Source organism: Danio rerio, chromosome 22 (genome assembly GCF_049306965.1).
Source record: "Danio rerio strain Tuebingen ecotype United States chromosome 22, GRCz12tu, whole genome shotgun sequence".
NCBI lineage: Eukaryota > Metazoa > Chordata > Actinopteri > Cypriniformes > Danionidae > Danio > Danio rerio.
This window is the reverse complement of record NC_133197.1, coordinates 30,284,904-30,356,992: the sequence shown is the minus strand read 5'-3', so window position 1 is coordinate 30,356,992 and position 72,089 is coordinate 30,284,904. Positions and strand designations below refer to the sequence as shown.

At 38.1% G+C, this 72,089-nt stretch overlaps 1 protein-coding gene across 19 annotated transcripts; it reads right to left on the bottom strand.

Moving 5' to 3' along the window:
- Positions 1-15,128: 15,128 nt before the first annotated feature.
- Positions 15,129-51,464, bottom strand: abi3bpb (ABI family, member 3 (NESH) binding protein b). Of its 19 annotated transcripts, XM_073936192.1 has the most exons (22): positions 51,255-51,464; positions 42,795-42,974; positions 37,606-37,674; positions 37,268-37,400; positions 36,353-36,534; positions 36,207-36,259; positions 34,473-34,506; positions 33,904-33,975; positions 33,615-33,689; positions 31,078-31,278; positions 29,052-29,219; positions 28,472-28,537; positions 23,737-23,805; positions 23,471-23,587; positions 23,254-23,343; positions 22,957-23,166; positions 21,334-21,439; positions 20,706-20,785; positions 18,366-18,395; positions 17,599-17,757; positions 17,384-17,506; positions 15,129-16,425 (listed from the first exon to the last, which is right to left on the bottom strand). In XM_073936192.1, the coding sequence occupies exons 1-22, from the start codon at positions 51,343-51,345 to the stop codon at positions 16,310-16,312; spliced, it is 2,424 nt and encodes an 807-aa protein (XP_073792293.1). In that variant the 5' UTR covers positions 51,346-51,464; the 3' UTR covers positions 15,129-16,309.
- Positions 51,465-72,089: the final 20,625 nt, after the last annotated feature.

Genomic DNA, 72,089 nt, shown 5'->3' with positions numbered 1-72,089 from the left:
AAAAAAACGCCTCTTGCTCGTTTTTTTTGACGCACGGCGTCAAAATCATCTCCACCAATCAGATATGCACTTTTGTTCACATGCACGGAGCTGCTGAAGTTACCGTAAACAGCACTTGGAGGCGCTCAAGCACAAAACTGTCAATGCGAGCGCACATTGAAGAAGATAACTAGAGGTGATATGAACGTGGAGCTGCTTATTGTTCTGTGAACAATAATCATTTCTTCATCACTAGAGCAGGAGCTGCTGCTTGAACCATCCATGCTTGTTCGAGTCACCAGCCAATTTAGCAACAAGCGTGTGAACCTCCGCTCCTCCACTTCTTCTGTGTTATAAACGGGTGTCAGAAGCTTATAGTTGTGTAGCGCCATCTAACGTCAAAAGAGTGATTTAGCATACTCGTCTGCTTAACGCCAGTGAAAAGCGCTTGGGTTTGAACAGTGAAAAATGTCTCGTAAAATGCTGACGATAAATGCAAACTAAAAACGTCCCGGTGTGTAGGAGCCTTTAAACTGTTTTTACTGTTATTGGCAGTAAAAATCATCCATTGTTCCTGTCAATTTCAGTCTCATTTCCCTATTTGCAGCACTGAAAGTATTACCACAATACCTCAGAAGAACGAACTCGGTCAGAAGAATTAAGAAACATTGTGAAAAAATTTAGAAACAAAGTAAAAAAAGTGATATCGGTTCATCCCTAACATAAAACAATTAAGTTGTCCACAAAAAAAATTTAAGAATTTTGTTGTTTCGGTTCATTTTCAATAAGTTTTGGGGTTAACTATTCCTTTAACACTCATTATAACGTCCATAATTCCATAATGTCAGTTTGCACATTGTTACACAATTATCTGCATAAAATATCACTTGATACATAAAACGTTCTCATGATCCTCAAGAAATATCTACAGATGCTAAACTAGCAGCTAACATGTTTCTGCTAGTCATCAGAAGTGAAAAACTGAGCGCTTTCCCTCATCTTTATTTTCTACTTGATTAATGTGCTATCAGAGTATGAGCTTTGGCTTCAACAAATCACACTGGATCGATGGAAACGGATCGAGCATTGAAGCGAATATAGTTTTGTCTCTGTGTGCAATTTCTCTGCTGGAGGCGAAGCTCAAGACATTGTTTTGGAAACACTGAGTCGGCCTGTTTTTCTTTCAGGATGATGTGTCTCTCCCGCTGCGCTCAGGATTGACGAATGGAGCATTGCGGAGGAAATACCCCTGATCTTCTCAAGTCGGGATTCCCTCTGGATGGACAGATGGTCCGTTTGGAAATAGAGTGCGAGGGGGGAAAAAGGAAAGAGGAGAAACCAGATTGATGGAGCCTGTCTGTGTGTTGATTGGCTGAGTGATTGTAAGTTGTGTTCATCAGGATGATAATGGTAATACCAGTCTCGATCTGTCCTGCATTTATATGTTCCAGCTCTGTTTATTTAGTACTAATAAGCCCGCATTCAGATCTTGATGGTTTACTTTATGGGGCATTTGGAAATTCAGAGGCAGCAGAACACCATTTGTCATGTTAACCTACATTACCCACAGCTTATAGCCTTGAAGTAGGTACAGGTATGCAAGTTGTTCATAATAAAATTTATTATTGTTGTTGTTGTTTTTATTAATGTTAATAATAATAGTAATAATAATTACTGGCGACGCAGCGGCGCAGGAGGTAGCGAGAAGGTTGCTGGTTCGAATCTCGGCTGGGTTAGTTGGCGTTTCTGCGTGAAGTTTGCATGTTCTTCCTGCGTTCCTGGTTTCCTTCATGTGCTTCAGTTTCCCCCACAGTCCAAAGACATGCGGTACAGGTGAATTGGGTAGCTTAAATTGTCCGTAGTGTAAGAGTATGAATTAGTGTGTATGGATGTTTCCCAGACATGAGTTGCAGCTGGAAGGGCATCCGTTGCGTAAAACGTGCTTGATAAGTTGGCGGTTCATTTCGCTGTGGCAACACCGGATTAATAAAGGGACTAATATATATATATATATATATATATATATATATATATATATATATATATATATATATATATATATATATATATACAGGCAACAACAGTTCTGTCTGGTCCTTGAATCTGATTGGCTAATAGCTGTGCGATAACACCACTCGTCAAGCCTCTTCACCTTTCACTCTTGTGTATTACACCGCCCACATACAGACACAAGCAGAGGACACTCTACAGTTTTACAAATATTACTGCTCTTGGACAACATAATGTACTTTGGAGGGTTTTTAAATCAAGAATGTAGTTGTTTAGATTGCAACTTTGCAGTTTATTTATAAGGAAAGTGCCTGTTTTAAATATTTATAATTTCAGAGTATTTGATTCAGTGCATCGGCTGCCATTAGCCTGTCTGAGCAGACCAAAAAAAAGTGTCGGTTGACGTTCAACCACAAGACGGCAACAGAGACGGCATAAAAAACAAAAGAAAAACAGCATTTTTTTCAGAATAAATTTTAAACTACAGCAAAACAAATCATTATAAATCAGGCAAGTGACATTCTGAGTTGATCTCTCTCACTGTTGTTTTTTCATGTATTTATACCAAAGTATTTAATGTACTCTCGCTTTTTCGGGATTAATTATTGTCAAATCTCAATTGCAACACAGAGAAATACTGGAAAATCTCTAGATTGATGGTATTTTGTTGCTTTGTCATCACTTTAGACATTATGCTAGAGAATCATTTAAATACTCACTCTAAAGGGATGTTGGTGAATGAGCAACGGTTTCTGCTGTTCTGAGGTCAGCTGCAGATGTTAATGAATGGTGAAAAATGTAGTTCCTCCTACTAAAGGGTTTTTGAGACTTTGGTCCAATCACAATTCTACCACTTATCCCTTCCACTTACCCCTATCCCTTGTTTTGCGCGCTCAATTGAAGAGGTAGAGGTGTCACAATTCTCTTTAACTTCAAGGCGTAGGGCTAAGGAAAAAGGGGTAGATAGCCCTTCGAATGGAGATTTTTCAGGACCACACTCAAAACCAAGGGGTAAGAAAATTTCCCAGAATACACCAGCAACGGCAGCAGAGCTGCACCCGGAAGTAAGGAGATCCACAAATTAGTATTTTTTTGTCATTATTACGAATTTTTACAACAAACAAGCACATGTTTTAATATATTTATAACCGCGTTCGTGTTTTACCGTCAGGCTTTACAAAAAACAACACTAAAATAAAAACTGCTAAATTTCGCTATCTTTAATACATAATAAAAACTCCTGTACAGCAGTCCCACAATATTCTGACACTCGATGACGCTTGATACCCTGTCAGAAAAGTGTAGTTGCTTGGGATTACCTTTTTACAGTGTTTAGCATAATGTGAATGTTGTTTTTTGTGTGTTTACATAGATGAATATAGCCATTGTGTAAATCTGCAGTATAGTTACGATCTTATTGCCACATTAGATCATCATGATAACATGATATATGTCTTAAGTGATTTCCTGAAGATAAAAACCAAAAAAATAACGCATGTTGAAAAACTACAGCAGTCATCGTCGTCTGATCTCATATGAAGCAAGATATTGCGATGACATCTGATGAAGTGCAGGTGTTGTAGTGCTGTCCCAATTAATAGGGGTAGATTTTGAAGAGGATACAAAAAAGAATTGGGATTGGACCTTTTTGGTCTCTGTGTTTGATTTCTTTTTTTTTTTTTTTTTACACACAATTATGCCGTTGAACTGATTTATAAATGCAATATTATACGAGTAGCAGTGCGATATGGCTGTATATCATCATTGGTGGGGTGGCACTAATGGCCTACTCACACTATGCTATCCAAACTGTGCCCGTTTCCCGGATCATTTGAGAAGTGTCAGTGCTCTGAATCGGGCTCAGGTACAGTTCACGTGGACGGCCCTGGTTGGAAGAGGTGTGCCAGAGTGCGGTTCACTTGGGCTTTGGCGTGGCATGCTTGTGTGTGAGAGCAAAACGCGCCTAAGCCCGAAACTGAAAGCGAGGCGTGACTTTTAAGGGACTGTTTCTTGTTGATTAATTATTTTTCTTGCTGTTCAATGAATGCAAACTGCCATAGGTTATTAAAAACACAAAACCCTAACTGCATGACAGCTGTACCTTAAGTAAACCTCCCAATTCCTGCACCACGAGGACTTGTTTATGAACGTCCAAAGTGGCTGATATGTTCGACAAAATATTTGACTGCGTGTCACTGCCTATCAAACGACTTAAATGGTATAACTAAAAAAATCTCCTCTGTGGTGAGCAAGAGCGCTTCTTACAGAACAGCACATCATCGATGACGTAAGTGTGCCCAGGCCCGAATGCAATGTGAGTGCGGGCCGTCGGGGGAGACGGGAGGGGGACAAGCATGCTTTGGCCCGGTTCAAGGCAACTGTACATAGTGTGAGTACGCCCTAAGGCAATTGGCCTGCAGCCTCGAGCCAACGCATGCCTCCAGTGCCGATATACAGCCATATCGCACTGCTACTTGTGTGGTTTTGCTCATGTATATACACAATTCACATTGAATTCACGAAATTTTAAGTCAAATTCTAGTTTAATACTGTTACATGTGGACAAATACCATACAAATATTTGATTCGATTTCACATTAGTGAATAATATAAGCTTTTTGTTTATGTCTCTGTGTTACTATGGCTCTATTTTATGAAAATAATTAATAGTTTTCAAAGCAGGAGGACAACACTATGTCCAGTATATCTGTGGGACTTTAAATCGTTTTTTTTAAATGATAAGGTAATTCCACAGTGGATTAGCTGAATATCTGTGGTGCTCATGAGCAAGAAACATAGTTATTGAAACGTTTGAAGTGTTTATAAAGAACAGTCTCACTGGCACTTCAATATTTCCATCTCAGTTTCGAAGCATCTTGTGAACAAGACGCACATGAACATCTGGTTTAAGTCTTTGAAGAGGGAAAAAGAGCAAAACAAACGGACACTACACTCGCATGAACAAAAAACCTGCATGATAAGAAAAAAAAACTTTTACGCTTCAAAACAGGATGAGATGAATGACAAAACTAGTGAAGGATAGTTCTCTGTTTGCTGACTGAATTCTTTCAGTGCTCGTCCGTCTTGTCCATGTGTCGCTTACTGCAAGTTTTAATCCAACTGGCTGGTTTTCCATTATTTCCAAGAGTTGTTGTCAAAAGGTCAAGCTTTGGCTAGTTAGCATGGTCCTATTAGCTTCAGAAAGTAGATGCGACTACATCTAAAAAAAAAAAAAAGATCTTTCTGTAAATATGCTGAGTTGGTTAATATGTTGTGCACTTGAGTATGTGCGGTTAAAACCACATGTATATCCGTCTAAGCACAACGAGTCGACTTAGTGACAAGGACACACACATAAAATGAGAGCAATTCAGCAGTGCTTCTGTGAGCCGTGAAAATAACCACAGCACGTTTTCATATGATCTTTATTTTAGATTTGGTTTGATAGTCAGCAGGAATCATTCCTCATTCACATTCACTGCCAAATGTTGTTTGATATAGATAATTACAATATGTATAAATAATTTTGTAATTAATAGTTTGAAAATAACAAATTTACAGTTTAAAAAATTACAGGAATAGGTTATTTGCTAAGTAAAACAAATGACCTAACTGTAACCCTATGTAGAATAACACACTTAGAAATCCTCCCTACTGGTCACCTTTTAAAAAGTAGTAATTGTGTTTTTCCTCACAATACTTCACTTTACTTTCTTTATGCAACCCAGGCTCATAGTGCATACATACCCTGGTCTACATTTCTGGAGACGTACACAAAGCTACATCTACTTGCATTTTTTTTTTTTTTTTTAATGCAAATCCACCAGAGGCCCCTGTGTACACTTTTTAATGATCTCAAATTCCTTCCACACGTGCCATTTGCGTGTCATATTCTCGTGTAAATCCACCAAGGGTCACAGTGTACATTTCAGTCAGTGTACATACATTTCAGTCAGACTGACTGACTAACCCTCCACCCACCCTCTTTTATGAACCCAACCAAATGAGTTTTTCAGAAGCAATCTAGAAAAAAAAGAAAACCTGTTGCAGGTTCCTGACCATATTGCCTCCTGACCATATTTTTGGGATTTTATTATATTTTTAGTCTGTTATTTATTTACCTGAACCCTGTCATGAAAGTCCACTCTGTTACGCATCCCGAGCCCATCAGGATACTGGGCAAACAGGTAACACCAGAAAACCCGCGAAAAAGAACAGAAGCTGTTGGAGTCAAGTACCGCCCCAAGTGTAGCCAGACGTACTTCTGGGAACATATTTTGTGGTCTCAAGAATTGTAGACCTGGGTACATAAAAAGAGGCTGTGTTGTCAGTATTATATGTTTTGACAATAGAGTGGAGGAACTATGATGTCACCTTGTAGGCTAACTGGCTGCTAGCATAAATCTGCTTCCCTTGATAAAATCCCTTTAAGATTTTTCCATAGGCTTTTTGAAAATGACAAATAATAAGCTCTGTGTTCAAACACTGTTCATTACACTTACACGTTTTGTCCAACCCGATATCTCACACAAAAATACAACTTTGAGCACTTTTCGAACTTGCAAACGCAAGAATTGAAAAGTTAACATTAGGCTAATTAATCAATCATTAATCAACTAAAGCTCCTTCGGGGCGTTTGCCTGTGACGTCAGCACCACCCTGCTACAGACAACTTTTCAAGCTTATTTTGAGAAATATGGTCTATATAAAGATTTACTCTCTCGGTTTATTATATTATAATCCGCGCTATATAATATAAACAAATAAACACAGACACAGAACAACATTCAATATCCTTTTTTTTATGTCACGAAATACAGCAAAAAGCAGCCCATAATGTCACATATGCTATACATTTTAAGGGAGAATGTAAATACTGCAGTTATGTTAGAGTTAAATGTGTTCTGATGAAGAAAAAAATAACAGTTTATATGTACTGTATGTATTTTTACACTTTTACATTACTGAGAGCAGGAAAGAGACAGATTGCATTGGTAAGCAGTTTCCCCATACTTTCATTTAATTAAAATTAATGATCAGCAAATTAATCTGTCTTGACAGTCCTCACAAGTAAAGGCATTATCTACACAATATGAATTCCCTATTAGAAAAAATACTACAAACTAAAAAATATTATTTATAAAAATACTTAAATCACAGACAAATCCAAATGCCCAACACAAACAAGCTACATTCCAGACCAGGGTTGCGTTTCCCAAACAACGACCATACCTGCCTACACTCCCGTATTTCAGACCCATCTCCCGTATTGTTCTTTCTCCCGTAAAACTCCCGGAATTCATAGACAGAGGGTGAACAAACTCCAGGGTAAGGCTAAGATATGCGCTTCCCTTTAATGCATTTAAAAAGATTTGCAACCAATCAAGAAGAAGTTATAGCCAAAGTACTGCCTATCAGCAAACGTCAATTATTGTATTTTTAAAGTAACCTTCTGATCTATATAATAAAAATACAAATACATTTTGTGTGGGTCATGAATATATATATATATATATATATATATATATATATATATATATATATATATATATATATATATGAAACATCCATACACACTCACTAACACTCATACACTACGGACAATTTAGCCTACCCAACTCACCTGTACTGCATGTCTTTGGACTGTGGGGTAAACCGAAACTCCAAACAGTAATGCCAACAGAGGCTTGAACCTTCTTGCTATGAGGTGACAGCACTACCTACTGCGTCACTGCGTTGCCATATATATATATTTTTTTATTACTATTAATTACTTTTAATTAATACATTTTTATATTTTTTATGTTTATAAATTAATATATTTTTATTACTATAATTATTACTAGTATTATTTACATACTACTGTATTATTTTAGATCATTGATATTACCTAACTAACCACTGTTGAATGAATACTGTAGGTTTAGGTGACTTGGCATGGCAGCCAATATAAATAATAGCTATTGCTTTACCTAATGCAGCAAAATCCTCCTTTTAGCCCCGGCATCATGCATTGATGATGTCTTCGTTGTATAGTCCTGTAGTTATGTCACTTTCGATATGCAGTAGACTCAACGATGACAGTCTCTCCTGGCCTATAGTTGACTGCATCCAGTTCCTTACGTGTTGTATTTCTGAAAATTATCTTTTCACAGGTTGCTGTCCCCACCGGTAATGTCAGTGCCAATTTGATACGTTTTTCCAAATTTGAAAAAAATCCATTCAGGAGTGCAGTTTCTCTAAATCCATCTCAGTACAGGCCGGTTTGGGGTTGATAGAGAGGAAAGGTGTACTGGAGTAAAAATCTCTGCTGTTTGATTTTCTTTTTGAAAAAATATTGTATATCCATGTCAAAAAACTTAATTGGCTGTCAGCTCAAAACTAGCGTTTAAATGTAGCTTTTTTTCATTTAAAACCCACATTTTTTGTTAATGGCAATGTTGGTGTCACGAAATACTTTTTTAAACTAATGCTTTTAAATTATTATTTAATGTGAGCAACACTTAGTAAACATTGAAATTTATTCATTACACTGCATTTAATTATTAAAAATGCTTATTTAAAAAAACTATTAATTTTATCTTCATGACATGTGCATGCGCAAACCATGCAAATCTTTTTCCACAGCTGTGCTGCCGATCTAGAGACAGCCTTGCTCGTTATCATTTTAAATATCTGTGGAAAATACCGTTCATTCACCAGCAATTATGAATTATTTTCTCTCGATCAGCAGCTACAATTAGCAGCAGGCATGGTTTGAGTGAGAATATACTGAATATACAATATATATATATTTTATATATATATATATATATATATATATATATATATATATATATATATATATATATATATATATATATATATATTTTTTTTTTTTTTTTTTTTTTTTTTACCGCTATTCTCGTGGGGTCTAACCTTGCTCCGCCAATATGCAAAGTATCAACATAATGATATGAAGCGAAATTGCATATCCTCGTGCACCCTTTTCATTAGGGGTGTGAAACTACACTGGCATCATGGTTTGGTTCGGTAACAATAATTATGCCATTGATTCATCTCAATTTGATATATCGGTGCATCACGGTGCATTAATGAGGCTTTCCATACACAGTTTTATATTTTACTTCACAGCACAAGAACTTTTACATAAAATGTATGACTTATAAATACATTTCATATGTATTTGTAATACAATTTTGTCCTTTAATCCAAGCAGTCAGATATATGAACTGTACCTTTAATTTGACCTGCTCAAAGAAAACACTCTTTTTGAATGCAAACAAAACAAGTACATGCACAGAACAACATAAACCTTTAATAATAAGAAGAATTCTTAGTTAGTTTTGGGAGCCTCATATTAGAGCAATGTTATGTTAAAGAATGATAATTAATCCATACTAAAAAAAAAATAACTGTGAGCCAAAGAAAGCGGGTGAAAAACACACCATGTGCTATAATGAAATCTTTTAAACAGTTGCGCGCATCACAACCGCTTTTGGCGCAAGTTATCATCCTCTCATTCGGTATTCACAGAAATTATTTAAAGAATAAACTTACAAAGGACACTTAGAAATGTAGCCTTGCAGAGGAGCGCAGGGATAAAAAGGCAGTATTTCACTGTAACCCCTGGTCTTCTTGACATCAGCAGAGACTGACAGAAGCAGCATGATTTTATCTTGGTCCACTTTTGTACCGTTTTTATACATTTCTGTGAAGTTGAAGCCTACATCTTCATCTAATAGTTTGTCGGCATGACACAGACCAACATTACTTGCAATACTGAGCAAATTTGGAGCACTTCTTACCTACTTTAGCTCTCTTTGCCACTGGTCCTTTACCACTGTTGTTTTCACATCTGGAAATTTACATATGAAGCGTGCTTACTGAGAGGCGGGATCGCATTAGCTGTAACAAGGCGATATAGGAGAATCCGTACCAGTCCTTACTTTTATAAGGATTACATAAAACGAGATTATTTGTTTTCGACTTGAGTTGGTTATTGCAAAAGTAGACATACCAAGCTTTATATAGATGCCATAAATCATCATCTTTGTTAAATATTTGCTGAGTTTCCTTTCATTTAAGTGACGTTTTTTTTTGACCGCAGTCTGCAGGTGTCTTCAGACTCTTGTAATAACAATGCCTCATGGGCAAACGTAAATATTATCCCGCTTGCTTTTCAGGCATAGTCGAGCGAGTTCTTACACCCCTGTGATTGGTCACGTGCCCAGCAGAAAGGGTTGCAATTGGCTCTAATACTTTGGCACTGTTCACCAATGAGTGATGGCAGTGGTGATCACAGCTAATCCATAATAGACATGGAGGAGAAAATGCACTCTGCAGACACACTCATGTCTGGATCCACAAGTATCGCTGTAACAGCCAAGAGAAGAAGAAATGTGTGCAGAGTTTATACATTTTTTGAAGAAGTAGGAGTGTTTCACATTTCAATATAGCACATAGGAGATAAATAGGATCAGTAGGTAATAACCGATTAAGGATCTATTACTAAACCAATACCTAATTGTCTTCATCTGCATCGCAGTCCACTAAAGAAACAATTAATTTTGAAACCCCTACTTTTTCCACCTAGAAAGGATTACATCATTGGCAGTTCCAAATAGAGAATGTAGGCAAACATCATAGATGTATACATTAGATATCGCATAGGGACCCTGAGCATGCGTCAATAGCGCCGCCACATTGGTACAGTGCTCCCAGGACAAATGTCAGCCGCACTAGTCAAGACAGTGTTACTACGTGAAGATACTGGACTTTAGCGCTGTCCACGGGTGTAGTAACGAGCAAACAAAGAAAACAAAGCACAAAGGTAGAACATTTCATAAGTAAGATTTAGTTTTTTATGTTTTTTGTATATTCTGAACTTTTGTGCTAAACATTATTGATGATAATAAAGTCTCTTACTGCATTCACCATAAGGCAAAGCAGCAACAAATTGGACTAAATTCTCAGCTTATGCTATTTTTGTTGAATAAAATCAGCAAACAATGTAAATAAAATATGACAACGAGATGCTGTGGTGCCAGAAACGTATACTATTGTCAGCTAAGTGAACAAGTCGTTCATAACAAAGATTCATTTACAATCGAATCGCTCCCTCCATCAGTATGAGAAGTGAAAGCAAGAGAGGCGATGTGTTTCAGGACACAATTTAACAAGAAGGGCGAATTTAACAAGAAGGGCGGATATTACATTTCCATACACACAAACACATGCTTTTTGTCAGGAATGCCAGGGGTCACATTTATTTCAAAGGAGCACTACCCTGTTCCAAAATGGCGGCTCTACTGATGCATTCCTTCCAATAGACAACAACAGGGTAGGCGACATCTAATGTATATGTCTATGGGCAAACATCAACAACCTATTTTTTATTAATTTTTTTGACTTTTGGCATTGTAATTACTAAATGTATAATTAATTTTTCTCTCTGTATTTTAGTCATTTTTCCTAGTGAGCGTTCATCAGTTCAGGAGTCGTGGCTTTGATGGCAATTTGCAGCGTAGGACCAAGCGGCAACCTCCCGCTCTCCCTCAGGAAGCCAATACGGAAGTAACTAAAATTGCAATTCATCCGAAATTCCGCTAGTCGTGGCCGCTCCTGGCTCCAAAACAGAGCAAATTTCAATTGAGCCCACTGTTAGAATGGCCAACTTTACAGCAGAAAAAAAGGTGTATACAGCCTGGTACAAAAAAAGATTTTGGTTAATACAGCTAATATTACCCTTCATGACAACTGTGAGGGGGGTGAATTTTTTTATAACTCATCTGTTTCCTTTATATTAAGTTATATCAATTTTGCATAATTAAGGGAGTGGCCACTTGAGTGACAGCTAGCTCTCACTGGTCGCCGTCACGTCACCTCAGCTGAATCCTGCAGATCAGCCACTGAACTCGGCATATTTATCGTATTTCTGTGTTGTTTTATGTGGCTTTACACAGTCAACTGCCTTTTGGACTTGTTTCCTACAATTATTAGATGGCATGGCATGCTGAGAGCACTTAATTGTGCTCACAAACCATTCACGTGGCCTCCGTTTCCCATGTGAGTAACGTTAAAGTTATATACTTATATACCATCTCTATACATGTATTTGTTTTATTTAAGATCATTTATCGTTTATATTTATATTTAGAGCTGTAATGCACTCCAGAATCTGACGGATTGATTAGCTGTAGGCTCTAGAACAGTCATCTGAAGTGTTGTCATACAGTGTTATGCTGGATTTCATCAATATTTCATCAACATTAACTAACACAGACTATATCTGAAGTGTTTGTAAGTAATTCGAGTTTTCCTCCTGTTGAAAAACGTCATAAGAACAATGTTTAGTGGCTCAGTGTATTACTACAGTGTTTTTAAAAGTCTAAACACTTTATTGATATAGTGTACAACCAAGCACAAGTGGTCAGAATACTAACGAGTCACAGGTGATAAAGTATTAAGCCTTCTCCCAAAGTAAAGTGTGTCTGAATCAGGTCCAAGCAAACTGTGCAGGTGTCTGTAGCTCCGCTCACTCTCCGCCTCTTTGCCCTTGTTTGGTATCCCGCCGTGGGTGAGATGACGCGAAAACAAAATGGCGACGGTTGGCCGCGCCTACTTGTGGCTTCTTTTGCGCTCTTTAGAAACCTATGGGTGACGTCACGGATACTACGTCCATATATTTTACAGTCTATGCGTAGGACGTAGGCTTCCAGTGCAGTCAGGCTAAAGCCTGATTTATACTTCTGCATCAAGTGACCGGCATGACCCACTGAAACGCTAGTTGGCAGTGAGGTGTTAATGTTCCTCTGTGTCGAGTTTCTTCGCTGCTGTTTTATTTTTTCTGGACACTTCCTTAATGTACAAGTGGCAACTCGCTTGTTTTAAAGCAGAAACCATAACGTGTAACAACTTTAACCATGAGGTAAACACAAAACAAAACTTTCCATCCGGAGCTCCTTCATGGGACTCCACACTCGTAAACAATTGCTCCATCGGGCTCATGCAGTTCTCGGTCCTGCCCAGACTCTTCAGTGCTACCAAGCCGACCAATCACAGAGCTTGTGCTACGCGTCGTTGCGACGTGTAGATAAATGTTTTGAGAGGTGCGCGTCAGCAACGCAGACGGCCACAGTGTAGGGCTATGCGTCAACGTGTAGGCTGCGCTGTACTATGCGCATGCACTTGAAGCCAAAGTATTGATCAGCCTTAACATTAGCATTTTCCAAAATCTCATGTTGTACCTTTAATTTCCCTTACCACCAATTTGTGGGGAACCAAGTTGTAGCCCTAAAAAGGCAACTTAACATATCCAAATAGCTGACAAACCAATGCAAACCAATGCAGTGTGTGTTATTAGCATCATAAGCATTTCAGTGGTTGACTACTGTGCCTGAATGTTAATTCAATGACTTAACATAATTATTATAAATTAAATAGTTGTCAGCCAATATGATGTTTGCTAGCTGGTAAATTGTTCAACTGCGTCAATATAGTTTATTTGTTTAAATATGAAAAGCTTTTGTATAATAAAATTGGAAACTTTTGGAAAGGGATTTCAATGTGCATGTTTTTGAAAACAATAATTTAATTGTCAGCATAATCTACAGTGCTTATACTCCTTTTTGCAGATCTATGTGAATAGGGATCACTTTGTTAATATTGTTGCCTCATTATAGTGTAAACATGACTCAAAATGTAGCAACATAAAAAATATTATAGAAATTACCCTAAATATGCTAAAATAATTGACAGTCCATTAAAATCCTGTCTTAAAGTCTCAACAAAGTGTATTTAAAGAATCAGAGGATTACTTCATCATTTACTCTCCCTCCTGTTGTTTTAAACCTTTATGTGTTTCTTTCTTCTGTTGAACACAAAATAAAATAATTTGAAGAATGATGGTTGCTGGCAAGAATGACTATGAAAGTCAATGGGTCATGAATAAATGGTAACAGAATTTAAATCTTTGGGTGAACTATACCCTTGTATATTTAAACTACAGTAAACTTTTCTTAATGAAACAGTAACCTGCACTGTTGTTGAAGCAAGTATAGATATGATAATAGTTATAGTGCCTTTAGTACTTTGTCAGCTCTGTTATATAAAATCTCAAACTTGCAACCAGCGGCTTGTCAGTATATCAAAGGTCCCTTTAATAAGAAACCAATGTGTGTTTGTGAACGTTTCTGAGATCCTCCCAGCACGTGTTGGGAACTAAATTGGACACTGGACTTGTCGCAGGAAGCTTAATTCTTCCTGGCTGAGTTCTTGCTGACACTGACACACCAGACACACGGACCATGCAGTGGCTACTTTGAGCACAGCTGTGAGAAGAGTAAGGCATGAAAGTGTGCTGTAAAGTCTACAGAGAGAGCTGTTGATTTGTGTGAATGCCTCGCTGTCAAGTAAAGTTGCGAGGGTGGCCTGTGGTTGACAGATTTAGGTAACCTTTTCATTATCTAACATTAGAAGTTGTTCTCGTCACCCTATTTAAAGTCATTCATCATTGTCTTCTTATAAAGTCTTTATAATCCTAATCTGGACTATTTCTCCATTTCCCTTTAGGCAAAGCATTGTTTCAAAGCATATAGACATCATTAGTTTTGGTAGGAATGTTATGTTGCATGATTGCAAAGTTTTTTATGTAAGTAAAGTTGTGGAAAATAGTGAGCAACCAGATTGTTTTGCTGATTTGGACACCATCTATTGGCTTTTAATCCAGTCTTTACCCAAATCTAATGTTTATATCTTTCTATCTCTCTTTTAAATACACCCACTCTTTCTTTTGGTTGGAAATCTAATAAAGTCACCAAGAGGCATTTTGAATTTTATAGTCTTTTTTCCTCTAGCTTTGTGGTTTTCGAAGAATGTCCCTGTATTGGGTTTGGCCAGGCATACTCTCTTTTTTCTAGTTCTGGAAAAGTATAGTAATGCAGTAAAGCAAGTATTGATGTTTATTTTTATAATTCGAGTTGGTGCAGTGCGGCAAGTTGAGAGGGGTTTAATGGTGTTCAAATTCCCAAGGGTCGAAAGAGGCTCAAGTGTTAACAGACCCACCTGAGAGTCTGTTCATTGTATTCTTAAGAAACTCATACAAATTCTGCCACAACAGAGACAAGTAGGACACAGGATTAAAAAAAGAAACCAAACTTCTGTTATTTATTACTGTAAAATACATACAGAGAAAAACAAATCCAGAACAATAACAACAACAAACAACAGTTTCATCTTACAAACAAATTCCATGAAAATACGGATACGCCAGAGAAACTCTGCCAAAGGATTGGCAGGGACCAAACTGTACAAAATATGGGACCCAGACAAGCTCTCCTTGAAGTATTAAGATCTTCAAGACTCTTTGAATGTGTTAACACTCAAAAAAGCTAGATTTTTTTTTACTTGTATTGTATTTCACAAGCTTGAGGGGAAAGGATTTTTAATTCTCTCTTAGGTTTCCTGAAAAAATACTTTCTCCATATACATATAAATACATTTGTGCTGTGCAAATTGCAAGTGTAAGGTCATCCTTACAGTCTAGAACCATCAAACATACCATTGAAAGACTACAGTCATGATACAAAGTATCTGAGTGAAAGTGGACATGTTTTGTGTGTGTGTGTGTGCATATGTAAGGAAAATTATCATGTTCATCCCAACCCGTTGTAAACATAGACGTGTTGTTGTCTTGAGTCCATTCTTTCTATTCTAGTGTGGGAAAACTGACTTGTAAAGCCAGTATGATGTGTTTGTAAAAACAATGTAGCTAACTATACATATCATCTGACATATCAGAGACCTAAATTAATACAGCTGCCTCTGGTTGTAGACAAATCCCAGGCTGTCCTTAAAGCGCTTAATAAAAGCCTGGCCCTTTACCACTGGAAGAAAGCCAGTGAAGAAACCACAAACTTTGATAAATAATATTACACAAAATATCAAAATAGTTTCAGGGAGCCAGCTTCCCAATATTTAAACAAGTATTTTTACCTTACTTTATGTTCATCACTTCAATGTATCTGAAGTAATTTCTCATAATGAACCATTTTTACTAGTTATTATATGATAAATAAAACGGTGAGGCATTGTTTTTATTACATATCACAGATGCACTCAATAGTATTCCCTGACTCTTTGATCCTGTACATTATTATACATGGTATGAACTTCTGTGACGTAGGCTGAGGAGTGACCAAACTCAGCATCACTGGTGGGGGAAAACAGTAAATAAAGCCTGTCATGTGACCTTAGTAGGCACCAACCCCAACCAATGAGAGTTGCTCTTCAGGGTTCCATGTGGACGCTTGCTTTAGTCCTACCATTTCCCTGGGATTGGTGTACCACACTCGTACCATGCAACATAGTTGACATGGGAGTTTCCACCTATCTGGCCGAAATGAACTGGCTCTTGTCTCATGGCCCGATAGAAGCCTGAAAATGATCAAGAAAAGAATTAGACTCTAACCCAAGTAAACATTCACCCTACTGCAAGTGATGCTAGAGGCTGCAGTTTTCAGCGTTCTTGTTTGTGTGCCTACTTAATATCTTGCAGATTGCGGGCCAAGTAGTACTTTATGGTTGCATTGGTGCCGTGACCCGGATAAAAGAGTAAGGTATAGCTGGGTGAGTGTTACAGCTAGTAAAAGCTGTATGGCTAAACCTCTCTCCCTTGATGATAGATGCTGTGCACTATTTCAACTTTGTTACTAATACTTTTTATACTTCTACAACTACTAATATGTTAATCCCAACATGCTGTGGAAGTAGCATAAGTCTGCATAAAGGCTTAAGATTTCAAGCTTAAAAAATTATGCCAAGATAAACTTTTCATACATAAGATTAATTTATGCTCAATATCAAATATTTAGAAGCAGTGCCATGCAGAGACCTTTCAAGGGATAGGGGCTCAAGGTTGAAGAGCCGGTCGGGGTCAGAAGCCACTATTGGGTGCTTGGGAGGGTGTTTACTTGCATTTTGAGGGCGGACACTTTTTCACCAAGAGAAAAAAGGGCAGGTTCTCAAGTGCCCAAAGCCTCTAACCCCCACCGCTTGCATGTGCCTGTTCATAAGTCATTTGATAGATTTATCAGGTTAACTCTTATTTGTATAGCCTTTATTTACTAATGATTTTTCCCTTTAGTAAGTTCTTCAATGCTGTGAGTTTCAGAACCCCTTTTCTATAGGGTTAGTTAAAGACAAGCTTTTTTCATGTAATCTGTTGGCGATTTAGACATTCAGAGCAATATAAATACATTTGTGTATACATTTCTTTCTTTTTGAGAATGGTATCTGGTATCTTGCCCTAAATTTTTGCCACTTGATTGCCCGTTGATGACATCATAGCACAATGTTGCCTGGCATTATTCATGATTTCATGTAGTTCCTGTACCTGGTCTGGATGGTAGCTGGTCTGCGGGAAGCTGAGTTCCCGTTCTGCCATCTAAGAATGAGTCCACAAACTGGCAGTGGTCTTCACCAAAACCGGTCTGGTCTCCAATATTGTGGAATTTGCCTGAAGAGATAAATAAAAAAAACCTTGTGATATATTCTAACACTAAAGAGACCCAAAGTATAACTTATTTCATTACTATTCAGAAGACTGACCGTTGAGAGAGTCACTCAGGTAGATCTTGTACCGCAGGGAGTTGCAGAGTTGGACACCAACAAATTTGCGGTACCATGTCCTTTTCACATACTGCTTCCCATTGCACTCAGAATAGGAGTCGGTTTTGAAAGGGAACTGTGTCCAAATGGCATCTTTACCTGAACAACATGCAGAAAAACCACAAAATGTTATTTTACTAGCTGACGAGATATTATGTTCTGGCACAGATAATGCTAAACAATGTTTCTTTCAGTGCTCTTTTTTAAAAGATCGCTGGAGTACAGACCCCATTTTTTTGTTTATACACGTGTTAGAAAAGGTCTGCTGGACATTAAGAGCCAAGGGGCTGTTCCATTAGTCTCTGTTTCCATTGGCTCCTGTCATAACCTTGTCTTACTACTGGCTTACTTTGCTCTCTAGATACGTTGTTTCATTACTCTGTCAATTTTGCCTCAAATAGACAATGTACAGAAAGAAATTGAGAGAGATTTATTTCAAGCTTGCCCAGTCTTGCAACTCGAGTGCAAGATGGTAACTGAGGCAGGAATGGAGGATGGTGTTATCCATTTGCCACTCTTGGGTAAATGTTTTGTCTGGCTGAGAACTTGGTATGGAAGAAGTGAACTCATAGGAAGTCTCCACAGCTCCTTTACCCTTTCTTTTCTTTACTTTTCTTCTACTAGGACTGCTCGTTAGATTATCCATTCATTCAACAGATAGGAATTTGTCAACTGAGAGAAACAGGGTACAAAGATGAAACACTTACCTGAAACGTTTTCGCTCACTCGAGGATCCGCTGCAAGAGAAAACAGAGCGTGAATGAGGAAATATCAGAAATTATAATTTTATTTTACAGCCACAGTCGTAGAGACTATCAAAATGATCTGTAGACCGTAGGAAAGTTACTGACACAAATCGTCCAACTCTACATTGGCTGCTCATGGGTGGGCAAGGTGCCTCGAGCGAAAAGAAAAAGTACAATAAATTCCAACAAGCAGAAAATAGTGTGCTTTTCCAGGCGATTTTGAATCTCCCTTATGAAGAGAGATCAGCTGGCATGAACTAACCTGCTGGATCTGCCAAAGCTATAGGGGAGAAACTGAACCTCCGGGGCCTTGGCGGTAAAATCTCATCATTCAGTTTTCCTCTATTTCTTTCCCGTCATCGCACATATGGACTCTCTTTCCCTCCTAGTTGTCTTTGCCCTGCTTTCCATTTTGTTGCTAGCCTCGTTCTGTTTGCAAGCCAGACAAGGTTTCAAAACTAAAGCCTCCTCCCATAAAACATGTGGATGATATGGCTCTTTATTTGTTCCTTATTTATGATATGTTGTTACTGAGCTTGTAAGACAGGGAATGTTTGGCAGTGTGACAGCACTCCAGGGGTGCATCTGCAGGCACTGATGGGGCCAAATGTTACAACAGTATGGGACATGCTGGAGTCATTATGTTAATGACGAGCAACTCATTACATGTATTTCCATGAGATAAAGGAGAGGTCACAAATATTGGCTGACTTGTGCAGACAGCAGAGCCACATAGAGAGCTATGGTAAAAATTTGTAACTCTTCCCATGGATATTTGACTTGTGTACCTAATACTAGGATTCGTTTTAGATGCAATGCCACATGGTTAAACTATGACTTAAATAAACATTGAGATTCGTCTGGTACATCACTTTCAGATTAATATCTAAATGTATATTAAAGTATGCTTATGACAAGATTAAATCTTTATCCAGCAGCTAGCTCTCTGCACCTCTCACATGGTCACCCACTGAAGCTAAGCAGAGTTGCACCTGGTCAGTACTTGGATAGGAGACCACATGGGAAAGCTAGGTTGCTGCCGGAAGTAGTGTTAGTGGGGCCAGCAGACGGGACTCAACCTGCGGTCTGTGTGAGTCCTAATGCCCCAGTATTGTGAAGGGGACTCTATATTGCTCAGTAAACGCCGTCTTTTGGATGAGATGTTAAACCGAGTTCCCAACTACGTGGTCATAAAAAAAATCACAGGATGTACTTCAAAAAAGTGTAGGAGTATAACCCTGGCATTCTGGCCAAATTTGCCCACTGGCCTATGTCCATCATGGCCTCCTAATCATCCCCATATCATAATTGGCTTCATAATTCTGTCTTAACTCTACCAATCAGCTGGTGTGTGGTGTGCGGTCTGGTGCACTATGGCTGCAGTTGCGTCATCCAGGTGGATGCTGCACACTGGTGGTGGAAGAGGAGATTCCCTCCAATGTGTAAAGCTTTTTGAGTGTTTAGAAAAGCGCTAAATAAATGTAAGGAATTATTATTATTATTATTATTATTATTATTATTATTATTATTAATTCTCTTGGAAACAAATGTTATAAGGGGCTCTGAGGTAAGAATGCCTTCAATAAAAAAAGATTTTGGTATGTCAAATGGTTTTAAAACTGTGAATGAATAATGTAATACTCATTCATTCATTCATTCATTCATTCATTCATTCATTCATTTTCTTACGGCCTAATCCCATTATTCATCAGGGGTCACCACAATGGAATGAACCTATATTTTAATCAACATATGCTTTACACAGCGGATGACCTTCCAGCTGCAACCCATTACTAGGAAACACCCATACACACTCATTCACACACACGCACAATACAGCCAATTTAGTTTATTTACTTCACCTATAGCGCATGTCTTTGGACTGGAAAACTGGAGCACCCGGAGGAAACCCATGCGAACACGAGGAGAATATGCAAACTCCTTACAGAAATGCAAACTGACCCAGCAGGGACTTGAACCAGAAACCTTCTTGCTGTAAGGCAACAGTGCTAACCACGGAGTCACCATTTTACCCATAATGTAATACTGCAAAAAGTAGTGTAATTATTAATGTTTCAATAACCCTTCTGGATAGCAAAATTTCTTGCAGTGTGAACATGGCCATAGTCATATTCATTAGTCATTAGGGTCTGCATGGACCAAATTTTATATATTTTCCTGGGGGATCATTTTCTCCAAATAACACTTTTGGTCATGTCACATGTCCAAATATTTTTTTTCAAATAATTTAGATTTTTTTAATAGAGGTTATATAAGAAAAAAGAAACAAAATTTAATTACCAGACTCTGTGCTGAAGGATACAGGTTCACTGGATGGCCCTTCACCAAGCTCATTCTTTGGCTTCACTTTGAATTCATAACTGTAATTTAAGACAGAAACAGGTGATGGGACATTAAGTTTGAATCTAATCCACAAAAAAAAACATTTAAGTTTATTATTTTCACATCAACTGACATAGCAAGGAGTCTGCTTAATCCAAAATTATTAAAATGGACTTCAGTATTGGAAACCCACTGAGTTGTTGTCAAATTTGTGCTAAATTAGGTTTTTATTTCCCTTCTTTTGATGCCTGACACTTGATATATTTATCCAGCAGAGTCTGAAGACTCAAAGTCTGTGGCCTCCTTTAATGGATCCTCCATGTGTGATGTGGAAACATTACCAAGGCCCACGTGCCTCAAGACGCAGTCCATAGGAAGCCCTGGTTTATATTGTGTCCCCAAATCTTGAGCCTATATTCAGCCTCCCTCCAAGCCAAATCACAGAGCACATGCCCAAGGCCTTGTCCAGAACTCAGGATGCATGCAATCCTAACAACAGGTATTTGACACCTACATCAACTAAAATCTCTCAAATTCAGCAGAGTGCCTTGCATAGGGTGGTTGGAATTCTGTAATAATACTGTACCTGCTCTCTGGTTTGAGGTTTTCCACAGCGGTATGTGTCTGGTTAGTTGTCAGAATGGAAACCTGTTCACCATCAGGACCTTTGGTAGTTGAGATGACCTCATACTCTTTTAAAAGGACAAAAAGACAAAGGAAATTGTTTAGGAAATAGTTTGACTTAAAGGTTAATGTTTGAAGAATTCAAGTTGAATGGCATCATTTGACAAATTGGGTTTAAGTGTTAAAGTCAGCATGAAATCGAAGTTAAGATTGTATTTTTTTCCCCATATTGTGATATCCTGAAATGAGAAAATAATGTAGTGTTGCATGATTTTGTCCTTTGAGAACCAATTTTTTATTGGAAGCTGGGCATTGCTAACAATATGGAGCAAGATTGATGAATGGATGAAGGCAGAGCAGGAATGAGATGCACCCTGATAACCCTGTCCAAAAGGCATTCAATGTGACCAGAGGTGAAGAAAAGTCATGTTGAAGGGGGGACTGACTATTATGTCATTTAATTTTATATTTATTCATCTAAAATTTTTATTAAATAATCATTAAATATGGTGAGGCCAAATACATTTTTCCAAAAAACTGAATGTCTTAATGATCAATATTGAGTGTTTGTATGGTGTTCAGTCTATAGTGAAGGTTATAGTTCGAATCATAAATGTTGAGGGTTAATGGCAAGGGTCAACACTTAGTCTTACTGATGGAAGTTAAAAAAAATAGATGGTTAGACTTGCATCACTTTGAAGTCATAAGTTAGTTTATTGTTTGCTGAGGCTTCATGTTTCAACCAGAGTTTATATCTGGTGTTTTACTGAATCAAAGTAGGAGATTACTAATTTACCAAGTCAGACCAACAGTTAGTGTTTGATCAGTCAGATGGTTAGGGACCAAGGTGAAGGGATATTGGATCCCTCTGGTCAAAGCTGGCCAATTAAAATAAAGGGTAGTCAATGGGTGATGTTTGTTGAGTCAAATGGTCAATGTGGACCTAAGTGAAAGGTTACCGTTTAATCCAGGGGTGTTCAAACTCGATCCTGAAGGGCAAGTGTGCTGCAGAGTTTGGCTTCCACCCCAATAAGACACACAAGCTTATCAAGCTCTTACTAGGTGTACTAGAAACTTTCTGGCAGGTGTGTTAAAGCAAGTTGGAGCTAAACTATGCAGGCCCTAAAGACAACCTAATCAATCACAGTTGCAGTTTAGATTTTGTGTCATACCCTAAACCCTTGACTTTGATCTCACAATATATTACATATTTTATTCCTAAGAAACAAATAGGTCAAATGATATCCATTTATTAATTTTCTTGTCGGCTTAGTCCCTTTATTAATCGGGGGTCGCCACAGCGGAATAAACTGGCAATTTATCCAGCACGTTTTTACACAGCGGATGCCCTTCCAGCCGCACACACTCATTCACACACGCTCATACACTACGGACAATTTAGCCTACCCAATTCACCTGTACCGCAGCACCCGGAGGAAACCCACGCGAACGCAGGGAGAACATGCAAACTCCACACAGAAATGCAGAGGCTCGACCCAGCGACCTTCTTGCTGTGAGACAACAGCACTAGCTACTGCACCACTGCGTCACCCGGTCTACTGATATTAAATAATGAATTTCCTACCTGTTGTCTCATTATCTGTTTTCTCCCAGTCGAGAATAATGAAGGAGGGACATCCTTCTACTGTTACAACGGTGAGGTTGGATGGTGCTGTTTTTGGAGGATTGGTGACATTTTGTTCTCCACCCTCCTCTTCGGGGAAGTAAGTTAGAGAGGTGGTGATGGAGCAAGGTTCATCTGGCTTCTTATCTGTCTTGTAGACCACATGTGGAGCTGGCCAACAACACATTCTTGATTAAAACAAGCTTCATTCACAGTGCTTGGCATGCATGTCTACAATAGATAAGAAAGTATTATTACCAATGTAGCGCTCTTTGCCCATGGCATCAACTTTAGAAGCAGGGACAGGGCTGAAACTTGAAGAGTTCTCCCAGGTCTCATACTTGGGTGCTAGGGAAATGTCAATAATTTCACAATGTGGTTAGAAACAAATTCTTTCTATCAGGATATTTACTATATGCAAATGTATGCAAGGATGTCCTAGTAGAAAATCATAAAGCATCCCATGAAGACAAACCTGTCACTGATGGAGCAGATGTTGTCTTTGGTTTGGATGGTTTGGCTGTAACAGGGGGCAACTTGGGCATCAAGATAGAAGCTTTGTCCTGGTTCACGTCTGGTTTCATATCTTTTCCTTACATAAGTGAATACATGAATGTTTTAACACACATTTAATTAACATTTCTATATTCTAATGGTGAGTTATTATAAATCACAGATAATTTCTTTGGATGTTTCCTGAGGTACATTTTAATTTGTATGTTCAATGAACTTTTCACCCACCTATTCTTTCATGCATGCCCACAACATTAGGGTTTTTAAGTGCATTATTCGGGCGTCCTGCTGAAGAACCTGGAATGATGCAAGTGAAAGAGATGGCATGAAATCATATCTACAACTCTCGTCTCCCTTCTCTTTCATCTATATTCATTAGCACATGTAAACATAGACATGGCAAGTCCAGAACAGCACCCAAAGCTCTGTAACACTGCAGCAAGAGGTCAGAGCAATCACCACACATCCTCATTTTATTCACACATCTCCCTAACAATTCCTTAACTCTTTATCAGGCAAATAATTGCATATTGTAACTTCATTGACTTTAATTACAATATCATTTGTAGTCATAAAATTAACTTGAAATGAACCCCCATTAGCACTATGGGTTTTTCCAATGAGTACCGTGTAAAGAGTTAAGATTTAATTCTCAGGAAAAACAGTGGAACACATCACTACTAACTTATGTTACAGAGTCAAACATACAGTCCTCTATAAATTTCTGTATCATTTCTGAAGATGGAACATAGGAAAAAGTAGCCTTGTTCTGAACCACAATGTAGTCAAATGAAAACAGTGATTATCAAATCATTCTCCTAATCTATTTGAGCTTGAGTCTCAGTCTAAAAATAGTTAAGCGGAGTATAATGTGTTCTGTATAATGTTAGAAATACTTCAGAGAACCTGTAATTTAGATGCTTTGCTAAATAGTAGTAGCAAATTGAGAGGTCAAGCTCATTTGAGAAGCCAATTACCAGTGAAAGAAAATACACTATTTACTTTTTGATTGCATGGATGAAGTCTAAACATTGGCACTTCAATGCCTTTCAAGTCTTGAGTTCTCAATGCCATCTTGCAGTCAAGCCAAAAGCAAACAGGCAAGAGTATGTGAACCTTCCCAGGAAAACTGATTCAATTTATACTCGAGCCACCAGTTGTGAAACCCTCACTTCATCACAGGGCATCTCAGCTCAGCTCCCTAGACCTTGCGGTATGAGTTAAAATGACAAAACTGGGTGGCAAAAAAGCTAAACTATGCAGAAAATAACTAAAGACGAACAGATGTCTTAATTTTGCAGAGAGAAAGTACTTTCCAGTGGTAGGAGATTCCTGATGTTTTGAGCGATATATAGTAAGACCGATGTGTTAGCCGACCAAAGAAAGCCTTCAACTGCACATGATCTTTACTGATATCTGTCTTTTAGTGAGTAAACCAAGAATTCAAAATAATAGATTTTATCATTTAAGTGATAGTTTTTTAGATTTGTTCCACTGTTTTTTTCTCAAGCTATATGTAATACTGTGTGACAATCACTTTACAGTCCTCATTTCGACTGTGATTGTTTTGTTTTTTTGTAGATTTTCCACTGACCCTGGCAGCAGTCATTCATCAAATAATCAAATAGTAGAAAGCATCTAACCTATCAAATAACCAGGGGCCTCATGTATCAACGCTGCGTACGCACAAAAACTTTGCTTACGCCAGGTTTCACGCTCAGAATCGCTCACGTTTGGATTTACTAATGATGAAATGAACGTGGGTTGTTCCACGCCAACTTCATGGCTGGCGTATGCACGTTTGTTGTGCATGTCTGTTTTATTTCCATTGGCGACACCTAGAGGCAGTTGTGTTAAATTGCACTCTATAAAGTGTCTTCTCAGCTGTATGAGACGGGTTCATCTGCATGTCTAGTATATAAGGTTTCTGTACCATACAGTTGACCATCCAAACATTAAAGTGCTATTTGCAGCGGTTGCCGGTTTTCCCAATGTAATCGGAGCTATCTACTGCACACACATTGCTATAAAGGCACCATCTGAGGATGAATTTGCATACGTGAATCAGAAACATTTCCATTCTATAAATGTGCAAATAAAATATGATGCACAGAATTATTAATGATTCCTACTTGTCTCCTCATGATGAAGAGAATAGGCAAAATCTGATATGTAGAGGGGAAAAAAAAGAGTAAGGGTGCTTTCACACATAAACTTTTGTTTCGGAACGTGTCTTGTTTGCCCAGTTAGCGCGGTTCGTTTGGCATATGTGAAACTGCCAATCGCTCTTGGATCCGTGCCAAATCAATCACTTGAATGAGATGGTCTCTGCTCGATTGAAACGAACTCTGGAGCGGAACAATTGCAGTGAGAAAGCAAACGATCTGAGCGCGGTTATATTACTGAGTTTTATGGATATGTAATAGACATAAGGCTATATGAAGAGAGAATTATGAGTAGGATGGGAAGTTTCGCGAGTCTCTGGATGCCCGCAAATGAGTGATCATCTCCCAGTAATCTCGTGTCTCCCTCCCGGTCCTCAAATAGGCTACGTCGCACACCCTTCTCACTCCTCCCCACCGCATCTATCCTCACTCTTCAGACACTTTGCGTGCACCTTGTCAAATACTACCAAACCACGCCCTCTCCTGACAGCTGAGCGGGACTCTGCAAAATAAACCCTGACACGCTGACCAATGTGAGAAGAGTTTACTCACACGTGACTTGTTTTAGCTCTTTTGGTCCATTTAGAAACTTTGCAGTGTGAAAGCGAACCGCTCCAAGAGCAAATAGCAACAATGTAACATTTGTAATCTCTGTTTCGGAACAACTGAATCGATTCACAGGTGTGTAAGCACCCTAAGTTCATCAGACGCTGGATTCGAACCAAGTTCATGCTAGAACGTTACAAAACATATTGCCATGCATTTATCGAGCTACGCCACTCCCAACTCTATTTTTTTCTTTTGTTATTAATTCCGGAGGACAAACTTGCAAATAAAACCATTTTTCTCCTGTCTACCTCAGAAAGCAGCAATTCCAATTCACATTCTGTTCAAAGTTTTTCTTTTTGCTTTCTTTTGCCATTGCTTTTTTGTTGGGTTTTGCCAAAGTAGAGTCATTAGCATATTCATACAGGGGAGGAGACAGGGAGGGGTTTTGCGCTCGTGCATGTTGCACTCAGTTTCACGTTCATTCAGATGTACAAAGAATTTGCGTGAGATTCGGCGTATGCAGTGTTTCATACATCTAGTTTTTTTCTGTGTTTTTTCATCTAGCTTTGTGCATATGCAATGTTTTCGTATGATTTCCACGCAAATCTTCATACATGAGGCCCCAGATGTTTAGGGGCCCTTTACATGACTCGACTTTCAGCTAGTTACAGAAATCTTTGAATATATTTCGATCATTTATTTACATCACAAAAGGATTTTAAGTTGCCAAAAAATAAAAACAGTTCATTGTTCACTTAGTGTTGCATAGTGATATTGACAACTACTGGCATGCATAATACACATTTATTTTATTTTGACAACACTGTTTCAATGGCAGTGGTAAAATGATACTGTATTTTTAAAGTATGCCAGATTTTGGAAGTTACTTCCGATACCAAGTCAAATCTTAACCAAAATTCTGTGCCAGTTGTACTAAGTACATGATTTGGGGTAGTACTTGGACTAATTAGACTCAGATAATTTTGTCAGTTAGCTAAATTCTTAAGGCTGATTTATACTTCTGCATCAAGTGATCTGCACGACCTATGGTGCTTGCCATGTGTGCAGTCGTGAGTTTACACTTCTGCATGCTGTTTGTGTTAATGCAATAACACTTCCAAAACACTAGCTGGCAGTAGGTTTTTAATATTCCTCTGTATCGAGATTCTTCGTGGGTATTTTTTTTTTTTTGAACGCAACCTTAATGTACAAGAAGCTAAAACACACTATTCAGAGGCGGGAACCAGCGGACGTGCAACTACTTTAATCATAAGCTAAACACAAAACAAAACTTTCCATCTGCAGCCTCATCATGGAACCTGATACTTGTAAACACTCGCACCATTGAGCTCGCGGCTGAAAGCACTGCTCACACTCATCACTCCTACCAAGCAGAACAATCACAGAGCTTAAACTATGCATCGTTGCAACGTGTAGTTATTTTTTTGAGAGGTGCGTGTCCGTGAGATATCTGCGGTGAACCATACTCATGCACTTGATGCAAAAGTATAAATCAGCACAGTTCATATTATAATCGCAATTCTTGTTCACAGTTTGTTCACATTGTTGGTGTAAACAGACCTTTACTAGGTCGTCTCATACAGGCATGAATTTTGCCATGCAAACTTTGTAATTTTATGTTATTTAAAACTGTTTGAGCCTTTTTTTTGTGCTACACATATAAACATTTTGCCAGACTGAAACAGACCCCATACCACATGGAAGCTCGTGACTACAATAAACATGCAAGTAGTCATGCACACAATGAACTTTAACCAGAAGCAGCTACCGTCCTCTGCAGAGGGGAGTTTCAAACATTATTGCTGAAATGCACAAATAAAAAGAGCCACAGAATGTTACGAGACAGTTTAGGACATTGCGGTGGGTCTCTGAATCTTCCAAAAGGCGTTTTTCCCCTCACAAATAAATGTCCTACAGCACCACGAGGGTTAAGAAATGAAAGAAACCAATCTGGGGAAAAGCTTTGACAATTACACCACAAAGCTCGCAGCAGCACGGAATCTGCAGAAGCTTGCAAAACAACGACAAACGTTGAAGACGACAGGCAGATTTTGCGAGCAAATGGGTTGACTGGTGAATGAGGGGACGGATGAATGGACAGACATGTGATTACAAGGAGATTATGAATGGGAAGGACACCGACATGTGCACATGGGCTGCGTCACAAACAGACTTTCTGCAGGTTAATGATGGCTAACACACACAGAGTACGAGTTGGCTCTGTTTACCCATTCTTGCTCTGGACCAGAGGGCTGGTTTGGGGAAAGAAAGTCCTTTATGGTGCTCACCGTTTGCTGTTGGGGGGAAAAGAGTGGATGTTATGGAAAAAGGGAAAGACTAAGGTAGCATTAAATAGTTTTTGCTGAGTTGCACAGCAGCTGAAAAAAACTGTGGTTTATGTAGAGGGTTATAGGTGGCTGCTCAACTGCCTGTGGGAAAGAGAGGCCATTCAAGATCAGATTAGTGCAAATGTTGGCAGTCCGTGTACCCATCGTGCTAAATCGCTCATACTTTTTTAACAGTAAAACTGTCAGGTGTGACAGTACGATGGTTGGATTGCACACACACCATATGTTTCAAAGGAGAAAATTTAGCACTGCCCCAAGACAACTGCAACCAAAATAGCTTTCTGCTGAAAGGGGAGAGTGAAAAATCATTTACTTAAGTATTTTTGACTCATAAGACCAGAAAAGAAAAGAAAAAGGTGTTGAGAAAAAAGAAAAAGCAAGAAAAATATATAGATGAAATATGGATGAGAAAAGATTTGAAAAAGAAACTGGGGTAGAGGGGTGAGAGAAATGTCTTTACCCCCATGTCTTCTTGAGGGGTCTCCAAGCCTGGGGGGAGAATGTCTCATGCCATTAGAGAAAGAGAAAGGGTTTCTGCCCAGTGATGTCTGGTTCCTGGTGGTCACTGTTAGGACTGAATTGGCAGGTTTGGATGGAAGAGAAGAGATGTCTCCCCGGATGTTCTTACCTAGATAACAAAAAATAAACAACAGCAGCCTTTGGTTATGCCTGGCAAACAAATTACTTACTAGGAGAGATACTGTACATTCATGTGAGAGATGCTGTGTGTTAAAATGCTTACAGAATACCAGATAGTTATCGGTGGGAATCTTTAGGGACTTTATTTCTTCAGGTGTGCATATAAATTTTACCAACTTTACATTTTAACCAGAATGCTCTGCATCTAAGAGGTTATGGTTCGTGGGAACTTTAGATATTCTATTTACAATTTCTAGAGCATAGTTCTCAAACTCAATTCCTGGAGGGCTGAAGCCAAATTTCAAACACAGCTGAGCCAAATAATCAAGGTGTTCAAATGAGTCACGAATACCTTCACAAGTTGGGTCAGTTGTTCTGATCAGGGTTGGAGCAAAATTGTGCAGAGCTGTAGCTGTCTAGCAATCGAGTTTGAGGCCTATGCTCTAGAGCAGGGGTGTCCACACTTGGTCCTGGAGGGCCAGTGTCCTGGAAAGTTTAGTTCCAACTCCAATCAGACACACATGACTAATCAAGCTCTTACTAGGCTTTCTAGTAACATCTTTGCTGGTGTGTTTAGGGCAGGACCGAGTTTGGAAATCCCTATTCCAGAGAAAAAATCCTGGCGATTTATTCTCCCATACCCTACAGCTAGTCATGTTTTAGGTAATGTACTATCAAAAATATTTTGGATTGTTCTTTGTGTAGATTTGGATACTGATATCTTTAACCTCTAAATGAAACCCACAATTACCAGTAAAGTGCAGCCCAAGAATCTTAAATAGCACCTCTATGTGCTCAGTTTTGTAACATAATGCTGCTTTGACTGCAAAAAAAAGTCTACTTGGTGCTCCAATCTTGGCAGAGGTCCACATTGAAGTGGGTGCTCGCTAACACCCTACTGAAAGCTAAAATAATGAATGAGATACCTTGTTGTTTCATCAACTTGACAGACACGCACATGACAGCCGTTGTTGAAATGCACATAAAATGTGTCATTTGGAACTGGGGCATAATCTTTAATCAAAATGGCATGGCATGATCTTTGTTTCAAAAACCGTATGGGATTGGTTTCACACATAACACAGCCGCCATGTTAAGTACATTTTGGAATACCTACAATGTCTAAAAATACTGTTTATGTAGGCAAATTTCAAGGTTTGGAAAAGAGACATAATTATTTACATTAAGACTAGATGATACAACAGTGGTGTCTATGCTTTGATTCTTGCAATACTAAATCTGATGTGGTGGTAATGGCAGTAAAGTGCAGCAGTGCATTCCTGTGAAGACAAAACATGGTGTAGGGGAGGACACAGGAAAGCTGTGATTTCAGACAATAACACAGACATGATATACGCCAGTGGGACAGTTGTGATAGTTCGCCTGACAGAGCAAATAAATGAGAGGATTATGTGAACTGATGTCACTGTTTTTTGCTGTTTTTACTGGCCGTCTCACTCATACACACTACAGACAGCTCTTCCTGTAATCCATTGAGCTCCAGTGTGAAATAATGTCTGTTTGTGGCTGAAGTTACAGAATTACTGCATTTGATTGAAATGCGGTTTGAACGTCCATTAATTTCCTGTGTATCACTTTTCTCCATAGCCACCCCAAAAAGAACTGCATAAAGCTTTGAAGTCTGATATTCTGGTGTTTAGTCTAAGTTTTAATGGTAGAATGTGTAGCCAAAAGTTGAATAATAAATGCCAACATAAAATACCCAATTATCTGTGTGAATTGCTAAAGCAGTACATTATTTTCTCATTATCTGTCAACCATCAGATGAAAATAGTATTTGTTTAATGAACTCTGAACGTAAGCAGGAAAACCAAAGGAGGAATTACCAGAGGAACCATGTGGCATCTGAGTGGCACTAGGTGCCTTGTTTTGAGGATGTCCATGTAGGGGTGCCCGGGTACTGCTGGTAAGGGATTGGGGAGTTGGGGAAGCTGAAGAACGAAAGGGTTTAGTGGGTAGGAGTTGGGGAAGGATGCGGGGGATCTCCACCAGCTGAGAGGAGTCATTTCTAACATGACTGTCTGTATCTGTTTAAGAAAAAGGAGCAGATGAGCCTCAATGCTGGAAAAAAACAACAAGTCATTCCAGCTCAAGGTGGTCTAGTTGGTCAACAATTTTGAAAAAAAAAAAGATCCAGCTCAATAGCTTGGCCAAAATAGTCTAGCAGCTCAAACCAGGTTAAAAGACCTTGGGATGTATTACAGAAATATTCTAGCTTGGATATAGCTTGGCCAAATAGTCTAGCAGCTCAAACAAGGTTAACAAACCTGGGGGTGTATTATAGAAATATCCTAACATTTAAATATTTTGTTTAGAAAGCATGCAATCAGGACTACTTTTATTACAAAGGCTAATACAGAACAGTGTTTCCTAAGTGTGTTTTCCTATCTTAACTAAAGATAGGACAGTGGTATAACAGAAACATTCTACCTTTTTAAAAGAGCACAAAAAACTGTCTTAACTTTTGGACAATCTTACGGCTAACTTCACAATTATTTAAAATCCAACGTAAAAAAATGCTGTCCAACAATTGCATTACATATATTAATTATTTAAATGAAGAATGAACAAAGACGTTTAATTGTGAAAAGACTCTTGGAGAACCCTGAGAATGTTACATTTTCAAAAATAGCATCAACTTTGCATTTCTACAGCAGTGAAAATATAAACTTGTCAGTTTTGTTAATCCATATTTAGGCTAACTCATTAGCAGCTCACTTGGTGTTGGTTGACCTGAAAATAGATTGTCGAATTTGATGAGATTTCCTATTAAGATTTAAGCATCATATCTAAAGACCTAAGATAAGAAACTTTCTTTAATACACCCCCTTCCTGCAGAGACCCACTAGATGGTAGAACGGTTGATAGACCAGTTTGAACCACCGAAAGCTGATTTTGCCTAATTTTCCAGCATGGCTGACTATTGAGACCCTCATTAGAGTAAAATTTGTTAGGAATATTTGGTGGTGCTTTGCCTTGACCTTTAAAACATTTGTAACATTACTCAGTTTTATTCCATCAAGGCATAATCGTACGGATGCTCAATTGCCTGTTACTGATATTGACCATTTGTCTTGATGGTCTTGTCAAGGGATTAAGAATAAACTCATTGACTTTTGGTCTCATAATCAGTTTGGCTTCAAGTGGAAAAACACAGAGTGTGTTGTACTGTTATCTTATCCAGAGTTCAGAGACAGAGGAAGACAGGAAAGGAGGTGAGACTCCCAGAATTCTGCCTTTCCCTGCTAGAACTAAAAACACAGGATTGTCTCTTTCTCAACATGCAGTGACTTCATGCAGACTGAATAAAGGCCAGCGATTCAAGATGCAAAAAAACTCAGAATATGAGTTGAAGGATCGATGAGGTCAAAGAAGAAGGTGATTTAGAAGCTTGAAAGATGAAAAATAAGGACAAACTACTACAATTACAGTAGTAAAAGTTTTTTTCCTTCATGGTTGACTACCTACGAAAAACTAGTTTATAAAAATGTAATGATATTTTTCTATAAAAAAAAGTATGTCTAAATTTTCTCCTAAAAGGCTACAGTCCTGCAAAGCTCCAATCTAAATTAAATACACCTGAATCTACAGGTAGTCAAGCCATTTACTCTCACTAGCAACTACCAAAAAGCTGGAGAAGCCAATTACCGCAGAACATTGGTCTTTCAAGAGCAGGCTTGGACAACCCTGTTGTTTAGTATCTGCAGAACTGCAGTCCGGTACAATCGTTTGACATTATGTGTTGTAATTATTTGTGAATATACTAGCAATTTCTGTGTGTAAGCTTGTGTTTACATGTTTTTTTTTTGTTTTGTTTTTTTGGGGAATATGCACAGTGCCAAAGTAAGAGACAGAAAAAGACTGACAGATATAAAGACATTGAGTTCCATGTATGGCAACAGTAATAAGACAGATGGGAAACTGAAGAAACCAAACATTTATAACAGTTATGATGTGATTGACAGGTGATGACATGACAGGGGACTGAATGGGCAGAGATGAGAATGACAGGGAGAAAGCTGATTGGTTGACACAGAGTCTGACTGGTGCTGATGGGTGGAGCGTGAGCAGGCCTAGAGAGATTGTGCCAATGCGTGACCATGCGTGACCACAAAGGGGCTTTTACTTCATAGCACCCTGGGTAAACTTACACTTACACTTCCTCCTCACTGTGGAGGCGACCCATCAGGAATCCTCATCATGGTGGGATCTGGACTTTCTAACTCGATTTTCTTACAAGGCATGCCAGCATGCAGCCAATCATAACAGCGGATGTCTTTAATCCCCGCCCACGCCCAGCAAAGCGATTACCAAATGGCTGCTCATAAGCAGAGCTATTTAGAACAAAACTTCTCTCGATTACCCAATGGGAGCTGAGGCCATTTTGGCTCATTGGCTCTTGGAGCAGCCACAGTTCCTTGCTGGCCCATTGGAGGCGCTGTGGGAAATAATGGAATGTTTCGTAAATGGAAAAAAATAAGGGGATAGAAAAAGTGAGCAGGCATCCCCAACAAGGCTCTTGAGAGGGAGAGAGTATTAAATATCTTTACTGTGAGCATGACTTCAAATGCCAGTTTTAAGTGAATGACTGGAATATAGCCAATTCCTGTATAAAAGAAGAGTGTAACTGAAAGAGTGAGAAGGAAAATTACCAAAAGATGTCTTGGGACCTCCAAAAATGCCTGTGTTTTTGGATGGCACTGGGTGGCTTATGTTGTTGGGAACTACAGTGCAAAGATTGCGAAGGAAGAGACCAACAGAAAACATGTTCAAATTGAGAAAAGATTGAATGAATTTTGAAGTTGCATTGAAACATATATTAAAGAAAAGACTTTCCCCAGAAATTAACAGATCTGTCATGACTTACTCTTACTTTTGCAAGAAAAAAACTAGTGTACAACAACTAGAATTTCCAGGGTTATAAAAATGTCTGCCAATGCTCAAAAATAAATCAAATCAAGTGGGCTAAAAATATTTTGTGGCCTTTTAACAGCCACAAACTATTTGCCATCAATCCACCCACTGATTTAAGCATACTGATACAAACACATGATCATAATAGTCCATGTTATAAGAAAATTCACCAAAACAAGATATTCAAAACTTTTAAAAAACATAATAAAAAACAACAAAAAATATGAGTAAATGATGACAGATGCATGCATGTATTATTTAATAACGGATGGGGTCATTTTTTAAAAGTAGCAGTTGATGATCTTACCAGGTCGAAGTGGGAACGGGCTGTGAGGTCCACCCTGTAAAGAGAGGGTTTATACACTTATTTTTTTTTCTGAACTCTAAGTGTAGAGTGAAAGAACACAGAACAGCTTTCGGCCCTCATATCATGTAAAAGATCTCTATAATCAGGGACTCTCCACCGTGTCTAAAGTGTTCCTGAAATGTCCTGACAGGCATCTATTATTTCCAGCCTCCACCAGGAATATTGAATCCCCTACATACATACACATGCCAACCTCTGGATTCTCGACTCAAGAGATTAAGGATATGTGAGAAAGAGATTGCTCACAGGCAAAGTTCTGTACATCTATGACAGATCATAAATAGACCAGCATGGACAAGGAGGCAGTCTTGGATAAGCGTGTTGGGCATGTAGAAGAATGGACACGAATGGTGTGAAAAGTAAAAATGAAGTGCTAGAAAGATATTAAAGTCATTTATATTGTCTTTTTAATAACTAGTAACATCAATGAGGTTGCAACAGATGTTCGTAGTGCTTAAGTGTGTTGCTATGTGGTTCTAAAGTGGTAATCAGGACATTACAATTTCATGGTTGTCCTGGTTGGTTTTCAAGGTGTTTCTTTGCATTTTTAGTTATGCTGTCGGTGTGAATGAGGCTTGTCAAGGCTTTACTTAACTTCTTACTAGTTATCGCAACCCTAACCTGATTTCACCAAGTAAACATGTTCGTGGATCAACATCTATGTTGATGCTGAAACAATGTTCCATTTAGCCAATCAGAATTAAGTGATACGTTTACAGTTTATGTTAAGTTTAGGCTTATGGTTTATGCATTTCTACAAGAGTGTTATACAACTATTATTCCCCTCTGATTTTGGGAATAATTTTCAGTTATGTTTGGGTTTAGGGGTAGGGAATAGGTATGGATTACGTTTTCGAACAAAAATGACCTTCCAGGATCAACATAGATGTTAATCCAGGATGGTGTAGTACTTGGCAAAATCATGACCTGCTTATCGCAATGGTTACTAGGATGTTCTCTTTGATTATCAGGATGTCACTATACAGTTACTAAGGTGTTTTGTGTAGTTATCAGAACATTGCTATGCAGTTACTAGGGTGTTTGGTCATGATCACAGTATGCTATGCAGTATGTAGGGTGCCCTTGGTGGTTATTACAGCACTGGCTATGCAGTTACTTTGACATTCATAAATGTTATTACAGCAGTTACTTTTGTCACTTGTTCTAAGTGGTTACCAGATTATTGATAAGTGCTTAGGTATTGTTAGACTGGGCATTTAATGGGATATCAGATCATTGGTGTGTGGTAAGTAGGGTGATTTTTGGGGTTGTCACGAGGGCTGCACAATTATGAAAGAATTCATGACCATGGTTTTAGTGGTCAGTACTGTAATCTTGATTTTTTTTATGATTATGAGTGGTCAAATGACCAGAACGTTTTTGAGTGATATATGGTTGTTTAGGGTTGGTATCGGGGTATACGTACTATGGTCACTAGGGTGTTATAAGATGGATGCCAGGTAGTTACTTAACCTGACCTGTTAGTTACTTATTATTTTGTAACCAGAACAAGTGTTTTGTTTGTGGTCCCAAAGCCAAATTATGTTGTGTCAGAATGCAAAAATGGTTTAAAATAAATCAGAAAGCACTACAAGTTGTGTAGAACATGGTTTTGCCTACGGGAATAAAGCCATTAGCCATTAAGCTGAGATGAAACCAAAATATAGTACTCACCAAAGGTTTCGCAATTGGTCTGTTGTGCTTGTAGTTTATCTGCATGATTTTATCTAAAAAAAATAAGAGCAATACAAGTTAGAACTGCTCATCTTTTGCTTTTTACCCCCAAAAAACTTTAAAGTGATGTTTAGGGCATCTGTTACCTCCCATGTTGGTGTTGTGGATCACTGGCTTACTCCACATTCCACTTCGGTCATCTTTGTTGGGTCGGACACCAAATTCATAGGGTGTGTTGGGCTTGAGGTTGTCAATCACGGTATCAGAGGTGGAGCAGGTCTGGTAGATCCACTTCCTGTTTCTTTCTCTGTAGCGTATGGTGTAGTGCCTGGTTCAAAGACAATAATAGCATCTAATAAACAAAAGACTCCAGACTCGAGACCCTGGATTTAGCTAATTATAAGAAATCATCTGGTTTTAGATTAGAAGTAAACTGGCTTCCCCTCACTATTACAGCAGTCAGGTGTTGAAAAGAGAGGCTGATGTTAGCTTTATTAAGAGCACTGGTACATGACTTTAGCTCCCAACTGTTTTGGTGCAGGTCAACATTTCCAATGTCCTTTCCAAAAGTCTCCCTTTAATGGAGGGAAAAAAAAATCACATACTTTTGTATATGAAAACCAGAGTGAGTTAGAGACTCATGTCAGTGCGTCCCAACAGTGCCTGTATCCTCAAAAAGCATTTAAACATGTAGACTCACACCACACCTGCAATGGCAGGGATCCATATCCCACACATTTTTTTCGTCTGTGTAGAAAAAAACATTGCGCTCATTGAATGGCTCTCTCGGTTACGCATCATAAATCCAGCCTCCTGTCAGTGCAGTGAGAATATTGAATAAAAACCTGCACTGCAATGTTTCTGAGGACTGGACCCCTAAATATTGGAGACAGGGTGCCATGATATTTCATTATCTTTTTTTCCCCAGTTTTTTTTCCAGGCTAAGTGGTCCCTAAATATGAAGTAAAGTAAATTAAGTCTTCCTCAGGGATTCAGGGCACTCATATGGAACATGTTGGTGGAGGAAAAAGTAAAATCCAGATGTTGTGTGTGTAACTCACCCTTCCTCCAAGCAGTCGTTCATGATGTTTCCCTCATAGGGTGTCTTTAAGTAGGTTCCCCAGGATAAAAGCACAGATGTTGGTGTGACAGAATCAATCACCAGGTGAAGAGGTTTCTCCAGGTTCACTTTACCTGTTTCAAACCCAGAGTTATTAATATTTAACAGAGCAATATGAGTTTTTAAGAGGTTTTCAAGCGTACCCATTGGTTTAATAGTACATCTGTTGTGCGTTTTCCACTAAATATACAATCGTCTCCAGCAATAGTTTCACAGTATTTTTTTATTTGTAAGCCATTGCCAAATTCTTCTTATTTTTAAATTAATTTTCCATGTTACCTGTGCAGTGCTTCTTAACATCATTGGTTGGCATTGGCTGAACAGCCACAAGGTACTTAGGCTCGGCATCTGTGAAGAAAAGCAACTCAGCTCATTCAAGGGTTCAAACACTTTTTGAGATCTCAGATTTCTCTTGCGAGTGCTATTCGCACCTGCTGTTCTTGTGTAAATACACCAAAGGCTGCTGTCAACTGACTAAATGACTGACTGACCGATTGACTGACCCACTCTCCTCTTTCCTTAAACCCAACCAATAGTGTTTTCAAAAGCACAGATTTCATTCTTTTTTGGCTTCTGTTTTTGTCTTACCCTCATTCTGGAAACATTTTTCACCGTACTTGAACTCTGGCATCGTGATCAACTCCACTCTGCATCTAAAGCCCGTCAACGTACATGGCGAGCTAACTGGACAAACTGGTAATAGTGGGAAGGCCGTCCAAACGGATCGCTGGTAAACGGCATCATACTGCCCCTTAATCATACTGTTCATTTAAAAGACGAAATGCAGCAATATGTACTTCTGCATACATAATTTGCAAGCTCCAGAAATCTATATAGGGCTATGTTTTCAGAAAGAAGTAATTTCAAAGCCTGAAAACGCAATAATTGTTTCTCTCTTATAAATATATGGCGTGTCAAAATTAATTGTTTCTTCTGTGAACCGCGGTGCAGACGCATCAGTTTAGTAATAATCATAACCAGTTATTATGTACTGACGTAATTTATCTCCTATGCGCTCTGTCGCGAGGGAGGTGAGCGCGAGTATTTACAACACTCAGCCAACTAAGGGGCGGCCCGTGGCATAGGCACCATAGGCAAATGCTAAGGGCGCTGTATATTCAGGGGGGTGCCAGAAATGAGCGCAGTTCAGTTGGTTTTGTTTTCCATATTCCCGACACACATTCAGTTATAGACGGCAATAACTCAAAAACCTCTTACCCTAAAAAGATCAAAAGTGTGTTTCCTACAAAAAGACAAAGCTGATTATGTTTCACAGCTGTCTTTTTTTTTCTCTCGACATTACGAGCACTGCTCCGTTTGAGCCCTCGCATTATGTGTTTAGCCGGGAGAGCTCGCGCTGAGAGGAACTCTCGGTAAGGGATCGTCGGAAAAGTGCTTCTTTTTTTCGTTTTTTTTTTTTTTTTTTTTTTTTTTCTGCTCAGCGTGAGCTCTTCCTGTTGCAAGGGCTTAAGTGTGTGTGTGCGTGTGTGTGTGTGTGTGTGTTTGTTTATTTGTTTGGTGCTGTCTATGTTTGTGTATGTTTTTGAATGAGAGACAGTGTGGTGCTGTGTGTCTGTGTGTATATACAGACAGCTTGTTATAGCCTCCCCTCTAAAATATAACACTGTATATAGAAAGCATCATCAATGCACCGTGATGCACCGAGATATTAAATTGAACCGAATCTAAGGCATGATAATTGTAACCGAATTGTGAGACCAGTATTGGTTCACACCTCTAATATATATATATATATATATGTGTGTGTGTGTGTGTGTGTGTGTGTGTGTGTGTGTGTGTGTGTGTGTGTGTGTGTGTGTGTGTGTGTGTGTGTGTAATTTGTAAACAAAACAGTTTGTGTTTTTGTGTTTTTCTTGCCAAATACATCTCACATTCTCTCATTCATGCCATGCGTTGATAATTTTTAGCTCATTTGCATTGACTTTCAATGTAATTTACTTGCATGAATACTTATTTCTGTGTTTGTTGTGAACCTAATAAAAACAGATAAATGTGGTGAGAATAGATTAATATATTAAATACATATTTAAAAATATATTAAAGACATTTACATGCTTACAAAAACTATAAAGTGTAATATTAAGTGTAATTTTTTTTTTGAAAATGGTATAAAGGTAATGCATTATTAGATGCAGATTTATTCTAGATCATAGGTCTTAAACCAGTTTTGTTCCCACCCTATCAAACACAGCTAAACCAAATAATTTTTTATGTTCAAGAGCCATGGACACCTTCATTAGTTGGATCAGCTGTGTTTGATCAGGGTTGGAGCAAAATTTTGAGTTTGAGACCTATGATCTAGATCCTCATTGCTCTTATTCATTCACAACTCCAAAAGATTGCTGGACTATTGTTTGGTAAAATGTCGAATTGTTTAATGTGAAACTTTTCACACAGTTTATATCTTTGTGATGACAGCGGTTTACTAAACATCCGTGTTTCCAATGTAACAGTATTAAACAGTATGTTTGCCAGAAATTGATTTGTTAGCAGTGATAAGTTTGCTTTATGCCTTTATAACAGTTATGAATATGTAGACAGGGAACTTATTTAGACAGAAAGCCCATTAGGATGATACAAAATGTGCCATTAGCAAAGTCGGCAACTGTCTGGACAGTTATAAGTGTTTGTGCGTTTGGCATGTCATTTTGGGAAGAGGCCAATAATACGCCTTAGCCTTTTAGGCCATCTGTTGTGCACGTGTATCGCATTGAATCCTCTGCACACACAGTAAATTCAAAAGCAGTGATCCTTTAGCTGTTGGCCAATATTAAATAATGATGTGACTAAGTATTTCTGTGCTGGATTGTGTAGGTGAAGAAGCCAAAAGCTTAGAGGCCCTTCCTTTTGGAACAAACAATGCTTTGTTTGCAAGCTTCTGAAAAAGCGTGTAACCATCAATGTGTAATTTTATTCAGTGTGCGTCTGTACTTTCAGCTGTGCAGAGCATCAAAAGCTTTGATTTGGAGGCTGATTCTTGAGATTGTTCTAATATAATATTTTATTGGTCACACTTTACAATAAGGTTCATTAGTTATTGTTAATTAATGCATTTACTACCATGAACAAACAATGAACAATACATTTACTACTGTATTTGTTCATATTAGTTAAGGTTAGTTAATGAAAATACAGTAGTTCATTGTTAGTTCATGTTAACTCATGGTGCATTAACTAATGTTTACAAGCATGAACTTGGATGTTAATAATGCATTAGTAAATGTTTAATTATGATTAATAAATGCTGTACATTTGTTGTTCATGATTAGTTCATGTTAGTAAATGCATTAACTAATGAACCTTAATGTAAAGTGTTACCATTTTATTTTATAATAAACTGTATTTTTCTGGGAGACTGCATTTTTCTTGGTTATTACAATTCTGGCTGATACGGCTAAGCTAAAAGTTATTTCATGTTATGGCCAGTAACTAATGAGTGGCTGATATGTGGTATCTACAAAATCTGATCATTATTTTTATGTTATGGCCAATAGTTCTGCACAAATAATTTACGTTTTATCAAATGGAACATGTTAGATTTCTTTTCTAAGCCATCTAGTAGATGATGTTTTTTGTTGTTGTTTAAATTAAAGTATTAAGCATTAATAACTAAAATCATCAGGATAATTTGACAGCATTATATAATTGTATTAATAAAATATATATATTTTTATGTTGTTAATATTATATCACAGCAAGCTGTTGAAATATCAAATACCATTATACAGACCCTCCAGGATTTCGTAATTCTGGGGTCCACGAATTGAACTCAATGTCAACTAAACATCCCAAAATTTCACAGATTTCAAGGATATTTTGGGCAATCAGGTTACTGTTCAAATTCCCACCTCACCACAGAGTGTAATCTGCATAGTTTTACATTTAAAAACATCCACAAAAAGAGTGTACTCATCCACTTTGCAAAGTCTGGAAATGTCAATACATGTTTCTTGTCCAAGTGTGTCTGTCTGCAAGCTGCAAGACAGGGACATAACATGAAGGGGCGTAACTTGTAGCAAGTCAAAGAGGCATAACTTGCAGTTATCGAGATCCCATTAAACCATGGGAAATGTCACAATGAGATGTTGTAGGCAAGTTGGTGAAAATACTTAACAGAGAACATTTTCACCATATGTTTTCAAGAGTTTTCTCCAAATTTATCCACAACCAATCAATTTGATGTATTATTATATTAATTCATTTAGCAATTCCACACGCTGACTTTTTTATTCATTTTTCAAGACAGCTAGTCTGCTCTGTATCACCCTCTGTGGTTGCAAATAACAGTACAATGGTGAGCATGTCAAGTATGAGCGCAGATGTATGTTAATAACTGATGGTTGGGTTTAGTTTTGGGGAATGTGTAGACCTTGATAACTGTGATGGTTGGGTTGAGGATTGGGGTAGGTGTAGACATTAATAAGGGAGCTCTCGAGACCTTTCTGATCTCGGACCCCCTTAAATGTTTAACTATTCAGGAGCCCTGGGCCCTGTCCCCTCTCCCCTGGGACAGCATGCCAAACCTGCTCATAGTGTCAAGCAAGTTGAATGACTATCCAAGACCAATTATTGGTAACACTTGTAAGTTAATGTAAGTTAATGTACATTACTTACTAAGATTAAGTTTGAATAATCTTGGGCAGCATTTATTAATCATAGTGCAAAGTTTTGCTTGTTAACATTAGTCAGTGCACGGTAAATTAACATGAACTAATGGTTTAAATAACATTAAAAAATCTTTAAAAAGATAAAATAAATGGATTGCTAATTGTTTATTTTTGTTAGTAAATACATTAATGCAAATACATTTTAAAGTGTTCCCCAATTTTGCATCAACTTCCGCTAATACTAAATGAAAAAAAATCTGTATTATAAACTTATAATCAAAATTGTCGCATTAAATCCACAAGCAGCAGCGGCAGCGTCCTGTTTTAACTTGACATGCCAACTGAAGCACCTGGCGAGGGTCATTTAGTAAAAACTAACATTAGCTTTAGGGTCTCTTTAACCTGACCCTCACCTCTCCAGAATGAACTCTGGGATTGTAGCTCCTGGGACATGTAATGATTAATAGACAACAGGAACTTACTTTACAGAAAGCGTAAATGAGGTTAATGTCACCGGGAGTAAAATATGACCTTTCTTAACCTTGTCAAATATGATCTGTAACTTTTTGGTGATGACAAAATACTGCGGTTAAGAAAGCTTTAATAAATAGCAGTCATTTGGGCTTGAGTTACAGTTTATGTTTTCTAATAATGGAAGAATTGGCGCAAACATAGGTGTACAAATCAAGACCGCGGTTTCGATGGGGCAAGAAATCGACCGTTTGTGGTTACTTTTTCATCCCTGTGCTAACCCACAAAACAACATTAGCGATTGTGTTGTGGGCTTCCTACGGGCTCTTAAGTGAAATAACGGCTGCCTGTGGTTTAGCTCTAACTTACCAATCTCTGTCTCATAGGGTTCTCCGTTTTCTGGAAGCTGGATGAACTGTTTGGAGAACATGCTGGAGCCATAGCCTAAGATGTAGCCTTCAAGTTTGACATCAGGGTTGGGTCGAACAAACTTCAAAACAATTGTATCTCCGGTGGCATTGATGCGAACCTTCATATTTTGTCTTCTTACTGCAAAAAAGGGAAAACAAAATGTGAATTACTGGCTCATGAACCAGTGCTGCAGCTCTTCTAATGTTTTCAGTTTCTGTGTTTGACATTCATTGGCAGTAAGACGTAATTGCACAAAAAGAGCAACTTTCAGAACACTGCAATGAATAAATGATTAATTACTTAAAGAGTAAAGAGTAAGACTTTATGCTTCCCATGTGTTGGATGGGGATTGTGAATTTACGGAGTTTATTGATTTATGAGACCAAAGGGGGATGGAGGAGCACTGTTTTTGAGAAGTACAAAAGTGTGTGCTTTAAATATCACCATTGGGGTAAATCAAGGGCAATGGCTTTCACAGTTGAGCTCCTCTTCACTTCTCTCAAAGCACAGTAGCATATGGACCTCCAATATTAGTTATGCTGCATTACATCCAGAGGAATTATGAGCCTTTGTATGTTTTCGGGAATTTAACACGGACACACTTTTAAAGTAATCTGATCATTATCTTTTCAATCCTGCACCAAGAAATTCATTATAAATGACCTCCTCCTTTATACCAGCTTCATCTTTCACTGCCATTTCATTAGATAATTTGCAGCGTGGAAAATGTTTTGAGTCAGTTTCAGACCCATTCCTAAATCCAATAAGCCACCTAGGCTGAGTGGAGATTTTTCCACTTCCACCTTTTCCCCATCAATCAGAACTGTTTAACGATTATGCTGAGTTAAAGAGGCCACGAAACGTCCTCCTTAAACTGATTTAAACTGGTTGGTCAGGGCTTTTGGAAAGTGATGTGTGTATTTAACTTCATGAGTAATTGCAAGCTTGGCAGGTCAAGATCATCACCTGAATTTGTCAACGTCACAATGAAGTATCACACTAACAAGAGCTTTCATCAATCAGACTTATTAAAGGGGCAGTTCACTTAAAAATGAAACTTCTGTTAATACTTATTCAACCTACTGCCATTCAAAAACCATTTAATATAATTAATATAATTTATTTTTAAACAATGCCAGGTTCCAGGATTACTAAAGAAGGATGTAGTAATGAAGTAATGTTGAAATTAATACGTTTAATCAAGTCATACAAGTTTTGCTTGAGTATTTATTGACTATCTTGCCATTTATTAAGTGTACATGTGGTATTAAGATTTTGTTTGTGTGAATATAATCATAATTGACCAGTTTTAAATACAGGCATACATGAAGTATACAATGTGTGATCTTATCCACTTACAAATGATTGGGTCAAATTAGTTCAAACTGCCACAAAAACAATTACTGTACTTTGCCTACTGGCCACATTTAATCATTAAATGAAAATCACAATACATTGTACGATAACACAATGGGTGCTACTCAAATTACATTTGTTGACCACATTCTCCAACTGTTTACCATTGTTTACCACCTCAAAAACAGCTGATCCCTAAATGTATCCAGTTTTTGATTCCAATAATTTGGTTAACATCTCTCCAGAATAGAGGATTTTCATTTAATTCGGAAGTACATAAAGTCTATTACATCCTCACACATCAATATTGTATGACTTCAAAAGACCACAGTGGAATATCGAGCACAAATCTCATGTCTCATGGATTTTTTCTCTTATTTATGTTAAGTAGTCACTAGTAAAACAACATCCCTTGGTGTTTATTAAAACCTTTTAGTACAATCCTGTTGTTATAATAATCATCATTCACATGGATCAGTAAAACTGCCTAAATCCTGTGTGTGTATGTCTGTGTATGTAAAGACAAAGTTCTGCCATGAAATCTATTGAGTTATGGCTGACAAGTCATATACAATCTCCTTTCAACTACAATGGTGAAGATGATTGGTTGATGTGGCTTTAGCAGCCAATGAGCTTGCTCATCAACATTTAAACACCCCTGTGTTGTTTTTATAAACAATCTGCAGCATGTTTTCAGATACCCTCCTCTACCCCAGCACCACCTTTGTAAAGATCTGATAAAAGGCTTTCATGTACTGAATGATATGTCTACTGCAGCAGTGTATTAAATTCTCAGACAGTCTGCTTGTAAATACACTGGCAGTAGCAAAGTCTTGGTTCTCGCTCTGCATCAATAATCAAAGCAGCAACAGCATAGCAGATCTGTGTCACAAAGACCAAATACATCAACATTGCCATATACTGTAAATATTCATTACTATACTAAATACCTCGATTTGAAAGATTTGTATTTACAGGCCCCTAAAATTGTTGTTGCCATGTAACTAAATAGCCAAAATAATTTTTTTCTTCAATTTTTTACTAAAAACAATAGCAAAGGAGGACCTTTCGGATTCCTCTATATTAAAGTAGAGAGTCTAGAGGCAAACTCGTCTTCTTAATCTGGCGAAATCAGTTAAACAAACAAAAAAGAGGATATGTGTGTGGGATGGGGAGCTGCTGGATTTGTACAAGGAAAAAAATACACACTTCTGAATCACTGGGATCACTTTAAAATAAACTTCCTCATTGGAGAGTTCTTGAGAATGAACCCTACTTTCGATGTGCCCTACCATTACAACCATATCACTTTGATTAAGTATAATTAAAAGGCATGTGCAGTCTTGTTTCTTCACCTGTTCTTTCAGCAGCTTGATTATTCGACTCATAAACCATGTCAATGCAGCTTTAGACTGGAGCCAAGGCTATGAGTCATGGACAGGCTTCACACTTGCGGTTGAGTGCTATTATTGGTTTACCTTTCCTCACCAGCTTGTCACCACAGAGGTTTCAAAAGCTGTAGCTAAGGGACATTTCCCTTTCCCCAAAAAATTAGAGGTTGACAAGAGTTGTAAAAAAAGTTGCTTTCCAGTTGCAGCATGTTAGTGGAGGGGGACTGGGGCAGTTTGAATTCTGTGGTCAAGTGAAATTCACTCTTTTTAAGAAAATAATGCTGGTCAAACCATAAGAATTTGAAGGCTAATGTCAGTTCTTGCCTGTAAGTATAGTAGTCAATAATTTGATCAAAACCTTTTATCAAAGTTGTCCTAAAACTAAAAACAATACCCGCTTTTGTCTGAGGATGACTTTGATTCACTTTTTTCATCCACTTTCAAATGGATAACTTTTGATCCATATTAAAGTGTACATTTAACTATTTAGTTAGTCTTAATTCATTTACTGAAACCAGTTTGGTTGCAACATAGATTATTTATCCTTATTTTTATGCTTTTGATGAAGTACCATTCAACTTAGGAGCCTTTTAGACCATGTGCTGGATCGTTTCTCCATTTTCGCAGGTAATTTCTTTAAATAAATAATTATTTAGGCCTATTTAATTATCCATTTATTACTTATGTACAATATTTAAGGCATAAAATAACAAACACAGAACATCTCTCTATATTTAAACTAAAACACTGCTTTATGTATTTATGTTTGTACTTGGCGACGCAGTGGCGCAATAGGTAGTGTTGAAGATCAGCAAGAAGATCGCTGGTTCGAGCCGCAGATGGGTCAGTTGGTGTTTCTGTGTGGAGTTTGCATGTTCGCCCTGCGTTCGCGTGGGTTTCTTCGAGGTGCTCCGGTTTCCCCCACAGTCCAAAGACATGTAGTACAGGTAAATTGGGTAAGCTAAATTGTCTGTAGTGTATAAGTGTATGGATGTTTCTCAGAGATGGGTTGCAGCTGGAACGGCATCCGCTGTGTAAAACGTGCTGGATAAGTTGGCAGTTCATTTTGCAGTGGCAACCCTGGATTAATAAAGTGACTACGCCGAAAAGAAAATTAATGAATGGATGAACGATTGTTTGTACTTTCATTTTAGTTGTCTTTTATTTCTTTAATTTTAATTTCCAAAATGAATCCACATTGCACTTAGCAAGTTTACAATGATAATAAAGCTTATTAACAAGTTTTTAATGATTTATGAAGGAATTATAATGCTTTGTTTTGTTTGTTCATCTTCATTTACATGTAGCAATGCATTTACAAAAACTATATATTTCTGTTAATTCGCATCCCGTCCCTCGGCATAGTCGCAAACTGCTGTTACATCTAAAAACATGTTCTTAATATCTTGGTTCCGCGGCGGCGTCACTTACAGAGGTGTTCAAGCGTGTCACACATAATACACATTAACCCTATGTACAATATAAATCTACCCTAAATTAAAAAAAAGTTAATACAGCTTAGGGCATAAATAAAGGTTAAAAAGTTTTTATTTAATGCTATTGAAAAAGATTTATGTAATTTTTGTCATTTGTGACAAAATTATGCTGCTTTTGTCAAACATTTTTCATCATTTATGATACAATGCTTCCTGGTCACTAACAGAATTGCCAAATAATCAGTAGGTTTTACATCTGAATTTAATTGCTCTACTCGGCCGTTATTAAAATACGCTCTATACAGTATGTTTATGAGTAGTTTGTATAGAACTTAAATGTACTACACCTGCCATTTTGTCATGATCGCGTGACCTACCCAGGTCAGTTGCGTCGCTTCACTCCTGTTCATGAACTTTCTCGCGGGGCATCATGAGATCATCAGATTTCCACTTATCTATTCAGAAGTAGTAGGTCATTGGGTACTTATCGCAAACTGTTTTTCGAATTCTATTAATTCGGACATACTGTTCGGCTTGCATACTGATTTTAGCACACTAAATAGCATGGAAGTATGCAATTTCAGACGCAGCCATAGTATCACTGGATCCAAAAACAAGCGAAAAAGAAGCATATGATATGCATAAAACAATCATTAAACATTCATTCACATAAATATGTCAAATGTTACTATATAAATTTTAACATTAAACGCACATAAAAACGCACAAAAAATGTTGAATGCAAAAAAATGAATACACATTACATTTACATATAAAGGTAAAGTTTTGGCAGTGTTGATGGACCTTTTTTGTGCTCATCATTCCAAATTGAATCCAAATACAGTATTTAAGCATTGATTGTGATACTCGATTACTTGATACAAATCACTTTAAATAATAATAATAAACTTTTCAAACCCTGAGTTTTTGTTGTTTACTTTTGCAAATAAAATCTTAATTATGTAACTGTCAAATAAAAATTTTGTTCTGCGTCACACGTGGTAAACATATTTTATAAAAGAAATCCGATCCATGTAATTAGTAATTCTGCATTTTTTTATAAAAAAAATTTGATGTTTTACCTTTTAAAGGCTGGAACCATAGCGGGTGGTCGAATAGCAAAGATATGGAAGCGAACTTGACACCCCTGACAAGCGTAATCATGCATGCTCTTTCTTGGCGCTAACGTTGAATGATTTCCAGACTTAGACTGATCAACATCATATCCAACGTCCTGTCCCAAGCTGTATTGTGTCAGATATGGTTCATTTTTAGCATTTCGCATAAATACGGCCCAGTATTTATTATACGTCTGGCACTTGTTCCACTTCAAACATAATTTACAAACACACTGATTTCTAGAAGGGTCAGTTTGATTTGCAGCATTCTCTCTGGATTGAAGCCATGCTACAGAAGGTGCTTGCCAAGTCTGCGTACAAAATCACTCCACTTCATCAAATCAAATGTCTTAAGTTGTTTATTCTTCATGTTCAATAATAAGTCAAGAAAACTAGATGCATCCCAAAAAAAATGCAATATGTCATTGTATGTAACCCTAGACAACACAAGTCACAGCTGTCTATTTTTAGAAAATTAGATCAATTGAAAACTGATTAAAAACATTTAGAGTGATGTCTATTGTATTAGGATAGGATAGATTATGGTCAAAATAAAACTATATGTAAATTTTGAATCTGTTAAAAAAATCGAATGCTGAGAAGTTTGTTTAAAATTTTCCAAATTTAGTTCTTAGCAATGCATATTACTGACCAAAAAATTTGTTTTGATACATTTAAGGTAGGAATTGAATAAATATCTTAATTGAGTTTGATTTACTTAATATTTTAAGGAATTCTGTTATAAAAAAATGTATCATTTTGGTCTAGGGTCATATTTTTGCACCCTTATGTCCTCCACAACTGCCAGACTTTAATTTCTTCAGGACAAAAAAAGATAATGTATGCTTGTCCATTCTATAAAAGCATAATTTCCAATGCAGTTTCATCATCGCATGGTCAAAAGTTGAAGCACTCTTTCAAATATCTTTATTTCAGTAAATGATGACAAAATTTTGATTGTTGACTGAACAATTCCTTTAAGTCTTTTTATGGAAAAGCAAAGAATCTGGTCCTTATGTAGCACCCCATTTCCTTTCGCACCACATTTTTAGAACGAAGTGACCCAAATTTCCAAGCAGATGATTTAAAAATGGCACTAAACTTCAGAAGAAGAAAATCACCTTAGGGCTCTGAGGGAGAGTAAATCTACTGTTTTCCCAGACTTCAGCAAATCATTCGTCTTTCAGGCACATTTACAACAGACCTGATCTCTGCACTCAACAGCTGCTCTCCTCTCCCCTTCACCCACCAAATCCTTTCATCCTTGTTGTCTTATTCTGACTTTTTTAAAGATGCTTATCTGGTCACATCATGATACTAACAACCAGTACCACTTAGATGATCATACTCATGATTGCTAATACCTTTTCCAAACTCAAAATTAAATGTTTTCCTTGCCCCTGATACCATTTGGCTGGAGTTTTCAAGGTGCATTGTGAACCTGCTGCTTTTACAGTACAGCTGCCTGCACATGTGTTTTTAAGCTGTCTTTGCCCCAAGGCACCTTTGAGTACAGTAACATGTAGAAGCTCCGTCTGAGCTAGGCGAACATGCAGACAGCTCAGACTGCTGTTTCCTTTTAAGGCGTCAATTATCAATCAAGTTCATTCATGCTGAAACAAAGCACATATTAAACCAGACTATAAGGGGTTGGTGGATTTAACTGGTTTGACATGGTCTAGCTAGTCTGGTCTGTCCTATCTTACCTTATTTGAGCCAGGGTAACTCAAAGATAAAGTCTCAAATAAAGAAAAACATGTCCTTATCAAGTCTATAAGTGTTTTAACATGGTCTGTGTAAGCAAACTGGTCATATTTGGGTTTATACAGTAGGTCTCCCACCTGCTTGACCATCTAAAATTCAACTGTTAAAGGGATGGATCACCCCAAACTGAAAATTCTGTCATCATTTGCTTACATTTTTGGGTGAAGTGCTCAAAACCCACTCTAAAACCACCAAACCAGACTAGACAAGTTTCTTTTCAGCAAGGATGAGATGATCAATTGTAAAACGTGTCTTCAACCCCTTTTGAACTCAATCCCAGTTCGTAATTAAACTTTCTTTCTGTCTTCTTTGTCAACATCCATAAGGAAATGAAGTTGGCCATTGAAATATAAACACTGAATGCTGCTTGGCTGACTGGCTAGATGTGCTGAATGACGCTTGGTACAAGAGACAGGGCTCTGAGCCAGTGCAGACATTCATCCCCTTAGGAGATGAAGGTGGTTTTTAATAGCTGATGAACGAGCGCTGATAGTGAACTGAGAGCTTGTATTACTAATGCCCAAGCTAATCTGAGCTGGGAGCACAAAATCTTGGAAAGAAACATGCTGCATTCCCACACACCTTTAAAATTAAGGAGAATGGGGCTAGATTATGTAAGACATGTACTCTGTATGGGATACTAAAAAGTATTGCATTCATTTTGCATATGTATATTCTCTAGAACACTTTCTTAAAATATATACACACACATGCACAAAGAAAACATTGATTTTGGCCAGCTGCATACTCAATGAGGTAACCATTATCACTCTGGATTTTAGTCTACCAAAATTAAAGGTCATTTTGCACCTAGAAAAGGCAGCAATTTCAGTACCTGGCTGGTTTTAAAAATTGGAATCTATACAGTGATGGACAAATTGCATATGCTCTCAATTTCCAGCACCTTTCTGGCTCCAGATATAATTTTTTCCTCTTTGCAGAGTCTATAGTCATGCAAGACTGACTACTGCATATAATTCTCTTTAAATAATACACACTCAATTATGCTCATGCATGAAAGCACCTCCAAGCACAAACTAAATTGCATGTTCATAAAATGAATGAAAATTCAAACCTACAGCCAATCCAGGACATCCACCACACATGCAACAGGTTAATGATAATTATCTTGCCACTAGCTAAAAAAAAAAAACGCACCTGCAGCTTTATCAAAAAATAAAAAATAAAAAATCTATTTAGCCTCATATTCAATTAATAATTATGAGAAGTACTGCAGAAATGCATGACATTTTCCAATACAAACAGTGGCATCACAAAAAAATACAGTTTACCACAAGAATTTTTGTGCATATATGGCATTGTGAGAATTTGCCACCATGGTGGTGAACTTGCCTCTAACTCTTTGTGCGGAACTGCATGCGAAGAGGAGAATTCCTGCGAGCGTCAGAAGGAAGCCCAAGTGAAGGACAGTACTGCCTGCCATGGTGCTCTGCTTCAATCGAGAAGGGATGCTGGCTGATTTCTCTAAGAGTTGCTGCTGGTTCTTCTGCTAGTGCTGGTTTCAGGACTTCTTGAGCTCACTGTGTGCCTCAGCTGAGTGACAGACAATGCGAGGAGTCCTCTAGGATGTATAGTGACCAGAGAGGGAGGAGATTGCTGATGCGTGCCTTAATCACACCCACCTTCATCAATCCACACACACACACACTTTTGTGGGGGGTGAGCATGGCTTTCATTTGCTGGTCTTGCTCGTCCACATGCTCTCTCACTTTTTTCTTTCAGCAAGGATTTTTCCCCAATGTTTTGTGTGTTTGTGGGTGTGCATGTCTGTGCTTGTGTGAGATGATTCCCTCTAAATTTTGATTGGACCTAGTACATGGACTTGGTGCACCCTTACAATGGCAAAATGCCCAAAGGGAGACTGAGTTCCAGGATGGCAATAAATGAGCAAGACATAAGATGGACAGGTCGATGGCATATGCCTCTCTTCTTCCAGAAATATGACATGGTGGAAAGTAAAGTCTCTCTCTGTTTCATCATTGCAGACTCAAGCACTTGTCTATCTGTGCCCATTGCTAACCACTGTAAATTACGTCTCGTCTAGAAGGGCATTCAGCCACAAAACCCATGCCAAGAAACCTCACCTCTAGGGAAATGATTCTAACAAGTGCTTCCAACACGTGCCACTGCATGCGACGTGCAAAGGGAAGCACTCGCTCCAGTGAGCCTCATCTGACCCACAGTATGTGAACAAAGGCATATTCATGAATCAAGCCACCCCAAAACTATGCAATGACAGCCCCTAGCATGTTTCTCGTAGTTCAGCATCAGAGAACCATAAAACAAGATGTGCTCTAGAACGTCCCGTGCTCTAAGAAAATTAGTTTTGAAGAGAATTGCTACTAAAACAAACTTAAACAAGCAATTTAGAAAACCACTCCCTACTATGACTCAAACAAAACGTCACTAGTTCAAAGCTGTAATTATGTCTAGAGTTGCTTGATTTACCAAAACAGCAGTTTACAATAAAGAACGTTGCCAAAAATCAAGTCAACAGGCCATACAATGCCTTTGGCAAGAGCTTTAACCTTGCGTACCTCTTTCTAGTTCATATATAAATATGGTTTCTACAGCTGGTACCACTCTGAGGCTCTGTGATTGCCTTGTAAACCCTTAATGAGTCACTTCAAAAGACAGAGCTGGATAAAGCTGAGGCTTGGACAAATTAGAGAAGACTTAAAGACAAGAATCATATATTACTGCTTTGTTTTTCATACCTGAAAACATGTTGACCTATAACCTTCCTTAGGAACATGCCTCAAATTGTTGCGCTGTCATTTATCTACTGAACCATCACCCTGAGTTCAAGCAGCTCACCTTTCAGCTGAGCAGTGGATTATGCAATACTTGAGCTTCAATGATAGTATGCCAACACCTTTCTAGATTAAACCAGCCAGATCTCATATGCAAACTGTTATATAAATTGTCTAAGAGAATAATTTAAAACAGTTTATCCGATTTCATCTATATGAAAATGATTTTTTCTAAAGGAGCCATGCCTCATAACCCCACCCCTAACCGTAACCCACTTTGGATGATAACAACCCAGGCTTATTATTGATACATACCCCTATATACATTTCTGGACATCGCCAAATAGATCCCAGGAGGTACTTATTTTTTGCATATTTTGTTTTTCCGAATCCACCAGAGGTCGTTGTGTATGCCTTTTTTTAGATCACACATTTCTTTCGCAAGTGGCATTCAACTAAATCCACCAGACTCCGCTGTCTACTGACTGACTAACTGATTCTCCCTACCCACCCCCTTTTTTAAACCCAACTGGTAGTGTTTTCAAAACCACTTATTCTTTTTCAACCGTTTTTGGGGCCAGGTGGTGGGGGCAGCAGACTTAGGAGAGAACCCCAGACTTCCCTCCCCCCAGACACTTCCTCCAGCTCCTCCGGGGGTTTCCCGAGGCGCTCCCAGGTCAGCCGAGAGACATAGTCCCTCCAGTGTGTCCTGGATCTTCCCCAAGGTCTCCTCCTGGTGGGACATGCCTGGAACACCTCCCTAGGTAGGCATTTAGGAGGCTTCCGAAAAGTCCACTAATGTATGTGGTGAGCCACTGGCCAAACTGATAACAGCATAAAAGCTGTCCACATGGAGGTAAGAGGTCAGCTGGTAGCGCAAAAATGAACAAAAGCCGGCGGCAGCATCATACTACACCGTTTGCTTTAAAGACGAAATACATATGTAGCTCTGGCTACATAACTCGTGCTTTCCAAAAATGTATACGAAGATACATTTTCACAATGAGATTGTAATGGGGTGATAAGCAAATTGTACTAAAATTCACCGATATCTTACAAATTCCTACATATTAAAAACTAATTCAAAGGTTACAAATAGCCATGAGATTGTGTTGGGTTCTACGCTACACTGCAAAGCGTGTTAATAACCTACACTGAAAAATATATTGTTAATAAACAGGTTCCATATTTCATGATTCAGTTACGAATTGCATTACTAGACCTTGATCTGTACCCTATTGACTTTTGATGCACAACATTCTAAGTAATAATCCAAATAACAGCAGACTTTGATTTGAAATTAATAATTCAGATAATATTCATTCATTTTTCATTGGTTTAGTCCCTTATTTATCAAGGGTCACAACAATGGAATGAACTCCCAATTATTCCAGCATTTTTTACACAGTGAATTCCCTTCCAACCCTAACCCAGTACTGGGAAGCACTCATACTCTCGCATACACACAGACTTATACACTATGGTCAATTTAAAACATTCAATTCACCTGTACCACGTCTTTGGACTTTAGGGGTAACCGGAGCACCTAAAGGAAACCCATGCAAACACGGTGAGCACATGACGGGGAGAACTGCTAACACAGAAATGCCAAGTGGCATACTCAGTACTTGAACCAGCAACTTTTTTTTGCTGTGAGGCAACAGTGCTAACAACTGAGCCACCATGCCTCCATAATTCCAATAATATTCTCACCTTTTTAATATCAACTACTGAAAGTCCATACTTTCATAGGAACCCACACACACATGACATAGTCTGCTCATGGTCTCTCCTGCTACATATCAAGTTGATGAGTGTTGAAACTACAGGAAAGACATGACAGGCTCCATGCAATGTGTATGTCATAGAAATCATGGGTTATATAACAGCTTCACCATGCCTGGCCTGCGAATCGAGCCTCTTAGAAGGGAAAATAATTCTTAGACTTACAATGCAGCCATTGTCTTTTAGCCTTGAGCGAATGGCATCAGATGGAGTGTGGTGCGGATCTATGAAATTTTTCTAAAAAGGAAACAAACATTTAAACCCTCCCCTGCTATACATACAGTCTATAACGGATTATATAAACGAGATGTTCCATGACTTAACTGTCAGGTTGAATTGCCTTCCTCACAGGTATCACTGACACAGGCTGTATTAATACCACTCAGGTTTGGGCTTGTTCAATTTTGTATTCCACATGGATGAAATGCTGAAGCTGGTTTTGCTCTGAACAGCTGAACTTGCATGGGTTATATTACTGCAAAAAAATGGCCAATGAAAATGTCACCTCAAGTTATGGTCACAATTCTGATTCTAAACTTTATTCTGACATTCAGCTTGCACACATCAAGCAGTTCCTCGGATTTCAAGGCCTGTTTGATATATATATATATATATATATATATATATATATATATATATATATATATATATATATATATATATATATATATATGCACACAGAAGCATTGTTATTCCCATCTGTGAGACATTTCATGCTAAAATTAAGCCCAGCTCAAAGCAGCTCTAAATTACTTGAGCAAATGTTCAGCAACACTCTCTGCTGACTTTCATCGAAGTCCAGCCACTTGATTTACCAGAAGATGCATTTAGCTTGAGAAAGGCGAGGTTGCAAAGAAATGGCTTTCAAAGTTTAATTATAGTCTAAAGTTACGTTTAGACAATAATTTACCGAAAACAGAAAAGCTGTCAACATTATCCCGGTTCACACAGATATCACATTTTGACTATAACAACTGTATATTCTAGAACAGTAGATGGTTATGTCACTAGTATCTTGTGCCATACAAATAGTCTTGTAGTCTGCTGTTGTTGTTTTGGTTGTTGTTGTAGTTTGAGACTATAATGGTGTTGTATTCCAAACTTTACATTTTGCATTTCAAAATGCTGTTGTCATGTAAATTAACTTAAAAGTGATAACTCCCATAGAGTTAAAAAGTTGAAATTTAAGATTTTTTAATCCATTTAGTAAATCTTTGCGTCTGGTGGGAGCACTTTCAACTTAGCTTAGCATAGATAGCCACAGCCATATCACCCTGCAGCCCAGGACCAGTTACTCACTGAAGCTTAGCAGCGCTGAGCCTAGTCAGTACCTAGATGGGTGACCACATGGGAAAACTAGGTTGATGTTGGAGGTGGTGTTAGGGAGGCCAGCAGAGGGTGCTCAACCTGCAGTCTGTGTGAGTCCTCATACCACAGTAAAGTGAGGGAGACACTATACTGTTAGTGAGTGCGGTCTTTCAGATTAATCCAATGGCACTTCTTGTAAAGATTAGGAGTGTAACCCTGGTGTCCTTTTCAAATTCCTCCCAATCCAATCATCCCAATTCACTGAATTGGCTCTATAACTATCTCTCTACTCCACCTAAAAGCTGGTGTATGGTGAGCGCTCTGATGTCTGTGTCTGCAATGGATACTGCACACTTGTGGTGTGGAGAGACCCCTCATAATTGCGAAACGCTTTGGGTGTATGGGCATACACGATCAATAGACATTACATTATATAGATCACTAAATCGGTTTGTACCATCTCGCTCAAAAATGATTCAATAATTTTCCTAATTAAAGCTTGACTCTTCTGTATTTACATTATGTGGTCAGAAAAAAGAACTTGAAAAGTTACTATTAACTACACAGATATAAACTATACTCTCATTCTAATGTATAATCAAGGAAATTTGCTGCAGTAGGTGCAATGTTAATACGCAGTGCCTGAAAATTGACTTCTGGCAATATAACCAATGTGACCACCTGCTAGCGTGAGCTGTTTTTCTTGTATGTTAGCTAGCTGGAGACTATTTTCTATATTTTAATCGCTGCATAACTTTTCCTTTTCCATTGATCTTATTACATGACGTAACTACAGAAGAGTCAAGCTTTAAAAGGAAAATAATCAACACCTTTTATGTGAGATTCTAATTGTCGAATCTAATTCAATGGTCTATGCTAAGCTAACCTAAGCCAAAAGTTCTCTTGCCAGACATGGAGATTGGCTCAATTCAATTCATGTTTGTTTATGTAGCGATTTTACGATGTAGATTGTGCAGCACAACATAGAAGCTCTAGTAAATTGTGTCAGTCCAATTTTTAGAGTTGAAGTTCAGTTAAGTTTAGTTCAGTGTGGTTTTAAAGTCCAAAACCAAGCAAGCCAGTGTAGACATTGGTGAACAAAACTTCATCAACTGATGAAAGTGAAATAAATAAAAAAAAAACTTGAGAAAACCAAACTCAGCTGGGCACAACCATTTCTCTTCTGGCCAAACTTCCTGTTCAGAGCTGCAGTCTACCCACCGGAGGCTGGAGAACACTGGACATCCATTGTGGCGGATCATTGTCTCTGCAACTGAATGGGTTCAAAAAAAGTAAAACTCAGCTTTTAAATTTTAGGGAGTTTTAAAAGTGGAGTGTTTTATTTAAGGCTTTCACGGAATCATTCAACTAAATTATTTTTAGGCATATATACAAAACCGTTTTTTTTCTGGTTTCACTTTTGATGTGAGATGGAAATTTTTACTGTATGTTAGTGCAAATGTCCAACAAGTTCAACCATTCATGTCAAAACATTTGTTTTTAAGCTACGGGAAAGGCTCTGATGTGTGTGTTTGGCATTATAAGCATCTTTAAAACTGAAAATGCTTTGAATTTCCCTGCTTAATCACACGAACCATGATTTCTTACCCATCATCATCACCCTCCAAGGAAAAACCTCACCTTTTTTGTGACATACATTCATCATCTGTTCGTTTTTATCCTTCAGTGTCGTGTTTTCCTCAGTGACCCAGAAGCTACACACTGATCTCAGAGAACTCCAGCTTGTGCTCATGAACATTAACCTCTATTCTTAAACCATCAATCACTGTACTCTATCTGCTGGAGTAAATTGCAAGACATGTTCTCAAGCTTGTACCCCAGCTGTTACTTTAAAGATCACCCTGGGCTGTCGAGATTTTCACGAGGATTAGAAAAGAACAGTCTGTTATATTTTTTTCAGCTGGAAGTTGTTGTAAATTGTTGCATGTTAGTGGATGGTGGCCGTGACAGAGTAACGCTTTGTTTTGGTGAATGAAATGAGGGCTTGATTTTAAGAGGGACCAGCCAGTACTCAGATAGCACATGGAGTTTCCCAACCTTAAACCTAAATCAAATTTAATGAGCCTTTTCTGTGTACAGTATGTGTGAATGTGATGTAATCTGTGTGTGCTTGTTTATATGGTATTCGAGGACACAAATTTGTATAATGACATGGGGTATGATGTTAGTAGAGCGATGTTAAGGTGGTTTATGAGGACATGCCTTGTGTCCTTGTAATCGAATACTCAAAATTTGCCACAGATTTCCTGTGAGGGTTGAGTTTAGAGGTAGGGGTACAATAACCATTTCTTGTTTCCATTTCTTAACTCGTACTGAGGTCAGGGAAGAACCACCTGTACATCTGGAATCGGCCAAAAAGAAAAGTCCCAAGCTCCTTTGCGCGAACAGCATGCTGGGTATTTTCCATCACTTTATTTGCATGTCTAGGGGAAAAGAAGATTGTTGAGTGGATGTAGGTCAGAATGTCTTTTCTCTCTGCTTTTGAGGTCCAGATGAGACCCAAACCCTGTGGGTTTTAATGGCTATTAAAGCTCTGGACATCTTGTGCATAAATTTACACATTCCACATGTTGCAGGCGAAAGAGACTCCGATGCGTCACGCTTTAACTTCTCTCACTTCAGGGGCCCGATTTACACCCAGACTCTCAGCACACTTAACACTACACAGAAGTGTGCTTAGTAAAACCCACATGTGGGCAGCGGACAGCCCATTTCATGAAAGGGTGACATCTAAAAAATGTACATCTTTAAACTGTTTATTTTAATCTAACCTCACAAATCTCATGGCAAAAGGATTAATAATGAGTAGTTATAGCATATACACTTTGATTGAATGTATTTCCTCTATTTTTTTTTTTTTTGAGGTACATTATGCACATTTACGTCACTTTACATGTTTATTAACATTTATTTACTATTCTTTACATGGCTTTTTGCAAATGTAATCCGTTTGATAAGATTTCCAATTCATTATTGCTATACGACTGTAAGAATGCAATAATATTTTATTAAATGGCATATGAATGATAAAAATAAAACTGAAAGCCCACATTCAACTTCAAATGAATTAATCTTATCGAACTTTACATAACTAAAACATTTTAGGCTTCAGCTTCAATATGTGTTTAAATGGTTTTAATGCTAGAAATATTCCAATGCAAGTCAGATACATGAACTGGACTGAGCAGGTTATTTTTTGTTTATTTTATTTTTTTCATTGTACAAGTAGTAATTACCTTTGTTGTCAGCTGGTACCACCATTCACTGATGTTTCACCCCTTATCCAGTATATCTCCCGGTAGGGGAGCAGTGGCCGTTGCCATTCCCTCCTCCCACAGCATCGTCAGCTCAATCACCAAAACCCTCTTAGCCGCTGATGACCAAATCACTGCATCTGGTCTTGTTGTTTGCATGATTTCAGTTTGAAATATGAGATGAGAGTCCAAGTCAATACGCCTCTCTCACCCCTTTCCAGGTAAGAGCAGGCACTTTGATCTCTCTGTACCTGTAATCTGCCCCGCTTCTCCTGGTCTGAGAAACCTGTTGATTGGCCGAGGAGATGCTGATTTGCTGTTTGCTTGTACTCTGCGTTTTTCTACTCTACCTGCTTTCTTAGCATCTGGTTGTGCCGCCATCTAAATCGGTCAGTGCAACATTGCATCCCAACAGGATATATTAGAGGCCTGCATTGGCTTGCACAGGGGGCATTTTTTCTCACTTCCGAACCATTGCCAAAGATTATGGGGGCAGGGGAGGGTATCGTCTGCTTGCGAGAAAACTCAGCTGTAACAGCTGTGAGTTTGCTAAATATCTGTCCAGGTTATGGCCCTGTTAATGATAATGCGGTCACACTTTACAATAAGGTTCATTAGTTAATATTCAGTAATGCATTTACTAACATGAACAAACATTGAACAATACATTTACTGCAGTGTATATTCATGTTAATAAACGTTAGTTAATTAAAATACAGTTGTTCATTGTTAGTTCATGTTAACTCATGGTGCATTAACTAATGTTAACAAGCATGGACTTGAATGTTAATAATGCATTAGTAAATGTTCAATTATGATTAATAAATGCTGTACAAGTGTTGTTCATGATTAGTTCATGTTAGTAAATGCATTAACTAATGAACCTTATTGTAAAGTGTTACCGATAATGCTACTAATAAAAAACAGCTACCTGTTCAAAACTAGCATGCTCTTTTGAGTCCTTATTTATGGACAGTGCTAAATGTTTAAAACTTAAAAAATAGCCAAATGTTAAATATTTTAATTGAGAATTGGGTGCTTCGGATGTATTTTCACAGCAGATCACATTTAAAGTAATATGTTGACACAACCCCTATTAGATGAACAAAGTAAGTTTAGGAACAGGTGTTTTAAGGCTAACTCATGATTGTGGCATGTCAGACTGCACAAACATGACTCCCATGTCACACTGTAAGACCTCAGCTATTATAAAGTCAGACTGAACAACAATGAAGACGCGCCAAACATGAAAGAAAATGCCCCCAGAGTTTGACATCATTCATCCGTTACACTTTCACTACCCAATTCTGAAATGATTCCTCACAGCAAATGTAAACAAACTGTAGTGGCAATTTTGCAGACGGCATGCCTCAATAATAAAAACAGGAAGAAAAAAAAAACAGTCTGAAATTTCCCTGTGGTCATTTGAATTGTCGCATGGATTGCATCATCAGATTCTGCGCTCACTGCACACTGCAGGAAAGTGTCTGAAATCTTCTGACACTGCCAGACCTTCATCTAGGGGAAATTGCAATCGCAACAGGCACTAAACAGCTGTCAGTGAACATGTCAAATCAAAGATCACAGATTTTAGCCAAGGATTTTTGGAACCTTTTAGTATTTCACGAAAATTGTCTCAGATCACAAAATTGTGGCTGGAATCTTACAGTTTGAGCAGGGCTTTAATCATTTATGTAAATTTTGAGCTATAAAGTAGCTTATTTTTAATAAGAAAAAAATTGTTCTCAAGTGGACAGTTTCCACTGGCAAAATTATAGCAATCAAGCAATATGCTACATTTCAGAAGATGTTCGTTGGGTTTGCAGATTTGGGGATTTGGAAAATGCTTGCAGCTGCAACCCATATGGTCTGGTGTTGAACAATTTGGCCTAATTTGATTGTTAACTTATTTATAAGTGTTGCTTATTGACTGTTTTTGTAGGGCATTGTTGGTTGACTGTTGTGGTCAACATTGGAGCAACTGGTATCTTAATTTGCTTAAAATCACACAAAATGCAAATTAATACAATATATTCTTCTTAAATTAGCCTACATTTCTTACATTTTTCTCAGACTTTTGTTGGGTTATTTCAGTTTAAAAGCAATTAAAAAAAACTGAAAAATTAAGAAGCATAAAAATTTAATTACAGAACATACAGACAGGAGCCTGAGGAAAAAAAACGCTTTTAGAAGAAATTTAAACGACACTTGGAGGTTTTTGCATCTAAACTTTAAGGATGAAATAGAAGTAGCTTCAAACAAACCATGTCATATTTGATCCAAAATCTTGACCAGACCTATTGCCATTAAACAAATATCTAGCTACAATAAATGACAATGATATCTTATGCATCACACTTTAGAATTAAACCAACTATACCACTAAGCCACAGCCATCCCAAGATACTTTCAAGCTATAATTGCTATTTAATTATGAGATCCTGATTTCAACCTGACCTGAAACATAAGCTCTAACAGTCCTTGAATACAAAAGCTCCGTGGAAGCACTGACACCAAATCTAGCCTCAAATATGCACTCTTCCCACATTTCCCACGTTGTGAAATTCCTTATCTATGATCTGTTGCCAAAACCTCTTCATCTTGCAGAAGCTGTGGTGGTTTCTGAGTGTAATAAATCATATTGTCTGATGATGCTCTCAACAAAGCCACTGCGGCCATTTTACGGTTTCATGGAAAGTTTCCCTCAACTCGGATTTCTACCTTTCCTTGTTAAATGTTCCAAGTCTTCATTCACGGTGACCTCAGACATCACCCATGACCATCCACAACAGCACTGCAGGCCTGAGGTTGTATTTCTGTTAGATGGACCAGAAAGCAGAAGATACAGAAATATCCCAGTACTCCAAAGATGAGACTAAGGGGCATTTTATGGAGTGTGGAGGAAAACTCTTTGTTAAAAGTGCTTTACCTATAATTTTAAACAGAAAGAGAGGTAACACTTTACTTGATGGATCATTTGTAATATTTTCAGCAGATTACCCTGTCGCAATTTTAAAAATTTAATTACACCCCCTTCTAAAGTGACTTGTGATGCGCCTTTGTCGTTTGCAATGCATTCAAACATTGTTTGTCTAAAGTGATGTATACAAACTATATCGTATACTATGACCAGGGATACAATCAGCCAGCGCAGCCGTCCCTCCAAAAACAACATTTTGTGTCTGCAGGTTTGTTTACTTGCCGGAGTTCCATTGGCATTTTCCTGCACATTAATTCTGACCAATCGAAAAGTAGTTTAGGAAATGCGTTTAATAACATCTGGCCAATGAGTGATGTGGATTTTGTCACATGACTGCATTTTGGGTTTTTTCAACTGGTTCTGTCCAAAGCAATCAGTGTGGTATGAAAAGGACCCAAAAATTGCTGAAAAAAGCTACAATATGTCATTTGTTGCCCTTGGTCCAGATCTAAAGAACCGAATCACAGATGTGAAAGCTTAGATAAACAGATGTAGCCACCATTTTAGAAGTTTTACTATGGGGAGTGGGCACTTTACCTCAACCCCACCACCAAAAGCAGTTTGTATCTGTTTAATCCAAGTTTAAGCAGTGCTCCGGTTTCCCCCACAGTCCAAAGACATGTGGTACAGGTGAATTGGGTAGGCTAAATTGTCTGTTGTGTATTAATGTGTGTGTGGATGTTTCCCACAGATGGGTTGTGGCTGGAAGGGCATCCGCTGCGTAAAAAATTCCTGGATAAGTTGGTGGTTCATTCCGATGTGGTGACCCCGGATTAATAAAGGGACTAAACCGACAAGAAAATAAATGAATGAATAATCCTGGTTTACTTAACTAATTATTCATTAATTTTCCTTTGGCTTAGCCCCTGATTTATCAGACGTTGCCACAGCAAAATGAAACACCAACTATTCCAGCTTATGTTTTAAATAGCGAATGACCTTCCAGCTGCAACCCAGTACTGGGAAACACCCATACACTCTCACACTTACACACTCTCGTACAATATGACCAATTTAGTTTATCCAATTCAACCTATAACGCATGTCTTTGGACTACGGGGGAAACCAGAGCACTCGGAGGAAACCCACATGACCACGAGGAGAACATGCAAACTTCACAAGGAAAGGCCAACTGGCCCAGCCAAGGTTCGAACCAGCAAACTTGCAGTGCTAACCACTGAGCTACAATGCTACCCTTAACAAATTGATAGCCTAACAACTTTGACTAACCATTGACATTTTCATAAAAATAGTTTACCTCACATGGGTAAGCATACAGTACTTAAAAAAACACTTTAAAATTTGACCTTACCTAATAGACTGTCCTTAATGAAGATATAGTAGACAACATTTAAAGTGGATCATCACCTCTCATCAAATATATCCTAAAACCTAACACTCATTCTTGCCTTAGGACAATTTTGAAACACTTTTTTTATTTACTATGAATACAGTCTAAGAAGACAAGAGACTTTGGAAAAATTTTATTTCTCAAAAGCACATTTTATGATTAAAATCCATATTAACATAAATGGTGCCACCTCTGGAGGGAGCACAAACAAAAGCCGCGATCAAATTAAAGTTTAAGCTTGCAAAATTCTGTAGTGCTGCAAAAAGGGCAGGATTAAACATGATAATTAGATATTAAAAAAGCAAGCTATTGTTCCATATTTTAAATTTCTGTACTAAGAGGTCATGTTTTCATCTTAAATTGTCTCATGCAATCATGTGGTGTGATTTTGCAGAGTTCACTAAGCTTTAACTTTACAAACCTTGTCACACAAGCTTGTGTTTACAGTCTGCCACATTCGTATGCATACATTATGAATGGAAATCTATGGGGTGGAAGATTTCAACCAACAAATGATTACAACCAACAAACAGCGGAAATCCATCATATACACACTACAAATCCTATATACACATCAGTACAGAGCCACAGCAGACAAGTTGTCACTTCGATACATGTAATGTTTACTAACAAGGTGACAGCTCTAATACTGGCCTCGAATAATACATCATGTTTGGCAGATGTGTAAATGTGGATCTTTTTGAAAAACCTTGTTGTGCAAAGGAAAAACCTTTTGTGTAAATACAGCCTAATAAATGAGGACATTTTAAAAAGGCAATTATTGTCTATGCTATATCAAAAAATATCTCTACTTAATAATTATTATTCTAGTTTTCACTAACAGACATAAGCACAAGACTAAAAAATATGCTCTCACTGCAACTTTATTAGGAACACCTGTTCAGTGGCTTGTTGTCATGCATAGTATGACTGCATTTGTGCATTTAGGCAAGTAGACATGGCCAAACTAAGCATCAGAATAAAGAAGAAAGAAGACTGAAATGACTTTAAACATAGCATAATTGGTGGTACCATATGTGATGGTTTGAGTATTTCAGAAACTTCCGATCAACTGGAAGCTTTAAACTCATACACAGCATTTGCAGAAAATTGTCATAAAAAAGCAATATCCAGCGAGTGGCAGTTCGAAAATGAATTGTTGATTCCAGCGGTGGCAGAGAATGAGCTGACTGTTTCAAGCTGATCGAAACAACTTATTGTTTACATCAGAACATCTGTGAATGAACGATACCATAGACCTTGAAGCAGATGAGCAACAGAAGCAGAAAAGCACACCTTGGTCAAGAAACAGATGTTACACTTTGCATGGAAACATGAGGACATGGATTCATCCTGCATTTAATCAAACGTTGATGCTCCTGATGGTGTAATAGATGAACATCCTTTAAAGGCTACAAGCTCTTTTGAAGACCATGGTGTGCACAAAGATTAAATCATCTGAAACAGGCAGTGAGTTCACTATACAGTACTTAAAACCCTCCACACATCACCAGGTCTAAAGCTCCTTTGGCATGTGCCTGAATAAAAAAGTCACACTAAAAGTTTATGGTTAAATAAACTTAGTTTTGTGGTATGATTCACTATATCATTGCCAAGTTGAATCTATCCCAGAAATGGGCAAAATGGGCTCCAACCCTTTACTAGCAATGTGTACCTAATAAAGTAGCTGTTTAGTATTTAGAAGGTTAGAAATACAGAACATTGTTTTCAAATCCAAACATTTAAAAATATGCCCCACTAGATAGTACTAGACTCTCATCCAAGAGTTGACAAGGTTTTCAAATCCAACCGTAATATCCACATTTTGAATGGATCTAAAAATCTTTCTTAAACACATACACAAACACTGATTGCTGAAGAATTCCAGTCATGTTATTGTAATCTGGCAGCATTTTAAATATTTGTTAAACAAGTTTTTATGTTGATTCAGAACATAAAGGATACACACCTTTTAACTATATTTTGCGTTAAATTAAAATCTGTTTTCATTAACTTCCGACTGATCATTTCTGCTTTTCAGTGTTCTGTTCTGTTGAAGTTTCGTCCATGTTCCCATGTTACAATCAAGGTTCACAAAAGGATTAGGTTTCTCCTCCAAGTGTCTTGAAGTACTAAAAACACAGAAGCGTTTTGTCTGGAGCAGCTTCTAGGAATTTTTGGGGGGGTATGTCACGTTGTACTAGAGCAGAGCTCTATCAACATAAGTACATTGTCATTGAACATCAGTTTGTAGTTAAACAAAGCTGTGGTGTAGATTTTAGCATTGGTAGTAACCCAAGTGTTCTCTTTGTGGAAGCAAACACTAAATGTTGTAAAGCGTAGCTATTACACTAAATTATTTTGACAATCCATAAACGAAGAATCGGCCAAGGACAGAATGCTCTCACTCACAGTTCACATTTGTACTTGTTAGTCATATTTACATTTAACAGCATAAGCATATTGGCATGAGCGGTACTGCCAGTACTGCTTGTTAAAATGATCAGTTATGATACGTGAAATGTATTAATGGCCAAAGTGAAGGTGGTGTCAATGGTCATCTTTGTAGAATTGATATGCATATAACAAAAATGTCCAACCCTAAATCAGAAAATGTTGGTACTTGGAAAACCCAAAGTAAGAAATAAGGTAGCAATTTCTAAATTGACTTTTACTTGTATTTCATACCAGTTTAAACTGTACTGTTTCAAAAGGAAGCCCTATATTAACAGTGTCTAGAAGCGCTGTCAACTTCTCTGGACTCAGAGGCATCTGGGCTGGACCATCACCCAGTGGTAACATGTACTTTTGTCCGATAAATCAGTATTTCAGTTATTTTTTGAAAAAAGAGTACTGGATACTGAAGTTGTTACTAACCCTTTAAGGCAGGCAGGGCTTAATTTGTGCCAGAACACACTGGTCTGATCTGGCACCTCATTTTACCAATCCCCCTCATCAACCGCCCCGTCCGCTGTTCACTTTCTTCTACGACTCCCCAACCCTCTTCACTTTTGTTTCCGATGTCCCTCCACCATACACCTCCAACACTTCCCTCTCCGCTCTACACTTTCATGCATGACACCTCTCCATCCTCAGGCAACATGCCAAATCTGTTACCCCGATTTGTTCTGGGACCTTGCAATTCACAAATACGGCACTGAAGGCAGGGGTGCACAAACTCGATTCTGAAAGGCATATTTTAATTACAAACACCAATTAAACACACCTGAACCAGCTTATCAAGCTCTTTAGATATACTACAAACTTTCAGGCAGGTGTGCTGAAGGAAGTTGGAGCTAAGCTATGCAGGACACCGGCCTTCCAGGACAGAGTTTGGACTCCCCTGCTTTAGGGTATATGTTAAAAAATAGATTAAAAATATGTTTAGGGAATTAAGGAATTTGTGATCTAATACTGTTTCCTATTTGCAAAGCCACTTCATGTCTGTTCAAAAGAATTTGTTTAAATATAACCTTTTTTTCTTTCTTAAAAGGCTAAAGGCTTAATACAGTAGGTGCATTGATTTATTGCCTTGGTAATCTATCACTTTCATTTAATTCATTCATTTTCTTGTCAGCTTAGTCCCTTTATTAATCCGGGGTCACCACAGCGGAATGAACCGCCAACTTATCCAGCAAGTTTTTACACAGGGGATGCCCTTCCAGCCACAACCCATCCCTGGGAAACATCCACACGCACACTCATACACTACAAACAATTTAGCCTACCGGAGCACCCGGAGGAAACCCACGCGAAGGCAGGGAGAACATGCAAACTCCACACAGAAACGCCCACTGAGCCGAGGTTCGAACCAGCGACCTTGTTGCTGTAAGGCGACAGCACTACCTACTGCGCCACTGCCTCGCCTCTATCACTTTCATGCTGCGACAAATAATGTTGAAACAAGTAGCTAGCTGCATAATGTAATTTTCACAAAAATAGTTAAACAAGTGTTTTCTGGCAATTATCAATAGAGCAAGACATAAAAACAAGCTTTATTGCCAAGCAGTTTTAAGCAAATCTTTCAGCATGCATCAACACGACTGTATATTAAAAAGTCAGAGTTAAAACATTATTTAAAGTTTTATACATGTTTATAACATTAACAAATAAGAGAGATGATATGTAAAACTCACTAAAGAGTTTCACAAAGAGGGGCCATGGGAGCCATTTAACAGTTCAGGAGAAAGATGGTTGAAGGGGAAGAAGTTGTTCCTGTGCCTAGATGTTCTAGTGCCCAGTGTTCTGAGTCACACGCCAGATGGCAGCAGTTCAAATCCTTTGTAGCCAGGGTAGGTGGAGTTTGTGATGATTTTGCCTGCTTTCTTCCCCTCTCTCACAAGTCCTGATATGTGGGCAAAAAAGAGGTTAGGCTGTTCTTTAGAATTTTCTGATATCTGATTTGGTTCAGAAGTTTTCGCAGCTTCCATGTAGGTTCAATGGTATCAATCTGTTAACCTCCTATTCAGAGAGATTCAGCAACTTGAATGACACTGCTGCCACAGTGCTGTTCATGAAGGTGTTTTCAAACCTTCTGAAAGTCACTATCTTGACTTGTTTGAGGGTTTGTTCAGGCTAAGGTTTCTAGACAGCCATCTACTCAACATACCTTGTTTTTCAACAGTGGGCAACTCTGGCGTTGAAGGGTCGCGACTCGCTATCCTTTTAGCTCCCTCCCTAATCAAACACATCTGCCTGTAATTGTCATGATATCCTGAAGAAAGGTTATATATTTTCAGGTGTGTTTGATTAGAGATGGAGCTGAACTCTGCATGATAGTGGACATCCAGCACTGAAGTCATCCACCCCTGTTCTATATGCTAACTTATCACTGTACTGAATGATGACAATGACTGTGGTCATGAGCACCTTGATAAAGTGGTATTTTGTAGTGCATTCATTGGTCTAAAGCAGGGGTGCCCCTGTAGTGACAATATCCTGTGGAGGTAACTCCAACCAGATTCAAAACACATAAGACAGACTCACACTGCCTTAATATTAAAAACAGAAAAAAATATATGTTTTTAGATTTCACAGAGGTGGTTTGAAGTTGTAGCATTGGTTGTGTGATCAAATTTAGAGATCCTATTGGTTCTTGGTTTTATTGCCATCGTACCTGAAGTCCCAAAGCACTGATTGTGAAATCTTCTGACAATTTGTCAGAATTTCATCAAAGTGAACATTTAATTGCAATGTCATTAAGTTGTTGTTGGTGAAAATGTCAAACCAACAATCAAAGACCACACATTTAAGCCTAGGATTATAGGTGTCTTTTGGGATTTCCTGTATTTGTCTTAGACAACCAAATCATGGCTTTATGTAGAAGTGTCTAATGAGTATGAAGTAATTTAATAGGTGGTTCAAATGTGTAACTGGTAGCAAAAACACTGTATGAGTACATTGTCCAATGAACAGATTTGTCAACCCCTATTGCCAACACAGGCGCATTGTGAAAACGTACCCCCACATACTTTTCTGGAGTGCAATCTATGTAGCCAGAATTATGTGTGGCTGCAATTTGTCTTTAAAACGGACGCTACGGGATGGAATGATGCCGCCAATGTTACCAATTACTAGTGGGGTTTGAGTCCGGTAAAGAACGGTTCCAGAAAGCAGGTAAAAAAACAATAGGCAAAAAATAAAATAAACAAGTAAATAACAGTGAGAACATGGTGATATCTGAAAATGTGGTAAAAATCTGGTGGCCGCTACGGTATTTCTTTTTTTGGATTGCTTTTAAAAACACTGTTGATTGGGTTTAGCGAAGACAGTTGGGGGGTCAATCTGTGGTTTTTAAAACCCTATTGGTTGGGTTTAGGGAAGGGGGTGGGCGGGGGTATCATTCAATCAGTTAATAACGGCCTCTGGTGGATTTACGCAAGAAGAGCAGGCATGAATGGCACTTGCGAGAGAAATTTCAGATCTGAAAAAGCATACGCAGTGGCCTCTGGTAGATTTGCGAAAACAAAACTGTAAAAAAGTACCTCCTGGGATGTACTGTATTTTGCGCTGTTCAGAAATGTATGCAGGGTACATAACCATAATCAGCCTAAGTTTCCTATTACAGAAGAAGAGCAGTGGGAATAGTACAAATAACTGGGGGGTGCGAGTACTAATTGTGCAGGTGTTCAATGTAAATTTTTCCAGCCCCACTTACAGCTGTCTGTCCATTACAAAGTTAAATATTCACTGATATATGGGTACTTCAGACAGGAAAATGTAAGGATTGATGGTTTTGACTGCCAAGCTGAAGTTTGGCTGATAAGGAAACCAAATCCAATCCTTGATCAGCTTCTCGAATGTAAGAGTAAATCAGCAACTGAAAAATAGATGATGGCATGATCGAAGCTGTGTTTTCATGTGTGTCATTGGTTCTATGATAACAAGGATGACATGTAGACATAAAGCCCTGCTAACATTAGGCAATTTCCGGCCCAATATGGTCATCTGAGACTAGCTTAAGCAAATTAATCAACAGGTTCTTAATAGTTGTTGCAATTAAATTTTATTTCCAACGAAGTTCTGGCAGTGACAGAAGATTTCAGATATTTTGTGTAGTGTGAGATCAGCTGGGGTGAGCATCAAACCAAAGATCAATAGGAGTACTGATTCTGATGATGCAATCAGTGCAGCAACTTAAAACCACTGCAGGGAAACAACAAAACAGTTGTTTTCCTGGTTTATTATTATGTTCATGCTCATGTTTGGCGCATCTTAATTGATAGTCAGTCTGATATTATGACAACTCAGAATGTACTTTGTGACGTGAAAGACATGTTTTGTGCAGTCTGACATGCTACACTCATTTAGGACTATTAAAATTGCACAGTGCGAGTTGGGCTTTAAAGAGGAAAAAGGTGGACTAAAAAATAAAATCACATAAACTTGCTGTACCACATAAGTGAGGATGAGTATAGAACTCAGTAGACACAATATGATGAGTAAATGCTACTAATATTAGCTTTCTATACTCTATGTTAATATGTTGAAACATCTTGAAACTGTTCAGGTGATTTGTATGGCATGTTGTCACACTGTAATTGTGCATTAACATCCTAGGTTAGGCCCTATTCTAAAGCAAGATCAAATTTAGTTTCGCTAAAAGAGGTTCCTATAACTAAAATAATTTCTAGTTTCTACTCTGTTGTAATGGCCTGCACACTGTGCAATATGGATAGCCCTCAAATAAACAAAGTTTGCAAAGATGATTTCCCTCAGTTATATATTATTGTCCAGGAAATGGGTATACCGTCATTTACAAAACGAAATGGTGGCATTTTATTAACGCTACTGAAATAAACAAAAATAAAAAGAGGAACAGTGCCATAACCTCTCAAACATGCAAGGGCTTGTGTCTAATACAAACATAGCAACAACACAATCATCTCAATGGATATAATGTCATTTCCAAAACAAAATGGTGGCATTTTATTAACATTACTGAAATACATTAAAAAATAAATAGTGCAACAGTACAATACCCTATCGAACATGCAAGGGATTGTGTCTAATGCAACCATAGCAACAACACAATCATCTCAATTGTCATTCAGTCTAATATTATGACAGCTGAAATCATACTGTGTGACATGGGAGCCATAATTGTGCAGTCTGACACGTTACACTCCTTTTGGGATTATTAAAAAGTGCACAATGCAAGTCTGGCTTTAAAGAGAATAAGGAGGGCTAAATGATGTCACAAATAGCAAACTCCTGTACTGCATAAGTAAGGAACGAATAAAGAACTCAACTCAATCACAACACAGACTGGAAACTAGAACGGATTAAAGTTATAGGAACCTCTTTTAGGGAAAACTAAACTAGCTCTTGCTATTCGGGTATTTTGTATGGCATGTTTTCACACAGTAATTGTGCATTTACTGTACATTACAGGTAGTTCCTATCATTCCAGGTTAGGCCATACACTGAAGCAAGAGCTAGTTTAGTAAAAAAAAAAAAGAGGTTCCTATAACTAAAATCCTTTCTAGTTTCTTGTCTTAGAATGATATTTTGGATACTGTAGTACATGGTGATTGAAATGGAAAACCACAACTTTGAAATTTCTGTATTTGATTAAAGAAACATGATGGAACCTTGGGTAATTAATCAATGTGAGTACTTAAAGTTCATAGATGTTCAAAATGACCCCCTCCAGACAACCCAATACTCAAACTCATTCCACACTCTGTAGCATTTTGTGTGTAACAGTTTGGATAGCAGCAGATATTTCTTCTTTTAGTTCCTCAATGTGAAACTTCAGAGCTTTCTCAAATCGACAACAGAAACTTAGCTCTCCTTTTCTTCTTTGCAGAGTTTTTGATTTTTTAAAGTTGTGGTATTCTTTTTGAATCACCCTGTACTCTCAACTAGTTCTATAAACTATGAAAACATAGATAAAAAGTCTTAAAATGTAAACAACTTAAAAAAAAACATCCCATGATGTAAAAAAGTTGTCATTTAATAAGAATAAGTCAATAACTTGAGCGACACCTTGGCGCAGTAGGTAGTGCTGTTGCCTCACAGCAAGATGGTCGCTGGTTTGAGTCTTGTCTTAGTCCGTTGGCATTTCTTTGTGGAGGTTGCATGTTCTCCCTCTGTTGCGTGGGTTTCCTCCAGGTGCTCTGGTTCCCCCCACAGATGGGTTGCTGCTGGAAGGGCATCCACTGCATAAACACATGCTGGATAAGTTGGTGGTACATTCCACTGAGGCAACCC

Bases quoted from the DNA above. Each gene is read 5' to 3' on its own strand.
- abi3bpb (XM_073936192.1), bottom strand. From the start codon at position 51,345: ATGGCAGGCAGTACTGTCCTTCACTTGGGCTTCCTTCTGACGCTCGCA. The intron at 36,535-37,267 runs GTGAGTTACACA...TCTTTGAACCAG, and splicing joins AACGACTGCTTGGAGGAAGG to GCACTACACCATACGCTACA. The intron at 18,396-20,705 runs GTAATTAAATTT...TTTCTCTTGCAG, and splicing joins ATCCTTCAGCACAGAGTCTG to CGGATCCTCGAGTGAGCGAA.